Source organism: Heptranchias perlo, chromosome 13 (genome assembly GCF_035084215.1).
Source record: "Heptranchias perlo isolate sHepPer1 chromosome 13, sHepPer1.hap1, whole genome shotgun sequence".
Classification (NCBI taxonomy): domain Eukaryota; kingdom Metazoa; phylum Chordata; class Chondrichthyes; order Hexanchiformes; family Hexanchidae; genus Heptranchias; species Heptranchias perlo.
In genome coordinates this window covers 9,995,748-10,056,695 of record NC_090337.1, presented here as the reverse complement: position 1 = coordinate 10,056,695, position 60,948 = coordinate 9,995,748, and the positions used below count along the sequence as shown (strand labels likewise).

At 45.7% G+C, this 60,948-nt stretch overlaps 1 protein-coding gene across 2 annotated transcripts; it reads left to right on the top strand.

Annotated features, from left to right (window-relative positions):
• Positions 1–1,219: 1,219 nt before the first annotated feature.
• On the top strand, positions 1,220–36,532 carry p2ry1 (purinergic receptor P2Y1). Of its 2 annotated transcripts, XM_067994929.1 has the most exons (3): positions 1,220–1,569; positions 21,410–21,507; positions 30,269–36,532. In XM_067994929.1, the coding sequence occupies exon 3, from the start codon at positions 30,269–30,271 to the stop codon at positions 31,397–31,399; it is 1,131 nt and encodes a 376-aa protein (XP_067851030.1). In that variant the 5' UTR covers positions 1,220–1,569; positions 21,410–21,507; the 3' UTR covers positions 31,400–36,532. The 2 variants fall into 2 exon arrangements, with proteins under 2 accessions (XP_067851030.1, XP_067851029.1); XM_067994928.1 differs by lacking the exon at positions 21,410–21,507.
• The last annotated feature ends 24,416 nt before the right edge of the window (positions 36,533–60,948 follow it).

Genomic DNA, 60,948 nt, shown 5'->3' with positions numbered 1-60,948 from the left:
GGATGTTCCCAAGGATGGGTGAAACTAGAACTAGGGGGCATAATCTTAGAATAAGGGGCTGCTCTTTCAAAACTGAGATGAGGAGAAACTTCTTCACTCAGAGGGTGGTAGGTCTGTGGAATTTGCTGCCCCAGGAACCCCTACAGGGATTACGGGGAGTGGGCAGGAAATTGAACATGAATTTAGATTTGAGGTTAGGATCAGATCAGCCATGATCTTATTAAATGGCGGAGCAGGCTCGAGGGGCCGATTGGCCTACTCCTGCTCCTATTTCTTATGTTCTTAAGCCTGTACCGATTTTTCTCAAGGCATTTATATAGTACCTTTCACAACCTCAAGATGTCCCAAAGTGTAGTCACGGCTGTAATGTAGGAGACACAGCAGCCAATTTGTGCACAGCAAGATCCCACAAACAGCCATGAGATAAACTGCCAGATCATTTGTTTTTTAGGTGTTGATTGAGAGAGATATATTTACCAGGACACCAGGAACGAACTCCCCTGTTCTTCTTCGAAATAGTACCGTGGGATCTTTTACGTCCACCTTGGTTTAACGTTTCATTGAAAGACGGCACCTCTGACAGTGCAGCACTCCTTCAGTGAAGCGCCAGCCCAGATTATGTACCCAAGTCTCCGGAGTGGGACTATGAACACACAATCTCCTGACTCAGAGAGGAGAGTGCTACCATCTGAGCCAAGGCTGACACCTGGTGTCAAGCACTTGGCCATGAATTCTAGAGTAAACACCTGTAAAATGTATATAATAATGAATAATGCAAATTGATTTTTTTGGCACGCTCCCCATTAATACCTGTGCACAAATGCTTGAATGAAGCGGGCCAAATTCTCTGAAGGTCACCGGTGTTTCAACCCTGTATAAAACTCGTCGGGTTGAATCTATTCTCGGTGAGCAGATTGATGGGCTGCTATTCATTGGGAGAAAACTGTGCAATTCCTTCACTTTCGCAACGGTTTGTAAGTTAAAGGACATGTGTCGTTAGCTATTATTTTAATTTAAAAAACAGAAGAATTGCAAACTTTGCATTTTAAAAAAAAAATCACAGAAAATATTAGAATTAAATTTGGCAACACGTTGACTGAAAGGAAATTGATTTGCAAAAAAAAAAGTAACTGATTTTGGTTACAATTTGGACCGAGTAGGAAGTGAAACTGATCAGCTGAGGGCTGCGGGTCAGTTTCACAATCACCAGTCAGACGGACTGGAGATGAAATGTGATCTGATGCAGAAGCTGTAATTTTGTTTTTTAAAAAAAGTGGGAGAGTTTTAGTGCCACGCCTGCCCATGACGCTGTACCACAGAGAGAGAGAGAGGGAGAGGGAGAGGAGGTCGAACTGGCATCTGAGTAACGTACAGTGTGCTGTTAAAAAAAACGTGAGATCTGTCGGAGGAGCCGAAACTTTCAATGGAAGAAATCAGAAGTCATAAAAAGAGGAAAAAAAAAATCCAATTAACCCTGTGTTTCTCTCCCGACACATTCCCGGTGGATTTTACTGAATGTGACAATTGGTTCGGAACTCCTGTTGAGTGTTAAAAGATCGGCAATATGTGGTAGGAAGGTTTAACCTTGTTAACGTGCAGTTAAATGCGTTTGGCCCTGTGAGTAGCATAATGAGTGGAACTTTTTTTGTTTCTTTGCAACACGATCTGTTTATTTAATCCTGCGTGTGATCTTGCACATCTTTCACAAGCGACGTGGGCTATGGGTGTTCATGTGTTCCCAGGAAGCGATCAATGCACCATTTCGTTTTCATAGTAAAAGTCCTTGGTACTAAACTTTATTTTTTGCAATTTCAGCATGTTTTTTTGGTCAATGGAGAGGCGCCGTGACCTGCTGTAACACGCCTCGGTATTTTGTAAAATGATTGTATGCAATTGAAAGAAAATAGAAAGCGTGTGTGGGTTGATAGTAAGGCATGAATGTATATACCAGCAGTGGTGGGGTGTCAGAGCAGCTCCTCCTGGTTAGCTGGGATTGTTCTCCTTGGAGCAGAGAAGGTTAAGGGGAGACTTAATAGAGGTGTTCAAAATTAATGAAGACTTTTGATAGAGTAAATAAGGGAGAAGCTGTTTCCACTGGCAGGAGGGTCAGTGACCAAAGGACACATAATTGGCAAAAGAAGGGGGGGGGAGATTTTATTTTAACGCAGCGAGTTGTTATGATCTGGAATGCGCTGCCTGAAAGGGCGGTGGAAGCAGATTCAATAGTAACTTTCAAAAGGGAATTGGATAAATACTTGACAAGGAAAAAAAATGCAAGAAAAAGCTGGGGGGACTAAGTGAGACAAATTGAATAGCTCTCTCAAAGAGCTGGCAAAGGCATGATGGGCCGAATGGCCTCCTTCTGTGCTGTATGGTTCTCTGATAGTGTGGATAGAGCAGCGTTGCAAATGTTCATTAGCAATCCTTCATTGAAATGAAAGGACACTCGGTGTTCAATGTCACTGGGTGATGCTTTCTAACTGCTCGCCAATGTAGGCAGAGGGCAAGACCTTACTCTGTTAATAGGGTGGCTGAAGTTTGCCTTATGTGGGTCAGTGGACATTTATCCATTTCTGTTTGTGTGATCTTCGGCCAGCGAGCAACCTTGACCCTCGGTGTCTGGTCGGCAGCCGAGTATCCCGGCTCAGTGTCCTCCATTTCTCAGACCCGGTGGTACCATCTTTCGAATTTGCCCACTCTCACTTTGCACCAGCGAAATGCCAGCAAGCGAGGGGTGAGACTGCCGATCACGCCCATGGAATAAAATGCAGGATAATGGATACTGGTGAGCAAATGGCAAGGAAATAATTCAATCAAAGGGTTTGGGTTGACATTACAAGCCACAGAATTGGTCCATAGATGTCTGTTCATATTTAGAATATACCCTAAATGGTGGACTTGTAATTAGAATTCCTTCGCATGCAGTCTGGGTACGGATGTGGGTGAATTCCATTGTGTGAATTGGAAGTTGCAGCTGATGAGGGAGGTTTAAGGAATTTTACCAGTTTAATTCATGACTTCAAAATGAAATGGTTGATGAGATTGGATTTCAGGGAATGATGTATCACCAGAGACTCCTGTCCCACCCACCCTCTACAGAAAGATACACCACAATGGTATATACCTCACAAGGTACCTCACTAATGCTGGTGCACTGTGGCTGTTCCTTCAAAGGTACAGATGTTTTCCCTCTCACAAACATCGCATATTTACCGCTCTGATGGTCCTTTTATAAGATTGAAAGAAACCACTGCCTCAGGTCGAGTTCACTATTCTCTGGGGGTTTGACACTAAGCTGCTAATATCTGAAGCAAGCCTAATTCTGCCCCCCATCCTGTTCTCCAGCTCCCCCCTCCCACTTTTCCTACCGATGCCAGCAAGTTAGCACTTCATTACTTTTTTATCTTTCACATATCAGTTCATTGAGCATCAAATAATGGCCATTTATAAAGTACCATACCATGTCTTTTGGATGTTCCAAAGCAATGTATAACCAAGGAATTACTTTTGAAGTGCAGTCACTGTTGGTTTGCAGGCAACCGCAGCAGATAATTTATGCACAGCAAGATCCCACAAACAGCAAATGAATAAGGCAACCCAATAATTTGTTTTTGGTTATGGGAGGAATGTTGGCCAGGACACCAGAAGAATTCTCTGCTCTCGAACAGTGCCACGGGCTCTTTTATATCTGTGTAAACAAGCAGACTTGAATATTTAATTGGAAAGACTGCACTGTTGGCATTGCCTCCAGTCTCTCAGCTTGTTTCCCTTCTTTAAAGGCTGGCAGTTGTATTTGTGCGTTGGGGCACATTGTCCTTTGTCGAACCAGAAAATAAAAAAAACCAGAAAGACTTGCATTTATATAGTGCCTTTCACGACCTCAGGGCATCCCAAAGCGCTTTACAGCCAGTTAAGTACTTTTGAAGTGTAGTCACTGTTATAATGTAGGAAACGCAGCAGCCAATTTGGGCGCAGCAAGGTCCCACAAACAGCAATGTGATAATGATCAGATAATCAGCTTTTTAGTGATGTTGGTTGAGGGATAAATATTGGCCAGGACACCGGAGAGAATGCCTCTACTCATTTTCTTACTTCCATCTCAGAGGCCTCGGTTTAACATCTCATCTGAAAGACAGCACCTCTGACAATTCAACGCTCCCTCAGTACTGCACTGAAGCGTCAGCCTGGGTTATGTGCTTGCGTCCACAATGGGGCTTGCAGCCATAACCTTATGATTTAGCAGTAAGACTGCTATCAACTGACCCTGTGAGTCATATACTGGAGTAAATCGTGTTGGTACTGGTATATACTCTTGGTTTCAAACGGCAGATAGTGTGAGGCATTTCACTGCAGTGCTAGCAATTAACATCTTTCTAAAAGCATTACAATGTAATCCAGGTTAGGAGAAAAGATGAAAATCCTAGAAACCTGAAACAAAAACTGCTGCATATAGTGACACCACTATTCCTGGCCAGAATGGAGATGATTGGGTAATTCCCCCATCAATCACACCTGGAGACTGTAGTGCTGTAAGTGACTGTGATTGATTTTACACACATTATTTTTATTATGCAACTATCCTCCACTCACTACACTTTGCTGGAGAAATCACCCTGCTTTTATTGGGAGACGTTGCTGCAGTTTCGGTCACAAGTTCATAGAATCATAGAAAATTTACGGCACAGAAGGAGGCCATTTGGCCCATCGTGTCCGCGCCGGCTGAGAAATGAGCCACCCAGCCTAATCCCACTTTCCCGCATTTGGTCCGTAGCCCTGCAGGTCACAGCTGTTCAGGTGCACATCCAGATATTTTTTAAATGAGTTGAGGGTTTCAGCCTCTACCACCCTCTCAGGCAGTGAGTTCCAGACCCCCCACCACCCTCTGGGTGAAAAAATGTTTCCTCATTTCTGCTCTAATGCTTCTAGCAATCACTTTAAATCTTTGCCTCCTGGTTATTGACCCCTCCGCTAAAGGAAATAGGTCCTTCCTATCCACTCTATCTAGGCCCCTCATAATTTTGTACACCTCAATTAAATCACCCCTCAGCCTCCTCTGTTCCAAGGAAAACAACCCCAGCCTATCCAATCTGTCATCATAGCTAAAATTCTCCAGTTCTGGCAACATTCTCTTAAATCTCCTCTGTACTCTCTCTAGTGCAATTACATCCTTCCTGTAATGTGGTGACCAGAACTGTATGCAGTACTCAAGCTGCGGCCTAACTAGTGTTTTATACAGTTCCAGCATAACATCCCTGCTTTTATAGTCTATGTCTCGGCTAATAAAGGAAAGCATTCCATATGCCTTCTTAACCACCTTATCTACCTGTCCTACCTTCAGGGATCTGTGGACATGCACTCCAAGGTCCCTCACTTCCTCTACACCTCTCAGTATCCTCCCATTTATTGTGTATTCCCTTGCCTTGTTTGCGCTCCCCAAATGCATTACCTCACACTTCTCCGGATTGAACTCCCATCTGCCCATCTGACCAGTCCATTGATATCTTCCTGCAGTCTACAGCTTTCCTCCTCACTATCAACCACATGGCCTATCTTTGTGTCATCCGCAAATTTCTTAATCATGCCCCCTATGTTTAAGTTAATGTATACCACAAAAAGCAAAGGACCTAGTACCGAGCCCTGCGGAACCCCACTGGATACAGCCTTCCAGTCGCAAAAACACCCGTCGACCATTACCCTTTGCTTCCTGCCACTGAGCCAATTTTGGATCCAATATGCCACGTTCCCTTGGATCCCATGGGCTTTTACTTTTTTGGCCAATCTGCCATGTGGGACCTTGTCAAAAGCCTTGCTAAAATCCATGTAGACTACATCAATTGCGCTACCCTCATTGATCCTCCTTGCCACCTCCTCGAAAAATTCAATCAAGTTAGTCAGACACGACCTCCCCTTAACAAATCCGTGCTGACTGTCCTTGATTAGTCCGTGCCTTTCTAAGTGACAGTTTATCCTGTCCCTAAGAATTGATTCTAATAATTTGCCCACCACCGAGGTTAGGCTGACTGGCCTGTAATTACTCGATCTATCCCTTTCTCCCTTTTTAAACAATGGTACAACATCAGCAGTCCTCCAATCCTCCAGCACTACGCCTGTATCCAGTGAAGTTTGGAAAATGATTGTTAAAGCCTCCGCTATTTCCTCCCTTGCTTCTTTTAACAGCCTGGGATACATTTCATCTGGCCCTGGTGATTTATCCACTTTCAAATATGCTAATCCCCTTAATATTTCCTCTCTCACTATGTTTATCCCATCCAATATTTCACACTCCTCCTCCTTAACTTCAATCCCTGCATCGTTCCTCTCCTTTGTGAAGACAGAGGCAAAGTATTCATTAAGAACCATACCCACATCTTCCACCTCCACACATAGTTTACCTTTTTGGTCTCTAATAGGCACTACTCTTTCCTTAGTTATCCTCTTGCTTTTAATGTATTTATAAAACAGCTTTGGTTTTTCTTTGATTTTACCTGCTGGTATTTTTTCATGCCCTCTCTTTGCTTTCCTAATTTCCTTTTTAACTTCACCCCTGCACCTTGTATACTCCTCTAAGCTTTCCATAGTATTGAGTTCCCGGTGTCTATCATAGGCTTTCTTTTTCTGCCTTATCTTACCCTGAATGCTTCTTGACATCCAGGGGGCTCTAGATTTGGCAGCCCCTCCCTTTTTCTTTGTGGGAACATGTTTACCCTGAACCCCTTGAATCACCCCTTTGAATGTCTCCCACTGCTCTGACACTGATTTACCTTCAAGTAGCTGTTTCCAGTTTACTTCTGTTCTGTTTGCTGTAGTTCGTAGAGACTCTTTTTAAATAGACTCTGTAGACTGTTTGCTGTAGTATGCTGTTTAAATTGACTCTGTTTGATGAGTAAATAGACTTTGTTACAATCCTGCCGTAAGTCCCGCCATACTTCCAACCCATTGGCTGACACGGTTGTGTCAATAGACACTCTGAACAAAAACTGAAAATATTGGAAATAGACAGTAACTCACCAATATTTTAGAGAGAAAAGACAAGTTAATGTCTCATGGGTACTTTCATCAACTGGTCATTCTGATGAAGGGTACATACCCAACATTCAAGTACAAATTAGATAGATTTCTTTCAGAAAATAACATTTTGGGTTACAGTGTATGAGTGATATGAGCCATGGCATGTGGTAAGTGTAACAGGCTTGGGAGGAAAAAGGTGATTTTGGACCTATGGGTCACAAAGCTCTCCACCACTGGGGGTTTTACTCATGTTATTTCTGGGTCTGTTGTCGGCTAATTGATAGAGCTTGATGGCTGTGATCAGTCAACAATTCCATTACCATTTTATCAGGCGACTATCAGGATGGTAAAAGGTGAACCAGATGGACCTTGGTCTTTTTTCATCTCGCAATTCCTACGTTCCCGACATGTTAACTTGTCTTTTCACTGTACAGACGCTGGCAGTCCAGATTATTTCCTTTGTTTATAGTCAATACCAGTCTCTTAGTCATAAATAATACACAGCAATTGTGAAGGTGGCAGTACAGGTAGATAAGGTTGTGAAGAAGGCATACGGAATGCTCTCCGTTATTAGCCGAGGTATAGAATACGAAAGCAGGGATGTAATGATGGAACTGTATAAAACGCTGGTAAGGCCACAGCTGGAGTATTGTGCGCAGATCTGGTCACCACATTACAGGAAGGACGTAATTGCCATGGAGAGAGTTCAGAGAAGATTTACAAGAATGTCACCAGGGCTTGAAAATTGCAGCTACGAGGAGAGATTGGATAGGCTGGGGTTGTTTTCCTTGGAGCAGAGGAGACTGAGGGGAGACTTGATTGAGGTGTACAAAATTATGAGGGGCCCAGATAGAGTAGACAGGAAGTACCTGTTTCCCCTAGCGGAGAGTTCAAGAACTAGAGGACATAGATTTAAGCTGATTGGCGGAAGGATTAGAGGGGACATGAGGAAAACCTTTTTTACCCAGAGGGTGGTGGGTGTATGGAATTCGCTGCCCGAATTGGTGGTAGAGGCAGGGACCCTCAACTCTTTTAAAAAGTACATGGACCTGCACCTAAAGTGCTGTAAGCTGCAGGGCTACGGACCGGGTGCTGGAAGGTGGGATTAGAATGGGCACCTGGTTGTTCTTCGAGCCGGCGCGGATACGATGGGCCGAATGGCCCCCTTCTGTGCTGTATCTTTTCTATGGTTCTATGGTTCTATGAAGCTGGAAAGTTCAGAAGAGTGGTTGACTTTTAATCTGAAAAAAAAATTGCTTTTATATAGTGCTTCTAACATCCTTAGGACATTATTATAGCTTCATAGCCAATTAGTTAGTTTTGAAGTGCACTCACTGTTGTAGAGGCAAACATGGCAGCCAATTTGTACACAGCAAGTTCCCACAAACAGCAGTAATTTGAATGATGAGTTAATCTGTTTCAACTGCTGTTGGTTGGGGGAGGATTGTTGGGTCGGACACTGGGAAGAATCCCTTGTTCTTCGAGGAAGTGCCTTGAGATCTTTTACGTCTAACTGAACAGGCAGACAGGGCCTCGGTTTATAGAATCATAGAAGTTACAACATGGAAACAGGCCCTTCGGCCCAACATGTCCATGTCGCCCAGTTTATACCACTAAGCTAGTCCCAGTTGCCTGCACTTGGCCCATATCCCTCTATACCCATCTTACCCATGTAACTGTCCAAATGCTTTTTAAAAGACAAAATTGTACCCGCCTCTACTACTGCCTCTGGCAGCTCGTTCCAGACACTCACCACCCTTTGAGTGAAAAAATTGCCCCTCTGGACCCTTTTGTATCTCTCCCCTCTCACCTTAAATCTATGCCCCTTCGTTATAGACTCCCCTACCTTTGGGAAAAGATTTTGACTATCGACCTTATCTATGCCCCTCATTATTTTATAGACTTCGATAAGATCTCCCCTCAACCTCCTACTCTCCAGGGAAAAAAGTCCCAGTCTGTCTAACCTCTCCCTGTAAGTCAAACCATCAAGTCCCGGTAGCATCCTAGTAAATCTTTTCTGCACTCTTTCTAGTTTAATAATATCCTTTCTATAATAGGGTGACCAGAACTGTACACAGTATTCCAAGTGTGGCCTCACCAATGCCCTGTACAACTTCAACAAGACATCCCAACTCCTGCATTCAATGTTCTGACCAATGAAACCAAGCATGCTGAATGCCTTCTTCACCACCCTATCCACCTGTGACTCCACTTTCAAGGAGCTATGAATCTGTACTCCCAGATCTCTTTGTTCTATAACTCTCCCCAACGCCCTACCATTAACGGAGTAGGTCCTGGCCCGATTCGATCTACCAAAATGCATCACCTCACATTTATCTAAATTAAACTCCATCTGCCATTCATCGGCCCACTGGCCCAATTTATCAAGATCCCGTTGCAATCCTAGATAACCTTCTTCACTGTCCACAATGCCACCAATCTTGGTGTCATCTGCAAACTTACTAACCATGCCTCCTAAATTCTCATCCAAATCATTAATATAAATAACAAATAACAGCGAACCCAGCACCGATCCCTGAGGCACACCGCTGGACACAGGCATCCAGTTTGAAAAACAACCCTCTACAACCACCCTCTGTCTTCTGTCGTCAAGCCAATTTTGTATCCAATTGGCCACCTCACCTTGGATCCCATGAGATTTAACCTTATGTAACAACCTACCATGCGGTACCTTGTCAAATGCTTTGCTGAAGTCCATGTAGACCACGTCTACTGCACAGCCCTCATCTATCTTCTTGGTTACCCCTTCAAAAAACTCAATCAAATTCGTGAGACATGATTTCCCTCTCACAAAACCATGCTGACTGTTCCTAATTAGTCCCTGCCTTTCCAAATGCCTGTAGATCCTGTCCCTCAGAATATCCTCTAACAACTTACCCACTACAGATGTCAGGCTCACCGGTCTGTAGTTCCCAGGCTTTTCCCTGCCGCCCTTCTTAAACAAAGGCACAACATTTGCTACCCTCCAATCTTCAGGCACCTCACCTGTAGCGGTGGATGATTCAAATATCTCTGCTAGGGGACCTGCAATTTCCTCCCTAACCTCCCATAACGTCCTGGGATACATTTCATCAGGTCCCGGAGATTTATCTACCTTGATGCGCGTTAAGACTTCCAGCACCTCCCTCTCTGTAATATGTACGCTCCTCAAGACATCACTATTTATTTCCCCAAGTTCCCTAACATCCATGCCTTTCTCAACTGTAAATACTGATGTGAAATATTCATTCAGGATCTCACCCATCTCTTGTGGTTCCGCACATAGATGACCTTGTTGATCCTTAAGAGGCCCTACTCTCTCCCTAGTTACCCTTTTGCCCTTTATGTATTTGTAGAAGCTCTTTGGATTCACCTTTGCCTGATCTGCCAAAGCAATCTCATATCCCCTTTTTGCCCTCCTGATTTCTCTCTTAACTCTACTCCGGCAATCTCTATACTCTTCAAGGGATCCACTTGATCCCAGCTGCCTATGCATGTCATATGCCTCTTTCTTCTTTTTGACTAGTGCCTCAATCTCCCGAGTCATCCAAGGTTCCCTACTTCTACCAGCCTTGCCCTTCACTTTATAAGGAATGTGCTTACCCTGAACCCTGGTTAACACACTTTTGAAAGCCTCCCACTTACCAGACGTCCCTTTGCCTGCCAACAGACTCTCCCAATCAACTTCTGAAAGTTCCTGTCTAATACCATCAAAATTGGCCTTTCCCCAATTTAGAATTTTAACTTTTGGGCCAGACCTATCCTTCTCCATAGCTATCTTAAAACTAATGGAATTATGATCACTGGTCCCAAAGTGATCCCTCACTAACACTTCTGTCACCTGCCCTTCCTTATTTCCCAAGAGGAGGTCAAGTTTTGCCCCCTCTCTAGTCGGGCCATCCACATACTGAATGAGAAATTCCTCCTGAATACACTCAACAAATTTCTCTCCATCCAAGCCCCTAATGCTATGGCTGTCCCAGTCAATGTTGGGAAAGTTAAAGTCCCCTACTATTAGCGTCTCCTCTGAAAGACGGACACCTCTTACACAGCAGCACTCCCTCGGTACTGCACTGATGTGTCAGCCTAGATTATGTACTCCCGTCAGAAGTGGGAATCGAATTCCAAGTTGAGAGTGCTACCAATGAGCCTAGCTAATGCAAAAGTTTAATTGTCCCTTGAAAAGGTGCTTTCTCTATTAAACCTTTCAGAGTGTACACTAGCAGTTCACTCTGGAAAGGAATCTCACTATCAGAGCATCCTTGGATTCAAATGCTTGCAAGAGTTTTCATTGAGAAATAGGAACTTGCATTTATACAGTGCCTGTCATTTCCTCAGGAAATTCCAAAGTTATTCACAGCCAACTAAATCCTTTTTATTTTGAAGTGTAGTCACTGTTATAATGTAGACAACCACAAAAGCAAATTTGCACACAGCAAAAGGCCACAAACAGCAATGAAATAAACAAGCAGATAATCTGTTTTGTTGGTGTCGGTTGAGGGATAAAACCTTGGCCCGAACTCCCTGCTCTTCTTCAAATAGTGCCACAAGATCTTTTGCGTCCATCTGGAAGGGCAAACAGGGCCTCAGTTTAACATCTCATCTGAAAGATAGCATCATCTAATAGTGCAGTGCTCCCTCAGCACTGCACTGGAATGTCAGCCTGGATTATGTGCTTAAGTCTCTGGGGGTGGGACTTGAACCCATAACTTTCTAACATCAGAGACAAGAGTGCGACCCACTGAACCACAGCTGACACTTCAAGCTCCCTTTTTCTAACAGTTTCTATTAATTAAAAAAAAACCTGTTTTATTAGTGGGACTAAAGAGCTGGCATAGGCAACGATGGGCCGAATGGCTTCCTTCTGGGCTGTGTGATTCTATGATTTGAACAGTGAGCATCACCGACATCTAGTTAGCACTGGCTTAATTGAGTTATTGAACTTGACAGCGAATGGGAGCTAGATTAAAAGGAATTAATACAGGAAACGGATACCAAAAAAAGTCATTTTTGTGAGTGTATCCCAATAACTGCAAATGCTTTAGGTTCAGATCTGAAATTAAAATATACCAACGTCTGTTGTCTTCGTTTTTGACTCAAGGTCAGGTGTCCTGTACATTGGGGTCATCACGGTCTTCCAGTGCATGCTTGCTCCACAAAAAATCATTGCCACAGGATAACATGAGAGCACTTAGATACTCCCTCAACTTCACTCAGTGCCATACTGCCCTCGAGATGGCGATTGATGCTAGCTCAATTATTAATTTTAAATCTGAGATTGATCGATTTTTGTTAATCAAATGTAGTAAGGGATATGGGGCTAAGGCGGGTATATAGAGTTAGGTCACAGATCAGCCATGATCTCATTGAATGGTGGAACAGGCTCGAGGGGCTAAATGACCTCCTCCTGTTCCTGTGGTACAGCTAAGAGGGTAAAAACTGGGAAGTCGGAATCCTCCCTGTGACCTTTTATTTTAATTCAGCACCAAGCGCAGCACTGAAGTTATGGGAGTGAAGGTTTGGCATCCAGCACTTGTCATCCCTGCAGGAGGCACAGGCAAGTCAATGCCATTCAAATGAGTTGGGGGTGAGTTCCCCTCTGGGGTTGCCAACTCTGGGTGGGACATATTCCTGGAGGTTTCATCACATGACTTCCTGCCGCCAACCGTCCTGCCCCCCACACTCTTGCCATTGGTCACCCACCCTTGCACCGCCTTCCCACGCCAATTGGAAAACGAATAGACTCTTCGTTGCCTGATTGGATGATTCTTGACTGTCAGTCAAACTCCCTTTGTTCCCACATCCGATATGTTTATAACTAATAAACAAAAGTGTTCAAAAAAAACCCGCAATTTTTAATGCCGCTATGATTTTTTTTCTCCTCAAGCAGCAGTGTCCTGAAGAATAATTTTTAATTCCTGGAGACTCCAGGGCAATCCTGGAGGGTTGGCAACCCTACGCCCCTCCCAACTCATTCCCCCACCCCAGTGTAGGGGTGCCTAGAAAACATGCTGCTATAGCCTGCTCCCGGACCCCCGTCTGCAAGGGTCCTGAGGATAAGGCAAAGAATTGCAGGTAGGCCATCTTTCTTTTCTTCTGCAGTCACCCCCCTTCCACCCCACACACTACTCACCAACCCTCAATCCAATTGGGGCCTTCTGGATGCCAATCCCTATCAGCAGCCATGGCCACGATCGATGAAGTCTGCAGATGCCCCTGGCTCTCCTCCCCCTGCTGCCAGTGATGGAATTCTCTCCACTTGGCGGGATGCTCGACATCAAGCAGCTCGACATCGTCCAGGACAAAGCAGTCCACTTGATCGGCACCTCATCCACCAGCTTAAACATCCACTCCCTCACACCACCAGCACCGTGGCTGCAGTGTGTACTATCAATAGGATGCACTGCAGCAACTCGCCAAGGCTTCTTCGACAGCACCTCCAAAACCGCGACCTCCATCATCTAGAAGGACAAGGGCGGGTGAATGGGAAACACCATCACCTCCAAGTTCCCCTCCAAGCCTCACCCCATCCTGACTTGAACAAATATCGCCGTTCCTTCATCGTCACTGGGTCAAAATCCTGGAACTCCCTGCCTAGCAGCACCGTGGGAGAACCTTCACCACACGGTTCAAGAAGAAGGCCCACCACCACCTTCTCAACGGCAATAAATGCCGGCTTTGCCAGCGATGCCCATGACCTGAGAATTAATTTTTAAAGAAGGATGGGCCTGCACCAGGGATGCTCCTCGGCCATTTAAAGGTCCCGGGACAGGATATCTCTGTAATTTTGGGGCTGAACAGGAGCAACGCAATTCACAGAGAGGCAGGAAAATCTGCTTTGAGGCGTTTAAACTTTGGCCATTGGGCCACATGTAGCTTTCAAGCCCTGGCCATCTGCCTTCACTACTCAATCCTGTTTGTATTTATATTTCTTACTGGCTGGGTAGATCCGGTTGAATTTTATGAGCCTGGAGATTTGGAAAGGCCTACGCTCAACGATGTTATCCAATTGATGGATAAATTTTTCACATAGAATTACACAGAATGTACAGCACAGAAACAGGCCATTCGGCCCTACTGGTCCATGCCGGTGTTTATGCTCCAGACAAGCCTCCACCCACCCCTCTTCATCTCATCCTTTCAGCATAACCTTCTATTCCTTTCTCCCTCATGTGTTTATCTAGCTTCCCCTGAAAGGCATCTATGCTATTTGCGTCAACTACTCCTTGTGGTAGCGAGTTCCACATTCTAACCACTCTCTGGGTAAAGAAGTTTCTCGTTTGTCATACTGCTTGTCTGACATCCAGTACTGGATGAGCAAAAATTTAATCCAACCAAATATTGGGAAGAACGAAACCTTTGTCTTTGGTCCCTGCCCCAAACTCTGTTCCCTAGCCACCAAATCCATCCCTCTCCCTGGCCATTGTCTGAGGCTGAGCCAGACTGTTCACAACCTTGGGTCCTATTTGACGCTGAGATGAGTCTCTGACCACATATCCGCTCCATCACCAAGACCGCCTACTTCCACCTCCATAATATCTCTCGTCTCTGCCTCGCCTCAGCTCATCTGCTGCTGAAACTCTCATCCATGTCTTTGTTACCTCTAGGCTGGACTATTCCAATGCTCTCCTGGTTGGCCTCCCATCTTCCACCCTCCGAGATCTCTGAGCTCCTCCAATTCTTGCCTCTTGCGCATCCCTGATTTTAATCGTTCCACCATTGGCCGCCGTGACTTCAGTTGCCTAAGCTCTGGAATTCCCATCCCAAACCTTTCCGCCTCTCTACCTCTCTCTCCTCCTTTAAGACGTCCTTAAAACCTACCTCTTTGACCAAGCTTTTGGTCACCTGTCCTAATACCTCCCTATTTGGCTCGGTGTCAAATTTTGTTTGATAATCGCTCCTGTGAAGCGCCTTGGGACGTTTTATGACGTTAAAGGTGCTATATAAATGCAAGTTGTTGTGTTGTTGTTGAATTCCCTATTGGATGTATTGGTGACAACCTTATATTTATGGCCCCTAGTTTTGGTCTCCCCCACAAGTGGAAACATCTCTCTAGGTGTAATCTATCAAACCCTTTCATAATCTTAAAGGCCTCTATCAGGTCACCCCTCAGTCTTCTCTTTTCCAGAGAAAAGACCCCCAGCCTGTTCAATCTTTCCTGATAGTTATAACCTCTCAGATCTATTATTATCCTAGTAAATATTTTTTACACCTTCTCCAGTACCTCCATATCCTTTTTATAATATGGAGAGTAGCATTGTGCACAGTACTCCAAGTGTGGTCTAACCAAAGTTCTATACAGGTTTAACATAACTTCTCTGCTTTTCAATTCTATCCCTCTAGAAATGAACCCCAGTGCTTTGTTTGTTTTTTAAATCACCTTATTAACCTACTTTTAGTGATTTGTGTATCTGTACCCCTAGATCCCTTTGCTCCTCTACCCCTTTTAGACCCTTATTTTACAAGGAGCATGTGGCCTCCTTATTCTTCCTACCAAATTTTAAATTAGAACCCCAAAATCTGTTGTTATCAGCAACTTGGGATATTGGCCAATTAGTAAGAACATGAGGGTAATTTTCACCTGCACCGCTGGGGCAGTAACCTGGCGGAGCGGATCAATGGGATGAAGATCGGGTGGGTTCTACAATGGGAGGTGATCTGTTCCACCAGATTTCCACCTAGGGGGTGAAAGTGAAAATTATGGATTTAATTTTCATATATGGGCCTCAAGGCAACTTAAGGTCAGAGGAAGCAAAGCCAACTGCTGCATGTGGCTCAGTGGGTAGCAGACTCACTACTGAGTCAGAAAGTTGAGTGGTTCAATTCCTGCTCCAGAGACTTGAGTGCAAAATCCAGGCTGACACTTCGATGCAGTACTGAGGGAATGCCGCACTGTCAGAGTTGCTGCCTTTCAGATGGGACATTAAGCCCCCAGGCAGCTGAGGTGGAAATAAAAGATCCTGCAAGAGCATCAGTGGTGACCTAGCCAGCATTTACCCTTCAACCAACACCTAAAATAGATGATCTGGTCATTTATTGCATTGTTGTTTGTGGGAGCTTGCTGTGTTTCCCTACATTACAATAGTAACTACACTTCCAGAAGATCTTAATTGGTTATAAAGTTCTTTGAGACATCCTGAGGTCATGAAAGGTGCTATATAAATGCAAATACTTCCTTAATGACTCAGTTTATACTAGTGTAAGTGAACCAGGTTAAAGCTCTACCACTACGATTAATTATTGAGCTCAGTGAACCCACACATTCTATTCGCATGGGTCACAGCAACCATGCATCATTAGATCGCAATACCATTTCTAGTTTCATATTAACACGAGGGAAAGTCGATCAAGACTGGTACAGTTCAGCAATTGTTCTGCTAAAGTGTTGGAACAAAATCCACTTTAATCGGTTGGCCTCAACTCTGTAGAAGTTTTAGAGAGACCCAGAGTTGCCTTGCCTCCAAATCTCAGCGGAGGACATTGAGGTAAGGAGATTCAATACTGAGTGGGTATTTGTATAAAATAATGTATCTCTGTAACCTCTTCCAGCCCTACAAGCCTCCGAGATCTCTGCACTCCTCCAATTCTTGCACATCCACGATTTTAATCGCTCCATCATTGGTGGCCCAAACTCTGGAATTCCCTCCTAAAACCTCTCCACCTCCCTACAACAAAAACAGCATCTTGAATTTATATAGCACCTTTAACGTAGTAAAATTACCCAAGGCGCTTCACAGCAGCATTAACAAACAAAATTTTACACTGAGTCACATAAGGAGATATTAGAACAGGTGATAAAAAGCTTGGTCAAAGAGGAAGGTTTTAAGCAGCGTCTTAAAGAATGCATCAGGGATGCGCAAGAGACCAAAATTTAAGGAGTGTGGAGATCTCAGAGGGTTGTAGGGCTGGAGAAGGTTACAGAGATAGGGAGGGGGCGAGGCCATGAAAGGATTTGGAAACAAGGATGAGAATTTTAAAATCGAGGCATTCCCGGACTGGGAGCCAATGTAGGTCAGTGAGCACAAGGGTGATGGGTGAATGGGATTTGGTGCGAGTTAGGATACAGGCAGCAGAGTTTTGGGTGAGCTCAAGTTTATAAAGGGTGAAAAATGGGAGGCCGGCCAGGAGAGCATTGGAATAGTCAGGTCTGTAGGTAAGAAAGGCATGGATGAGGGTTTCAACAACAGATGAGCTCAGGCAGGAGCGGAGACGGACGATGTTACGGAGGTGAAGTAGGCGATCTTGGCGATGGAGCAGATATACGGTCGGAAGCTCATCTCCGGGTTAAATAGGATGCTAAGGTTGTGAACGGTCTGGTTAAGCCTCAGACAATGGCCAGGGAGAGGGATGGAGTTGGAGGCTAGGGAACGGAATTTGTTGTGGGGACCGAAGACAATGGCTTCGGTCTTCCCAATATTTAGTTGGAGGAAATTTTTGCTCATTCAGTACTGGATGTCGGAGAAGCAGTGTGACAAATCAGAGACCGTGGAGGGATCGAGAGGTGGCGGTGAGGTAAAGCTGATGTCGTCAGCGTACGTGTGGAACCTGACGTCGTGTTTTCAGACGATATCACTGAGGGGCAGCGTGTATATGAGAAATAGGAGGGGGCCAAAGATAGATCCTTGGGGGAGTCCAAAGGTAACATTGCAGGAGGGGGAAGAGAAGCCATTGTAGGTGATTCTCTGGCTACGACTGGAAAGATCAGAATGGAACCAGGCGAGCGCAGTCCAACCCAGCTGGATGCCAGAGGGGAGGTATTGGAGGAGGATGGTTTGGTCAACCACGTCAAAGGCTGCAGACAGGTCAAGAAGGATGAGGTGAGATAGTTTACCATGGTCACAGTCACATGGGATGTCATTTGTGACTTTGATAAGGGCTGATTTAGCACTGTGGCAGGGGCGGAAACCTGATTGGAGGGATTCAAACATGGAGTTGAGCGAAAGTTGGGAACGGATTTGGGAGGTGACAACATGTTCAATGACTTTGGAGAGGAAAGGGAGGTTAGGGATGGGGTGGTAGTTACAAGGACAGTGGGGTCAAGGGTGGGATTTTTGAGGAGAGGGATGATGACAGCATATTTGAAGGGGAGGGGGACACCTGAGGAGAGGGAACCGTTAACAATATCAGCTAACATAGGGGCCAGGAAGGGAAGTTGAGTGGTCAGCAGTTTGGTGGGAATAGGGTCGAGGGATCAGGAGGTGGGTCTCATGGTCAAGATGAGCCCGGAGAGGACATGAGGGGAGATAGGCGAGTTCAGGGCTAAGGCAGGGGGGAGCCGTAGGGGAAGTTTGGCTTGGTGGGCTAGGGGAAGGGAGAGAAGCGGCAGAGGCAGCTGAACGGATGGTCTCGATCTTAGTGACAAAGAAGTCCATGAGCTCCTCGCACTTGTTGTTGGAGATGAGGGTGGAGGAGGCAGGGGAGAGGAGTTTAAGAAGACAGTTTGTAGGATGTTTTGTCTCCTTTAAGATGTTCCTTAAAACCTACTTCTTTGACCAAGCTTTTGATCACCTGTCCGAATACTTATATGGCTCGGTGCCAAATTTTTCTTGATAACGCACCGTCTGAAGCGCTTTGGGACATTTTACTATGTTAAAGTTGCTAAATAAATGCAAGTTGTTGTTGTTGAAGATAGATGCCATCCCTATGCAGAGGCATACATACATACACGTGAATGTGTGCAGATGGTTAATGGTGGTGATGAAGAATCATAGAATCATAGAATCATAGAATGGTTACAGCACAAAAGGAGGCCATTTGGCCCATCGAGCCCGTGCCGGCTCTTTGTAAGAGCAATCCAGTTAGTTCCATTCCCCCGCTCTTTCCCCGTAGCCCATGCAAATTTTTTCCCTTCAAGTATTTATCCAATTCCCTTTTTGAAAGCCATGATTGAATCTGCGTCCAACACCCTTTCAGGCAGTGCATTCCAGATCATAACAACTCGCTGCGTGAAAAAAGTTTTTCCTCATTTTGTCTTTGGTTCTTTTGCCAATCACCTCAAATCATTGTCCTCTGGTTCTCGACCCTTCCGCCAATGGGAACAGTTTCTCTTTATTTACTTTATCTAAACCCATCATGATATTGAACCCTTCTATCAAATCCCTTCTCAACCTTCTCTGCTCTAAGGAGACCAACCCCAGCTTCTCCATTCTATCCACGTAACTGAAGTCCCTCATCCCTGGAACCATTCTAGTAAATCTTTTCTGCACCCTCTCGAAGGCCTTCACATCCTTTCTAAAGTGCGATGCCCAGAATTGGACACAATACTCCAGTTGTGGCCAAACCAGTGCTTTATAAAGGTTCAACGTAACTTACTTGCTTTTGTACTCTTTGCTTCTATTTGTAAAGCCCAGGATCCCGTGTGCTTTTTTAACTGTTTTATCAACCTGTCCCGCCACCTTCGAAGATTTGTGCTCATATACCCCCAGGTCTCTCTGTTCCTGCATCCCCTTTAGAATTGTACCATTTAGTTTATATTGCCCCTCTTCGTTGTTCCTGCCAAAATGTATCACTTTGCACTTCTCTGCGTTAAATTTCATCTGCCATGTGTCCGTCCATTCCAACAACCTGTCTATGTCCTCTTGAAGTCTATTAGAACACAAGAACATAAGAAATAGGAGCAGGAGTAGGCCATACGGCCCCTTGAGCCTGCTCCACCATTCAATCAGATCATGGCTGATCTTAGACCTCAACTCCACTTTCCTGCCTGAGGATATCACTATCCTCCTCACTGTTTACTACACTTCCAAGTTTTGTGTCATCTGCAAATTTTGAAATTGTGCCCTATACACCCAAGTCCAAGTCATTAATATAGAACCATAGAAAAGATACAGCACAGAAGGGGGCCATTCGGCCCATCGTGTCCACGCCAGCTTGAAGAACAACCAGGTGCCCATTCTAATCCCACCTTCCAGCACCCGGTCCATAGCCCTGCAGCTTACAGCATTTTAGGTGCAGGTCCAGGTACTTTGTAAAAGAGTTGAGGGTCCCTGCCTCTACCACCAATTCAGGCAGCGAATTCCATACACCCACCACCCTCTGGGTAAAAAAGTTTTTCCTCATGTCCCCTCTAATCCTTCCGCCGATAAGCTTAAATCTATGTCCTCTAGTTCTTGAACTCTCTGCTAGGGGAAACAGATACTTCCTATCTACTCTATCTAGGCCCCTCATAATTTTGTACACCTCAATGAAGTCACCCTTCAGCCTCCTCTGCTCCAAGGAAAACAACCCCAGCCTATCCAATCTCTCCTCATAGCTGCAATTTTCAAGCCTTGGCAACATTCTTGTAAATCTTCTCTGCACTCTCTCCATGGTAATTACGTCCTTCCTGTAATGTGGTGACCAGAACTGCGCACAATACTCCAACTGTAGCCTTACCAGCATTTTATACAGTTACATCATTACATCCCTGCTTTGCATTCTATACCTCGGCTAATAACGGAGAGCATTCCGTATGCCTTCTTTACAACCTTATCTACCTGTACTGCCACCTTCAGGGACCTGTGCACATGCACTCCAAGGTCTGTCACTTCCTCTACCCCTCTCAATATATTCCCGTTTACTGCGTATTCCCTTTTACTGTTTGCCCTCCCATATATATCAAGAAAAGCAGTGGTCCAAGTACCGACCCCTGGGGAACACCACTGTATACCTTCCTCCAGTCCGAAAAACAACCGTTCACCACTACTCTCTGTTTCCTGTCACGTAGCCAATTTCGTATCCATGCTGCCACTGACCCTTTTATTCCATGGGCTTAAATTTCGCTGACAAGCCTATTATGGGGCACTTTATCAAACACCTTTTGGAAGTCCATATACATCACATCAACTTCATTGCTCTCATCAACCCTCTCTGTTACCTCATCAAAAAACTCAATCAATTTAATTAAACACGATTTGCCTTTAACAAATCCGTGCTGGCTTTCCTTTATTAACCCACACTTGTTCAAGTGACTATTAATTTTGTCCGGGATTATCGTTTCTAAAAGCTCCCCCACCACCGAGAATGCAAGGCGCTAAATAATAGATTACTTTTGGGAAATTATTGACCGTCAGTTATGCAACATTGATGCTCTTCTGGGAAAGAAGCAGAACATAGACTACAGCACACACACACACACACACACACACACATACAAACGTATACCGGTTACCTAAACAGAGGGAAGTCAACAACTGGGATTTGAAAGGTTTAAATCAGAGAGATGGGGCTTTCAGACTTCTGCTGTCTGGTTAAGCTATTCTAAGATATAATATTTTATCTATCTACAAGATTGCCAGATATTTCTCTAGCCATCCAAGATACCCATGAAGGAAGGGAAAGAAAATTCCTATTCCACCAGCCATGTAGTTGTGTCCACCAGGATCTGCTCTCAGTTCACACTGTTGTGGATCTTTTCATGCAGGAATCAAGTTCTGTTACCAAGCGACCAAAGATGCTGACAAGAGATCAAAGCAACTGTGTGACAGTCCAGGGTGGTGCTGGAGAGAAAGTCGGACTGGGGTGAGAGCGAGCTGAGAAAACCTTGTAGCTTTCTAATGGTGTTGAATGAAACCATGATGATTTCAGTGCGAATAAAGTTATCACGTTGTCTGCTTGTAAAAAAGAAAGAAACAAGAAAGACTTGCCTCTCTATAGCGCCTTTCATGACCTCAGGACGTCCCAAAGTGCTTTAATGCCAATTAAGTACTTTTGAAGTGTAGTCACTGTTGTAACGTAGGAAATGTGGCAGCTAATTTGCACACGACAAGATCCTGCAAACAGCAATGTGATAATGACCAGATAATCTGTTTTTAGGTGTTGATTGAGGAATAAATATTGGATAGGACACCAGGGAGAACTCCCTTGCTCCTTTTCAAATAGTGCCATGGAAACTTTTACATCCACCTGAGAGGGCAGATGGGGGTTCCGTTTAACCTCTCATCCGAAAGATAGCACCACTGACAGTGCAGCACCCCCTCAGTGCTGTACTGGAGTGTTAGCCTAGATTTTGTGTTCAAGTCTCTGGAGTGAACTTGAACCCATGACCTTCTGGCTCAGCGGCGAGAGTGCTACCACCGAGCCTTGGCTGACACACCATTAGCATGACAAAATATCGTGGCCTTTTTCCCTTCCTCAAATACAAAATTGGATTGATGACAGAAGACAGAGGGTGGTTGTAGAGGGTTGTTTTTCAAACTGGAGGCCTGTGACCAGCGGTGTGCCTCAGGGATCGGTGCTGGGTCCGCTGTTATTTGTTATTTATATTAATGATTTGGATGAGAATTTAGGAGGCATGGTTAGTAAGTTTGCAGATGACACCAAGATTGGTGGCATTGTGGACAGTGAAGAAGGTTATCTAGGATTGCAACGGGATCTTGATAAATTGGGCCAGTGGGCCGATGAATGGCAGATGGAGTTTAATTTAGATAAATGTGAGGTGATGCATTTTGGTAGATCGAATCGGGCCAGGACCTACTCCGTTAATGGTAGGGCGTTGGGGAGAGTTATAGAACAAAGAGATCTAGGAGTACAGGTTCATAGCTCCTTGAAAGTGGAGTCACAGGTGGATAGGGTGGTGAAGAAGGCATTCAGCATGCTTGGTTTCATTGGTCAGAACATTGAATACAGGAGTTGGGATGTCTTGTTGAAGTTGTACAAGACATTAGTAAGGCCACACTTGGAATACTGTGTACAGTTCTGGTCACCCTATTATAGAAAGGATATTATTAAACTAGAAAGAGTGCAGAAAAGATTTACTAGGATGCTACCGGGACTTGATGGTTTGACTTATAGGGAGAGGTTGGATAGACTGAGACTTTTTTCCCTGGAGAGTAGGAAGTCTATAAAATAATGAGGGGCATAGATAAGGTCGATAGTCAAAATCTTTTCCCAAAGGTAGGGGAGTCTATAATGAGGGGGCATAGATTTAAGGTGAGAGGGGAGAGATACAAAAGGGTCCAGAGGGGCAATTTTTTCACTCAAAGGGTGGTGAGTGTCTGGAACGAGCTGCCAGAGGCAGTAGTAGAGGCGGGTGCAATTTTGTCTTTTAAAAAGCATTTAGACAGTTACATGGGTAAGATGGGTATAGAGGGATATGGGCCAAGTGCAGGCAATTGGGACTAGTTTAGTGGTATAAACTGGGCGACATGGACATGTTGGGCCGAAGGGCCTGTTTCCATGTTGTAAACTTCTATGATTCTAAATAGTAATGATACCCCTTAACAGAGGGAGGTTTAAGAGTTTAGAACTAACTTCCCTCAACGGCATTGGTAATTGCACTGCCCAGTGTGAAACTGAACTGCCCTGGCCAGTAAGTTCCTAGGTTTACTCCCCAGTCTGTACTGAGGTAGATGATCTCAGTCAAGACAGCAGTGAGGAGATTCCAGCTTCCCTGATGGGTGTGGGAGGGTGGGAAGAAATCAGTGCAGGTTCCTATGCCTGACTCTTAACCAGTTATCCCCGTTGGAAAGTGGGCCTGTGTAGAACTCGGGTGAGGGCAACAGAAATTCCAGCTGTGATGCCCTCATAATCCAATAACCTGCTGACAGTCCCAGTCTAGACTCGTACATAAAGAGCACCTACTTGGCTGACATACTCATGAAATCAAGAGTCTGCATCTTCAGAAGAGAAAATTGAGGAAGGGGAGGGCGAAGGGAGAGAGAGATAACAAATAAGTCTAGGGGGTGATCGGGTTGTTTGTTAGATTTTTTTTATTCGTTCATGGGATGTGGGCGTCGCTGGTGAGGCCGGCATTTATTGCCCATCCCCAATTGACCTTGAGAAGGTGGTGGTGAGCCGCCTTCTTGAACCGCTGCAGTCCGTCTTGTGACGGTTCACCCACAGTGCTGTTAGGAAGGGAGTGCCAGGATTTTGACCCAGCGACGATGAAGGAACAGCGATATATTTCCAAGTCAGGATGGTGTGTGACTTGGAGGGGAACGTGCAGGTGGTGTTGTTCCCATGTACCTGCTGCTCTTGTCCTTCTAGGTGGTAGAGGTCGCGGGTTTGGGAGGTGCTGTCGAAGAAGCATTGGCGAGTTGCTGCAGTGCATCCTGTGGATGGTACACACTGCAGCCACAGTGAGCCGGTGGTGAAGGGAGTGAATGTTTAGGGTGGTGGATGGGGTGCCAATCAAGTGGGCTGCTTTGTCCTGGATGGTGTCGAGCTTCTTGAGTGTTGTTGGAGCTGCACTCATCCAGGCAAGTGGAGAGTATTCCATCACACTCCTGACTTGTGCCTTGTAGATAGTGGAAAGGCTTTGGGGAGTCAGGAGGTGAGTCACTCGCCACAGAATACCCAGCCTCTGACCTGCTCTTGTAGCCACAGTATTTATATGGCTGGTCCAGTTAAGTTTCTGGTCAATGGTGACCCCCAGGATGTTGATGGTGGGGGATTCGGCGATGGTAATGCCGTTGAATGTTAAGTGAAGGTGGTTACACTCTCTCTTGTTGGAAATGGTCATTGCCTGGCACTTGTCTGGCACGAATGTTACTTGCCACTTATCAGCCCAAGCCTGGATGTTGTCCAGGTCTTGCTGCATGCAGGCTCGGACTGCTTCATTATCTGAGGGGTTGCGAATGGAACTGAACACTGTGCAATCATCAGCGAACATCCCCATTTCTGACCTTATGATGGAGGGAAGGTCATTGATGAAGCAGCTGAAGATGGTTGGGCCTAGGGCACTGCCTTGAGGAACACCTGCAGCAATGTCCTGGGGTTGAGATGATTGGCCTCCAATAACCACTGCCATCTTCCTTTGTGCTAGGTATGACTCCAACCACTGGAGAGTTTTCCCCCTGATTCCCATTGACTTCAATTTTACTAGAGCTCCTTGGTGCCACACTCGTTCAAATGCTGCCTTGATGTCAAGGGCAGTCACTCTCACCTCACCTCTGGAATTCAGCTCTTTTGTCCATGTTTGGACCAAGGCTGTAATGAGGTCTGGAGCCGAGTGGTCCTGGCGGAACCCAAACTGAACATTGTTGAGCAGGTTATTGGTGAGTAAGTGCCGCTTGATAGCACTGTCGACGACACCTTCCATCATTTTGCTGATGATTGAGAGTAGACTGATGGGGCAGTAATTGGCCGGATTGGATTTGTCCTGCTTTTTGTGGACAGGACATACCTGGGCAATTTTCCACGTTGTCGGGTAGATGCCAGTATTGTAGCTGTACTGGAACTTGTTTCAAAGATGAAAGAGCAGTTAGAGTGGGTTCTCTATGTGTGGGCAGATAGTTGTCTCACAGTTCTTCTGCACATGAGGCAGTCTTGAGAATGTACTCAATGATGACAACATTCACATATGTCTCATTGCTTGGGAGAGGTACTGGAAGGTTTGTTGGGGCATGTAGAACTATGTACTTATGAGTTTGGCTCTGTTAGTAGCATTTCCCATTTGAGTCAGAAAGTTATGGGATCATGCCCCGCTCAAGGACTTGAGCACATAATCTAGGCCGGAAGGTCCATCCTTCATATACGGTGTAGGTGTCCCATCTACCTGTCTCAGTGGTTCAGATGGATGTTAAAGAACTCGTAGCTCAATTCGAAGAAGAGCTGGGAGTTGTCCTTACCAACATTCTTCTCTTAACCAACACCACCCGTTCATTAATCTTACTGCTGTTTGTGGGCTGCTTTTGTACACGAGACAACAATCAGTGCATCTTATAGTCATTCACTGCATGTTAAGTGCCTTGAGAGTTAGTTGAGAAATGTGATGTGGTACTATATAAATGCAAATCTTCCTTTTTTTAGGTTTTGGCTTCGCAACAATGCTAAACCTGTACATTGGCTTTGTTACCTCCAGATTCGACTATTTCAATGCTCTCCTGGCCAGCCTCTCACTTACCACCCTCTGTAAACTTGAGCTCATCCAAAACTCTGCTGCCTGTATCCTAACTTGCCCCAATTCCTGCTCACCCATTGCCCCATGCTCGCTGACCTACATTGGCTCCCGGTCAGTCCACGCCTCGATTTTAAAATTCTCATCCTTGTGTTTAAATCCCTCCATGGTCTCGCCTCTCCCTATCTCTGTAACCTCCTCCAGCCCTACAATCCTCCGAGATCTCTGCGCTCCTCCAATTTTGGCCTGTTGCGCATCCCCGATTTTAATCGCTCCAGCATTGGTGACCGTGCCTTCAGCTGCCTAGGCCCTAAGCTCTGGAAATCCCTACCTGAACCTTTCTACCTCTCTCTCTTCCTTTAAATTGCTCCTTAAAGCCTGCCTCTTTGACAAAGCTTTTGGTCACCTGTCCTACTATGTCCTTATGTGGCTCGATCTGATTACGTTCCTGTGAAGCGCCTTGGGACGTTTTACTACAATAAAGGCGCTATATAAATGCAAGTTGTTGTTGGTGTTTAAATTGGGTGACAAGGTCGATCGCAACAAAGTGGAGTGAGACTGCCTCTTCCAGGGAGTCTCACTCCACTTCACGCCAATGCCAGATCAGTCCCTGACCCCGGTTTTAGGCTGTGTCTACACGACAAGTGCAGTATCAGTGTGAGGCGAAACTGCTACGCACCAACATTACAGTTGTAGCATGAACGAACCCTTAGACCACAGCTTGAGTTAGTGCTTTCAGTACAGGACAAAGGTTGGGAAGAAACTATCGAAGCTCTGAACCATCTTTCAGATGAGACTTAAACCAAGGTCCATTCTGCTTGCTGAATTGGGCGTAAAAGATTCTATGGCACTATTTGCAGAAGAGCAGGGAATTCTCCTGGTGTCCCAGCTAATATTCCTCCCTCAACCAACAACACCAAAACACATCATATGGGAACATAGGAACAGTTAGAGTGCATTCTCTATGTGAGAGTGGATAATCATCTCACGGTTCTACTGCACATGAGGCAGTCCTGAGACGATACTCAATGATGACAATATTTGCATATGTCTCATTGCTTGGGAGAGGTACTGGAAGGTTTGTTGGGGCATGTAGAACTATGTACTTACGAGTTTGGCTCAGTTAGTAGCATTTCCCATTCAGCCCCTCGAGCCTGTTCCACCATTCAATGAGATCATGGCTGATCTGTACCCTAACTCCATCCACCCACCTTGGCTCCATATCCCTTAATACCCTTGGTTAGCAAAAATCTATCGATCTCAGATTTAAAATTATTAATTGAGCTAACATCTACTGCTTTTTGTCAGAGTTCCACACTTCCACCACCCTCTGTGTGAAGAAGTGTTTCATACCTTCTCTCCTGAATGGCCTGACTCTGATTTTAAGGTTATGCCCTCTTGTCCTAGACTCCCCCATCAGCGGATAAAGGGGTCAATTTTAGGATGGCCGTGCGGGTGCGTTCGTGGCGGGGGTGTTCCTAAAATTGGGGAATCCCGGAGGGGTCCAGAGCCCGGCTCCAACCCGCCCACTTCCGGGGTTCCCCAATGATGCGAATCGGTGCGCGCGCAGCCCCCGCATGCAGGACTCCCACCGGCAATCAAAGCCGGCGGGCTGACAGTTTAGATAGTTAGGGAGGTACTTGAGGTCATGGACAGACCTCATTGGGAAGAGATTTCAACAGGGATGTGATTTTGGACTCTCCTCGGCGTGTTTCCCATGCTGTGGGAAACACTCCCTGTTGTTGCAGACGTATTTCAGTCAGCAACCATTGGGAGATGCAGAGGATTCCTTGACAGTTGGGGAGAATACTTCATTCATTGCAGGAGGGCACTCTGTCACCTTACATCATACCCTAAACTCTACTGTCCAAACACATTTACCTACTTTGTGGACCCCCTCACACTCACACCGTCAGGATGGGTGGGGGGGGAGGGGTTCCATAGCTGCATTCATCACTCCAATGGAGGATGAGCAACATCACCAGCCTTGCCAGGCACGCCGTCCACCTCCGCCACGTGGAGCTACACAACACAGTGCTGCGTAACAGGCACCTGCACAAAGTAGTCGTGCAACTATACATACACCCACAGTAGGGTGACCCAAGGGTGTTCATGGAGAACCTCATGAAAGAGCCTTATTGCACAAGCCAGTCAAGAATGGCCAAGACGTGGCAGTAGTGGTGACGATATAATATGTAATGTGAGTTGATCAGAAATCAAATATAAGCATTGTGGTGGCATTGTGGACAGTGAAGAAGGTTATCTAGGATTGCAACGGGATCTTGATAAATTGGGCCAGTGGGCCGATGAATGGCAGATGGAGTTTAATTTAGATAAATGTGAGGTGATGCATTTTGGTAGATCGAATCGGGCCAGGACCTACTCCGTTAATGGTAGGGCGTTGGGGAGAGTTATCGAACAAAGAGATCTAGGAGTACAGGTTCATAGCTCCTTGAAAGTGGAGTCACAGGTGGATAGGATGGTGAAGAAGGCATTCGGCATGCTTGGTTTCATTGGTCAGAACATTGAATGCAGGAGTTGGGATGTCTTGTTGAAGTTGTACAGGGCATTGGTGAGGCCACACTTGGAATACTGTGTACAGTTCTGGTCACCCTATTATAGAAAGGATATTATTAAACTAGAAAGAGTGCAGAAAAGATTTACTAGGATGCTACCGGGACTTGATGGTTTGACTTATAGGGAGAGGTTAGACAGACTGGGACTTTTTTCCCTGGAGAGTAGGAGGTTAAGGGGTGATCTTATAGAAGTCTATAAAATAATGAGGGGCATAGATAAGGTAGATAGTCAAAATCTTTTCCCAAAGGTAGGGGAGTCTATAACGAGGGGGCATAGATTTAAGGTGAGAGGGGAGAGATACAAAAGGGTCCAGAGGGGCAATTTTTTCACTCAAAGGGTGGTGAGTGTCTGGAACGAGCTGCCAGAGGCAGTAGTAGAGGCGGGTACAATTTTGTCTTTTAAAAAGCATTTGGACAGTTACATGGGTAAGATGGGTATAGAGGGATATGGACCAAGTGCAGGAAATTGGGACTAGTTTAGTGGTATAAACTGGGCGACATGGACATGTTGGGCCGAAGGGCCTGTTTCCATGTTGTAACTTCTATGATTCTATGATTCTATGATAAGCAAAAACCATGACAAACCCTCAAACACTCTTGTGCATCCCCTTCAGGCTCACGACACGTTTGCCTTACGCTTCCTACTACACATATGTGATGCATGCCCTGTGGCTGCAGCACAGGTAGTGGCAGGTTGGGTGAGGCTGACTGTGAAAGAGATGCATGAGAGGATGAGTATGAGACAGAGCCATGAGATTGTATGAGGATTGGGTTGAGTGGTAGTGGTGGGATGAGTACTGGGGAGGTGAGGAAGTGCAGGTAAGATGAGGATGAGCTTTGAGTGGGTGTGAGGAGTGATGTGATAGAGTAATGTTGGCAGTGCAGAAGGAGATGTGGGGTGGGGGCGGTGATTTGGCAGACGGAGTATAGGGGAATGAGTAAGTGTACTCACTTTGACTGACCTGGTTAGGTCATTGAAGCGCCTCCTGAACTGTATGCAGGTGGGCGATATGTTGGTGGTGCTGGTGACCTCCTCTGCCACCTCGAGCCAAGTCTTCTTGGTGCAGAGGCAGGCCACTTCCTCCCGTCCGCCGGGTGAAAGATCTCCCTCCTCCTCCTCACCCCATCCAGTAAGACCTAGAGTGAGGCATCATTAAACCTGGGAAGCAGCCTCCCCCCAGGCTGCTCCATGCTGTAATTTTGCCTATTTTCTGCAGCATCAGTCAGTGGAGGACTGCCCCTTTAAATAGGGCTCCTCCAGCTGCCAGCCTATGATGCGGGTGCGCAGTCCACCCGCTGCACAGCTTTCCAGTGTGAAACCCGGAAGCCAAGGTAAGTGGCTTCAATATAGTTACGATCGCGTGGGGAACCCACCGATCTCACTGGGCGCGTTACCCACGCGCCCAGTCGACCCCCCGCTGCCAACCCGCCTCCCTCCTAATATCAGGTCCAAAGTTTCTCTCTATCTACCCTATCAATTCCTTTCAAATTCCTTAATACTGCAATCAAATCACCCCTTAACCTTCTATATTCCAGGGTATATGCGCCTAGTTTATGTAATCGCTCCTCATAATTTAACCCTTGGAGATCATTTATTTATTTGTTATTTGTAGGACCTTGCTGTGTGCAAATTGGCTGTTGTGTTTACCTACATAACATCACTTCAATAAGTAATCCATTGGTTGCAAAGGATTTTCTATATAAATGCAAGTTTGTTCTTTATTGCTTCATAGAAAATCCATTTGTTTGCCTTTAGCAGAGTTTTAAGAGAAGGAAAATATTTTCCTGAAGGAAAAAAAATCATTGATGGCTAAACAATTGCGTGTAAAATAATACAAATTTAAACCTTGCTTGTTTGCTGTTTCAGATGTTCCGTTTCTTAGAGGGACACATGCCATCCTTTCGATTCCAAATGGAAGACCTTGAATTCGATACAATGATGGAGGTGTTATCTAGCTTTTCAAATCTGTCAAATGACCTGACTGCTAGCATCAACAAAACCTGCTCCTTAAACAAGGGTTTCCAGTTTTACTATCTGCCCATCATGTACATTATAGTCTTTGTCACCGGATTCATCGGTAACAGTGTTGCTCTCTGGATGTTCATCTTCCACATGAGGCCTTGGAGCAGCATCACCATTTACATGTTTAACCTCGTCCTGGCTGACCTCTTCTACGTCTTCTCCCTCCCGGTTTTAATATTTTATTATTTCAATAAAACTGACTGGATCTTCGGGGAGATCCTGTGCAAACTGCAAAGGTTTATTTTCCACGTTAACTTATACGGCAGCATCTTGTTCCTGACCTGCATCAGCGTCCACAGGTACACAGGAGTAGTCCACCCTTTGAAATCACTGGGCAGATTGAAGAAGAAATCGGCCACCATTGTGTGCGTGTGTGTGTGGGTTATAGTCATGGCCGGCATTGCCCCAATACTGTACTTCTCCAGAACAGGGCTGAAGAGAAATAAGACGATCACATGTTACGATACGACGTCTAAAGAGCTCTTGCACACTTACTTTATTTACAGCATGTTCACGACATTCTTCGGCTTCTGTATCCCCTTTATCACCATCCTCGTCTGCTACGGATTTATAGTGAAGGCGCTAATATCCAACAACATGAGGACTCCTCTCCGGGGCAAGTCCGTGCGTCTCGTCATCATTGTGCTGGCGGTCTTTGCTGTCTCGTACCTCCCCTTCCATGTGATGAAGAACCTCAATCTTCAGTCTAGACTTTATTACCAGGGACAGGACACGTGCGAGTGGAACAGGAGGGTCTACGCCACGTATCAAGTGACTCGGGGCCTCGCCAGCCTTAATAGCTGCGTGGACCCTATCCTGTACTTTCTGGCCGGAGACACTTTCAGGAGGAGGTTCACTAACGCAGCCTCAAGGTTCATGTCTAGACGAGGTGAGACCAACCTACAGTTTAGGAGTGAAGACAGTCCACTTCAGGCTGTGATGAACATTTCACAAAATGGCGACACTTCCCTGTGAACTTATATTTTTTGTTGGTGAATTTTATGACAAATATTTTTTATGTTTGGGAGGTACAGTAAGACTTGTGTTTGAGATTGGTTTCAATTTAAGGCTTTAGTCTGTTGTAGGAAATGACAAAGAGTGAATTACCCCGTAATTAAAAATTTTACATCCCTGTTCTAGTTTCTTTTCCATTTAAGGCAAAAGAATATAGGAACAGGAATAGACCATTCAGCCCCTGAGCCTGTTCTGCCATTCAATTAGATCATGGCTGATCTGTATCTTAACTCCATCGACCGCTTTGGTTCCATAACCCTTAATATCCTTGCCTAACAAAAATCAATCTCAGTTTTGAAATTTTCAATTGACCCCCAGCCTCAACAGCTTTTTGAGGGAGAGAGTTCCAGATTTTTTTCTTTTTGCGAAGAAATGCCTCCTGACATCACCCCTGAACATCCGAGCTCTAATTTTATGGTTTTGGCCCCTTGTTCTGGACTCCCCCCACCAGAAGAAATATTTTCTCTCTATCTACCCTATCGACTCCTTTAATCATCTTAAACACCTCAATTAGATCACCCCTTAATCTTCTAAACTCTTCTAAACTAGGCTTCTAAACAAGCCTAATCTATGCAACCTGTCCTCATAATTTAAACTTTTTAGCCCAGGTTTCATTCTGGCTAATATATCCTTCCTGAGGTGCAGTACCCAGAACTCAACACAGTGCTCTAAATGGGGTCTAATCAGAGCTTACTATCAGGCGGGGGTGTAAAGTCGGCTGTCGATTTGCTATTGCCCGTTCTGCACTGTCACCAGAGAACTATTTCACCCTCTGGGTGTCTGAAATCAAAGTCCTTCCCTTTTGCAGCACGAACATCCCTCACCTCGAAGAGTAGAAAACTCATCAAAAAGGGAGGAATGCGGGGTCAGAACTGCGTCGACGTGTCACTGTCTAAATGTTATTTGGGACATTATAAGCCGGTGGCTGAGGATGTTCACTGAGGCCTCTTGTCTTTTACAGCCCTTGGGATCGGCATGAATTTGAGCCCAACACCCAGGCTTCACTGAACTTGACCAGCTGAGTATACGTGCCTTAGAGGCGGTGCAACGAAGGTTCACTAGTTTAATTCCGGGGATGAGAGGGTTGTCCTATGAGGAGGGATTGAGTAGAATGGACCTCTACTGTCTGGAGTTTAAAAGAATGAGGGGTGATCTCATTGAAACATATAAGATTTCTGAGAGGGCTTGACAGGGTAGATGCTGAGAGGCTGTTTCCCCTGGCTGGAGAGTCTAGAACTAGGGGGCATAGTCTCAGGATAAGGGGTCGGACATTTAGGACTGAGATGAGGAGGAATTTCTTCACTCAGAGGGTTGTGAATCTTTGGAATTCTCTACCCCACCGGGCCATGGATGCTCAGTCGTTGAGTATATTCAAGGTTGAGATAGATAGATTTTTGGACTCTAGGGGAATCAAGGATATGGGGATCGGGTGGGAAAGTGGAGTTGAGGTCAAAGATCAGCCACGATCTTATTGAATAGTGGAACAGGCTCGAGGGGCTGTATGGCCTACTCCTGCTCTTATTTCTTATGTTCTTATGTGACCAAAAGCTTGGTCAAAGAGGTAGGTTTTAAGCAGCGTCTTAAAGGAGGAAAGAGAGGTAGAGAGTTGGAGAGCTTTAGGGAGGGAATTCCAGGACTTAGGGCCCGGACCAATAATTAGATAAGTTGCTTGGTGGAGACATGTCATTAGTTCCTCGTCACCCGCCTGTTAAACAGTAACTTGAACAAAAGTTTTGTGATCTAAATTAACTTTTATCTTCTGGATTGAGGGGAAACCTTCTGAATATTCATGAGTTTGTACGTAAGTGTAAAGCACTATGGTTGTCATTCATCAGTGCTGGTTAGTTTCAGTCCCATCTAATACAGTGCCCACTGTTAAAAGCTACGAATGACAGGAGTTTAAAAAAAGTTTTTTATCTTTTCAGAAGTTTTTTCTAATTCCGCTTTATAACCTTGAACATCAGAAATGTGCTGGAAACCTCTTTTTTTTTCTTGTTGCATATACTCTAGAAGGTGCAAAGGATGATCAGGGCTGAAAGGGTTCGAAGACAATGGCCCTGGCGTTCCTCTCCATGGCGGTCTTGGGAGCGCTGAGATCTCAGGTGTTGCAGAGAAGGAAAAAGGGGGAGGAGACTCAGTGAAGGTGAAACTGGTCTCGGGAGGTAGTGCAAAAACAGGAGCTTTCCATGAGTTCTCCCCGGTGTCCTGGCCAATATTTATCCCTCAGCCAATATCACTGAAAGAAACAGATTTTCTGATCATTATCACATTGCTATTTGTGGGATCTTGCTGTGCTCAAATTGGCTCCCATGTTTCCTACATTACAACAGCGACTACACTTCAAAAAGTAATTAATTGGCTGTAAAGCACTTTGGGGCATCCTGAGGTCATGAAAGGTGCTATATAAATGCAAATCTTTCTTTCTTTCCCTCTTTCTTTTTCTTTTCTTTAACTTGGCGCAGTGCGGTGAGATTGGCCTGCTGTGATTGAATTACAAATAACCATTGTGCACATGAGAATCAGGTTTGATGGAGAGAGAAAAAAAAATTGGCTTTTCTTCTCAATAAAGACACTTGCAATTCCACAAAGCCAGAAACAGTCCCAGCAAGTGTCCTCGTAGATAGAATGGTTTACTTTTGTAAGGCCTATTTTTGGACTCGTAAAAGCTTTTCAGCTCTTGCCAGGAGGTGGCAGGGGGTGGAGGAAAGCAGACAAAAAAATCCTTGTTTGCAAGTAAAGTGTCACAATCCCTGAGGCAATCCACAGCCTTGAGTCTTGTCTCACTGTTGTCACCACAGTAAAAACATTGCAGAGAAACCTTACCTGCCGTGGTGGTAAGAATTCCTGTGGTCACTATGTGTAGCAATATCGTAACGGGAATCGTAGAAACACTCTTTTACAGTGCGACCATTACATGGCGGCCAGAGGCAGCCTTCCTGCTGTGTTTACGATGGGTTCGATTTTTGTCTTTACCCCCATGTCGCTAACCTTCATGTTGCTAACATACAGCGGCCAGAGGGAACATTTTCTTAGCCCCAATATTTTTGGCAAATAACCAGGTTTTTAATGGAGGATGTGCTTGCATTGTGGATCTTTTATACTTATTGAGAGTTTTGAAAATAGGGGTCATTTTCACCTGAAAGAAAAGACAATTGTGAATGTTTCCATTTTTTTGCAGTGCCGAAATAGTTTGAACCAAGTCTAGTCTGAATGTTACAAAGCATCAATAGCACAGAGCAAAGTCTGACATCTACAGTATTAGAATTTGTGTGAGACATATCGGGCATCTTAAAATTCATTTTGGGTCCCTTTGGCTTTGTACGATAGTTTAAAACAGACGATAGTGAGTCTGCAGCTTGTTTTACACCTCTCCCGAACAATGCAAATAAAAATGGGGAGAGATGTAAAACGGGCTGGTGACTCGCTATCACCTGTTTTACACAATCGCACAAAGTCAAAATGAAAACCTTTTTTTGGTCTCCGCATGAGTTCAAACACCGTGAAATATGTGTATTGCACCTATCCGGTTGACATTGTAACATTTAAACAATGAAAACTAAACAATTACAGAAATGCTCTGTCGTATTGTGAAGCTGAACAGATAATTATCACTGTCAGCTATTCTTGTGAAAAAAATGTATGTTTACTGTGTACGTTTCATCCTTTGTACTATGTGTGTTTCATCCTGAATTCCATCATACCAATCAATACTAGAATATTTTATTCGTCACAGTGAAATATAACACACCTTTGATAACAGCAAAGGAGCATTTATTCCATTATAATGAATATATTTTCTAATGTTTATCATTATAATAGTTTTTGTGTTATTCCCCTGCCATAATCAATAGGAGACTGATCCATCAAGAAGAATGTTATTTCCCCTAGTGAGGGCAACAGCTTTATAGTATCAGGGCTTCATCTCGATGTGATTCCATCCCTGTTTTTGGAGTCTGTATACTGGTGTTGCATGAAGCTAGTTGATATCGAACTAAGTTTTCAATATGCTAATTTTCTTAACCATATTTCCCAAACTACTATTAAATGCTAAGGTCCATCTAGTGACCCTTTAAAACATCTAGGTGTTTAATATTCTCTGTGCGTTATCTTTAGCGCACTGGTTAATGCATTTGTGTTAAATTGTGGTGTTTTAACACTTGTCTACACACTCTCCAATGCTTGCATATTCCTATTGTAATCGAGGTCTGGTTAATGTGGGAATCACCCAAATCCAATTTGATTTGACCTATGAGTCGAATACAGATCAACCCATAGCAACCAGTGGGATCCTAAACAGCCTACCATCAAATGTATGAATCCAATATTTCATCCATCAATCCCTGATTATGTTAATCACGTTCACGGGTGTGAAGTCTGATTGATTCCCTACTTTAGGGGCACTAATGTCTCTCTTGACCCTCAATTCTCCTTCTCAACAGAAATCAGTCAAGTTCATTTTAAAGGTGACAATTGATCCCCAATCCTTGATACCCTGTACGGACTGGAAATGCTGATAATTTGCAGGGCTGCTGGGTTTCCTCTGCCGTTAGGAACTTAATTGTAAACAATTTTACAACACCAAGTTATAGTCCAGCAATTTTATTTTAAATTCACAAGCTTTCGGAGGCTTCCTCTTTCGTCAGGTGAACGATGTGAAAAACTTAGGAACTTAGGAACAGGAGGAGGCCATTCAACCCCTCGAGCCTGTTCCGCCATTCCATTAGAGCATAGCCGATCTGTATCTCAACTCCATCTACCCGCCTTGGCTCTGTATCCCTTAATACCCTTACCCAACAAAAACCTATCAATCTCAGTTTTGAAATTTTCAATTGACCCCCAGTCTCAACAGCTTTTTGGGGGAGAGAGTTCCAGATTTCCACTCCCCTTTGTGTGAAGAAGTGCTTCCTGACATCACCCCTGAACGGCCTAGCTCTAATTTTAAGTTTATGCCCCCTTGTTCTGGTAATACTGCCATGTTCTGGTGATTGTTAATAGAAATTTGTTGCATATTTATGAAGCCTGTAATGTTTTGACTGTTGTGCTCCACTTTTGCCTGTAAAATATAATCTAGCTGTGTTCAGAGTTTGTTTTTTACATGGTGAGATATAATTTGTGATGAAGAGAAATTTTACCTGTACCTCAGACCCTTTGAGCCAGTCTATATTGGCTCGATGTAAAGAAATGCATGAAGCTGTCAACCTTGCCAAGATGAAGAAAGGAGTACACAAAGAAAATTAGGGACGTGAAAAGGCCAATCAGCCCATCAAAGCCCATCCCTCCAGTACAATAACTTTTCTCTCAAGGCATCTGCAGTGGAAACTCCGTTAAGTGCAGCTCAATTATCTGCCTTCCCTATCAGCCGTAATTGTTACAGGACGAAGCCTTGCTTGAGATCTCACCATGTTGCACAGCCAGCTAACATCAACCTCCTTCTGGTAGACTCAGTTCAGTTTATGCTATTTGTACAGCACTTGCCTTCATTCTGGTGCCTAGGGTATTGTTACATCGTATGTGTAAAGCCACAATGTGGACACTCTCGATTATCAGCCAGTTGCCATCGCCCGCTGTGGGGTGGGGGAAGGGGAGGGTGGAGGTTGTCTGTTGCATTATGCGAATAAAATAGATGCATTTAAGGGGAAGCTGGATAAGTACATGAGGTAGAAAGGAATAGAAAGTTATGCTGATAGGGTTAGATGAAGTAGGGTAGAAAGAGGCTCGTGTGGAGCATAAACACCAGTATGGACCTTTTGAGCGGAAAATGAAATAATGTACAGTAAACGCGTGCGCGACTGCCAATTACATCAAAGGCAGGACATTTAAGGGGTCATTATTTGTAGCTCCACTCCTGACATTGAACTTTGCTCAAAACCTTCCTCACTTCAATAGGACTGCGACTGAAAACTCAGCGGTGTCGGGGAATTGAGACTGTCTCCGCTCTTGCCCATTAGGCTACTGGCACCGTCAAGGCTCACGGGTGAATAGTGGCCACCTGGGTGAGGTGCCAGAGAGTCACTGGAACGTGTGGAGCTGTACTCAACGAGCAGCCATCGGGAGGGCTGTGCGGTGGATGGGGGGAGACGGGGAGTGTGAATGGGATGAAGAGAAACTCCAAACTCCCAGCTGCTATCAGAATTTCACACAGGAGTGAACTGGAGTGAGACTCTCTTCAGGCAGGTTTCCCAACCACTTTTCTTTGTAGTTCCAGCCTCCACACTCGATTTATATGCTTCAAATTTAGTATTAGCGATAATGAATTTTGATAGTTCTGTCTTATTGAAATTATTGTTGGTGCTGTTGTCGTATGCGTGTATCAAATTCCTCTCTCCATTATTCTAACGAAGGCATCAACCCCTTTAAAATAAACAGGTTAACGCCTCAGCTAAGATAGAGAGGAGAGGAATTTTATAGGGCAGGATCGTCATCTATAAATTTCTACCCTTTAGAGTTAATTTAACTGCCCTATAAACAGCCAATTGACATACTCCCTCTGAACCCTGCACAGTCCCTGTGTGTTACTGGAATGAGTTCTGCAAGATAATAAACAGCACTGACATTCACAACACAATTAACTAATTGGGCCCGATTAAGGGTCACTTCCATTCCTCTTTCCCTCTCACCCTTCAGCAGGCTTGTTGCCTTATGTGTTTCTAGGTCTCAGCTCACAGTCTGCCATCCTGGGCTGTTGTTGGAGCTGGGGATTCATGTGGTGGAAGAGAAAGAAAGTGTTGCTAAACGGTTCAAATTAAAATAAGCAGATGGGTTTGTTTCTGTGGTGGGTCCATGAGAACCAAACATTGTTCAGGATTGTGGCCCACAGCAAACCAGTAATGAGTATCCCTGGTGTTTTCCTTGACCAGAAGATTGGAAATGGTTCTCTGAATGAGGGCTGTCTCGTTGTGCAAGACGCCAAAGCAAAGGAGAGCGAGAAAGGTAACACAAGCTAAGCAGATCTGTGAGTTACGCCCCTATTAGTGCATCTCTTTCATAGAGCTTCAGTGCTCATTAATGTACCATATTTACTTGAATGTGGGCGGCACTTTTTAAACGCAGAAAATCGGTTTGAGTTAAGGATACTTCTAGATTCTCTAGAAAAGAGAAGATTGAGGGGTGACCTGATAGTGGTTTTTAAAATTATGGTAGACATAGAGGAAATGTTTCCACTTGTGGGGGAGACCAAAACTAGGGGCCATAAATATAAGATAGTCACCAATAAATCCAATGGGGAATTCAGGAGAAACTTCTTTACCCAGAGAGTGTTTAGAATGTGGAACTCACTACCACATGGAGCAGTTGAGGTGACTAGCATAGATGCATCTAAGGGGAAGCTAGATAAACACATGAGGGAGAAAGGAATAGAAGGATATGGTAATAGGGTTAGATCAAGACGGATGGGAGGAGGCTCGTGTGGAGCATAAACACCGGCATAGATCAGTTGGGCCGAGTGGCCTGATTCTGTGCTGTAAATTCTATGTAAAGGATACAGCCTATATGTGAGTTACTAAATTTTTTTCTTGGAGCAGGGGCGGGCTCCAATTTGAGGTGTGGTCTATATGTGAATAAATATGCTAAGCTTTTCAAAGAGAAATATAATGAGAGGATGATTTTTTTGATTATGTCTCTGGGAAGCGTCTTGGGAAAGACAATGTTTAATGTTGTTGATGATTCTTTCTTGGTCACATTGCTCTAATCTAATGAAAATTCTTTGTGCCTTTTAAGCAGCTAATGCTCTGTCGATTAATTCTTTTTAGAGAAACTTTTGGTTAGGACCGGGTTGCAGGGATACATATCAATCTATATCTAGATGTGTGTGTCTGTAGTCTTGCCTATAAGATGTGCTTCCTGTACATGTCACACTTACTTCCTGTAACATTTTCCTGTCACACTTTCCCCATCATGCTTTGTTGATAACATCCCGATTAGTACAAAGTGATGTCAATAGGGTGGATTTTCACCTTATTGCCCGGGTGTAAAACCAATGCTAAGGAGAGGTCATCCATTATGGAAAACGCCTTGTATCATTTCCATTGAAATCAATGGAAATAAAAATAGAAACATAGGAACAGGAGTAGGCCGTTCAGCCCCTCGAGCCTGTTCCGCTATTCAGTTAGATCATGGCTGATTGTATCTTAACTCCATCTACCTGCCTTGGTTCCGTAATCCTTAATACCCTCGCCTAACAAAAATCTATTGATCTCAGTTTTGAAATTTTCAATTGACCCCCCCAGCCTCAACAGCTTTTTGGGGGAGAGAGTTCCAGATTTCCACCACCCTTTGTCTGAAGATCGGGTGGTTTCTATAAAAGGCAGGCGATTGGCGGTGCCAGTTTTACACCCAATTGGCAAGTTGAAAATATCACCCCAGTGTGAGCAAAGTCACGGGATATAAAACCCATGGAACATGTCAACATCTTGCTTTTATGTAGCGCCATTAATGTATTAAAAATGCCCCAAGGCGCTTCACAGGAGCGATTATCAAGCAAAATTTGACACCAAGCTCCATAAGGAGATATTAGGACAGGTGACCAAAAGCTTGGTCGAAGAGGCAGGTTTTAAGGAGCGTCTTAAAGGAGGAGAGAGAGGTTAGAGAGGCGGAGAGGTTTAGGGAGGCAATTCCAGAGCTTAGGGCCTAGACAGCTGAAGGCACGGCCAATGTTGGATTGAAGAAAATTGGGGATGCGCAAGCGGCCAGAATTGGAGGAGCGCAGAGATCTTGGAGGGTGGTAGGGCTGGAGGAGGTTATAGAGTTAGTGGGGGGGGGAGGGGGACAAGGCCATGATTTCTTTGCTGATGGAACCATTGGAAGTGTCATTTGTAGAGGGACGCTGAGCAGGCTTGAGTAATGGAGATTTAAGTGTAGATGAATATTATAGAATTTTAACTATCTTGGAAAGAGGCATGTTTCGAGCTGAAATATTGCCGAACCTTCCTTCTGGGAATGTGAATCAGTGTGTTTTGTTTTGACGAACTAAAATTGCTATTTTTCTATTGAAATCCCACTGAGAGTAAAGACTTGAATAAACAATTAGGAAAAGAAGAAACTTCTCAATTGTACTGAATTTGTAACATATTTATAAGCCTAAATTACCATGTGTGATATTATTAATATGAACACTTTGTGGATGTGTATCAAATCCCTTTGCTGTTTTAATGGAGGAGTTAACTCATTTAACATAAGTGAGATGATGCTTCTGTTAAAATAATGGAAAAAATTTGATATGAATGCACAAGTTATGGTAATAGAGAACACAGCATAGGATACAGTTTCTATTATAATCCTACAGGACAGATTGTAAACTCCAACAAAGGCCAGTACGATGTTACCATGAATTCATATACTGCAGGGGCAGCTTAAATGCGACCACTTTACACATGTACAGTCTAAATACCTACGGTCACTTCCTCACGCATTAAAAGAAGAAAGAAAGACTAGCATTTATATAATGCCTTTCACAACCTCACTGCGATAACGTAGGAAACACAGCAGACAATTTGCGCACAGCAAGGTCCCACAAACAGTAATGTGATAATAACCAGATAATCTGTTTTTAATGATGTTGGTTGAGAGATAAATATTGGCTGGGATACCGGGGCGAATTCCTCTACTCTTCAAAATAGTGAATAATGGACTAGTGAACTTACAACCTTCTGACTCAGAGCCGAGAGTGCTACCACTGTGCCGCTGCACAGCACTAATTAATGGTGCTATGTTTATGCAGTTATTTATTTTTCCTTTCACATTTCTCTCCTGAGTCTTGTACAGATTCAGCTGCGCTCCTCACTTAAGTAGGTTCCCTTTTCATGTATGAACCTACTCAGTGAGTCTCACCAGCCTATTCAACCACAGGCTGCATCACAGCCAAGATCGAAGCTGCCCTCTTCCAACATCGGGAGTGGCGGGGGGAGGTGAAATTCAATTACGGCGAGAGCACAAATTTTCCTTCGGCGAGGTATATAATGGGCAGGGTGTATAACAGACAGGGTGTATAACGGGCGGAATATATAACGGGCGGGGTGTATAATGGGTGGGATATATGATGGGCGGGGTGTATAATGGTCGTAGTATATAACGGGCAGGGTGTAAAATGGGTGGGGTGTATAATAGGCGGGATGTATAACGGGCTGGGTGTATAACAGGCGGGATGTATAACAGGCCTTGTGTATAATGGGTGGGGTGTATAATGGGTGGGGTGTATAATGGGCAGGGTGTATAATGGGTGGGATGTATAATGGGCTGGGTGTATAACAGGTGGGGTGTATAACGGGCTTTGTGTATAACGGGCGGGGTGTATAACGGACAGGGTGTATAACGGACAGGGTGTATAACGGGCGGGGTATATAACGGGCGGTGTATTAAATGGGTGGGGTGTATAATGGGTGGGGTATTTAATGGGCGGGGTGTATAATGTCCAGGGTGTATAATGGGCAAGGTGTATAAAGGGTGGGTTATATAACGTGCGGGGTATTTAACGGGCGGGGTATTTAATGGGCGGGGTATATAAAGGGCAGGGTGTATAACGGGCGGGGTATTTAACGGGCGGGGTATATAATGGGCAGGGAGTATAACGGGAGGGGTGTAAAACGGACAGGGTGTATAACAGGCAAGGTGTATAACGGGTGGGTTATATAACGGGCGGGGTATTTAACGGGCGGGGTATATAATGGGCAGGGTGTATAATGTGCGGGGTGTAAAACGGGCGGGGTTTATAAGGGCGGGGTGTATAACGGGCGGGGTGTATAAGGGCGGGGTGTATAACGGGCAGGGTGTATAATGGGCGGGTGTATAAGGGCGGGGTGTATAACGGGCAGGGTGTATAACGGGCGGGGTGTATAACGAGCAGGGTGTATAATGGGCGGGTGTATAAGGGCGGGGTGTATAATGGGCGGGTGTATAAGGGCGGGGTGTATAAGGGCGGGGTGTATAACGGGCAGGGTGTATAACGGGCGGGGTGTATAACGGGCAGGGTGTATAATGGGCGGGTGTATAACAGGCGGGGTTCATAAGGGCGGGGTGTATAATGGGCGGGATGTATAACGGCCGGGGTTTATAAGGGCGGGGTGTATAACGGGCGTGGTGTATAACGGGCATGGTGTATAATGGGCGGGGTGTATAACGGGTGGGGTGTATAACGGGCATGGTGTATAATGGGCGGGGTGTATAACGGGTGGGGTGTATAACGGGCATGGTGTATAATGGGTGGGGTGTATAACGGGCGTGGTGTATAACGGGCATGGTGTATAATGGGCGGGGTGTATAACGGGTGGGGTGTATAACGGGCGTGGTGTATAATGGGTGGGGTGTATAACGGGTGGGGTGTATAACGGGCGTGGTGTATAATGGGTGGGGTGTATAATGGGTGGGGTGTATAACGGGTGGGGTGTATAACGGGCGTGGTGTATAAAAGGCAGGTTGTATAACGGGCGTGGTGTATAATGGGCAGGTGTATAACGGGTGGGGTGTATAACGGGCGGGGTGTATAAAAGGCAGGTTGTATTAAGGGCGGGGTGTATAATGACGAGCGGGGTGTATTACTGGTGGGGTATATAATAGATGGGGTGTATTAAGGGTGGGGGGTATAACAGGCGAGGTGTATTATGGGGGGGTGTATAATGGGGTGTATTTCAAGCGGAGTGTATAACGGGCGGGGTATATTACAGGCCGGGTTCATAATGGACAGGGTGTAACGGACGAGCTGGGTGTATTACAGGGGGGTATATGATAGATGGGGTGTATTAAGGGCGGGGTGTGTTACGGGTGGGATGTATTACAGACAGGTTGTATTACGGGCGGGGTGTATAATGGGTGGGGTGTATAACGGGCGCGGTGTATAATGGACGGGGGGGTATAACAGGCGGGGAGTATAACCGACGGGGGGTTTAACAGGCGGGGAGTATAACGGGTCAGGGGTATAATGGGCAGGGGGTATAATGGGCCGGGGGTATAACGGGCGGGGGTATAACGGGCGGGGAGTAAATCGGGCGGGGTGTATAATGGTCGGGGGGTAAATCGGGCGGGGTGTATAATGGTCGGGGAGTAAATCGGGCGGGGTGTATAATGGTCGGGGAGTAAATCGGGCGGGGTGTATAATGGTCGGGGGGTAAATCGGGCGGGGTGTATAATGGTCGGGGAGTAAATCGGGCGGGGTGTATAATGGTCGGGGGGTAAATCGGGCGGGGTGTATAATGGACGGGGGGTATAACGGGCAGGTGTATAATGGACGGGGGGTATAACAGGCAGGTGTATAACGGACGGGGGGTATAACGGGTGGGGAGTAAAATGGACGGGGAGGTATAATGGGCGGGTGTATAACGGGCGGGGAGTATAATGGGTGAGGGGGTATAACGGGCGCGGAGTATAATGGGCGGGGGGGGTATAACGGGCGGGGAGTATAATGGGTTGGGTGTATAACGGGTTGGGTGTATAACGGGTTGGGTGTATAACGGGCGGGGAGTATATCGGGCGGGGAGTATATCGGGCGGGGAGTATAATGGGTTGGGTGTATAATGGGTTGGGTGTATAACGGGCGGGGGGGTATAACGGGCGGGGAGTAAAACGGGCGGTGAGTAAAATGGGTGGGTGTGTAACAGGCAGGGGGTATAGCAAGGGGTGGTGTATAATAGAAGGGATGTACAATGAACGGGAAGTATAACTGGTGGGGTGCATAATGGGTTGGGTGTATAACGGGCGGGGAGTAAAACGGGCGGATGTATAACGGGCGGGGTGTATAATGGACGGGTGTATAACGGGTGGGTGTATACGGGTGGGTGTATAATGGGCGGGTGTATAATGGGCGGGGTGTATAACGGGCGGGTGTTTAACGGGTGAGTGTATAATGGGCGGGGTGTATAATGGGTGAGTGTATAATGGGTGGGTGTATAATGCGTGAGTGTATAACGGGCGGGGTGTATAACGGATGGGTGTATAATGGGCAGGTGTATAATGGTCGGGTGTATAACGGGTGAGTGTATAATGGGCGGGGTGTATAATGGGTGAGTGTATAATGGGTGGGTGTATAATGGGCGGGTGTATAATGGGCAGATGTATAACGGGTGAGTGTATAATGGGCAGGTCTATAATGGGCAGGTGTATAACGGGCAGGTTGTATAACGGGCGGGTGTATAATGGGTGGGTGTATAATGGGCAGGTGTATAATGGGTGGGTGTATAATGGGCAGGTGTATAACGGGCGGGTGTATAATGGGCGGGTGTATAATGGGCGGGTGTATAATGGGCGGGTGTATAACGGGTGAGTGTATAATGGGCAGGTGTATAATGGGCAGGTGCATAATGGGCGGGTGTATAACGGGTGAGTGTATAAAGGGCGGGTGTATAACGGGTGAGTGTATAATGGGCAGGTGTATAACGGGTGAGTGTATAATGGGCAGGTGTATAATGGGCGGGTGTATAACGGGTGAGTGTATAATGGGCAGGTGTATAACGGGTGAGTGTATAATGGGCAGGTGTATATTGGGCAGGTGTATAATGGGCGGGTGTATAACGGGTGAGTGTATAATGGGTGGGGTGTATAATGGGTGGGTGTATAATGGGTGAGTGTATAATGGGTGGGTGTATAATGGGTGGGTGTATAACGGGCGGGTGTATAACGGGCGGGGTGTATAACGGGCGGGTGTATAATGGGCGGGTGTATAATGGGCGGGTGTATAACGGGTGAGTGTATAATGGGCAGGTGTATAATGGGCGGGTGTATAACGGGTGAGTGTATAATGGGCAGGTGTATAATGGGCGGGTGTATAACGGGTGAGTGTATAAAGGGCGGGTGTATAACGGGTGAGTGTATAATGGGCAGGTGTATAATGGGCAGGTGTATAATGGGTGGGTGTATAACGGGTGAGTGTATAAAGGGCGGGTGTATAACGGGTGAGTGTATAATGGGCAGGTGTATAATGGGCGGGTGTATAACGGGTGAGTGTATAAAGGGCGGGTGTATAACGGGTGAGTGTATAATGGGCAGGTGTATAATGGGCAGGTGTATATTGGGCAGGTGTATAATGGGCGGGTGTATAACGGGTGAGTGTATAATGGGTGGGGTGTATAATGGGTGGGTGTATAATGGGTGAGTGTATAATGGGTGGGTGTATAATGGGTGGGTGTATAACGGGCGGGTGTATAACGGGCGGGGTGTATAACGGGCGGGTGTATAATGGGCGGGTGTATAATGGGCGGGTGTATAACGGGTGAGTGTATAATGGGCAGGTGTATAATGGGCGGGTGTATAACGGGTAAGTGTATAATGGGCAGGTGTATAATGGGCGGGTGTATAACGGGTGAGTGTATAAAGGGCGGGTGTATAATGGGCGGGTGTATAATGGGCGGGGTGTATAATGAGCGGGGTGTATAATGGGCGGGGTGTATAATGGGCGGGTGTATAACGGGTGAGTGTATAATGGGCGGGTGTATAATGGGCGGGTGTATAACGGGTGAGTGTATAAAGGGCGGGTGTATAATGGGCGGGTGTATAATGGGCGGGTGTATAATGGGCGGGGTGTATAATGGGCGGGGTGTATAATGGGCGGGGTGTATAATGGGCGGGGTGTATAATGGGCGGGGTGTATAATGGGCGGGGTGTATAATGGGTGGGTGTATAACGGGTGAGTGTATAAGGGGCGGGTGTATAATGGGCGGGGTGTATAATGAGCGGGTGTATAATGGGCGGGGTGTATAATGGGCGGGGTGTATAATGGGCGGGTGTATAATGGGCGGGTGTATAATGGGCGGGTGAATGATGGGCGTGTGTATAATGGGCGTGTGTATACCGAGCGGGTGTATAACGGGTGAGTGTATAATGGGCAGGTGTATAATGGGCGGGAGTATAACGGGCCAGTGTATATTGGGCGGGTGTATATTGACCGGGGTGAATATTGACTGGGGTGTATAACGGGTGGGTGTATCACTAGCCGGGGGTATAACGGGCGGGGAGTATAACAAGTGACCAATCCACTACTGCCTGCATTGTGCCCCACAGTGTCGTTGAATTTGACCTGATACGTGTCCAATATGAATCGCCCGGGGAAAGGAGTCTTACCTGAACTATTCCCATCAATGGCTCAGGGATGCTGTCACCCAACTGTGGTAGCTGAGATAAGTTAACTTAGCACAGTCCAGGGATAGAACGGAAAGAACTTGCATTTATATAGCGCCGTTCACAACCTCAGGACATCCCAAAGTACTTCATAACTTTTGAAGTGTAGTCACTATTACAATGTATGAAACGCGGCAGCTAATTTGTGCACAGCAAGATCCCACAAACAGCAATGTGGTAATGACTAGATACTCTGTTTTTGGTCATGTTGATTGTGGAAAAAATATTGGCCCAGGACACCAGGGAGATCTGCCCTGCTCTTCTTCAAAATAGTGCCCGAGGGTTTTTTACAACTACCTAACAGAACCTTGGTTTATCATCTCATCCAAAAGATGGCACCTCCAACAGTGCAGCACTCCCTCAGAACCACACCAGAGTGTCAGATTAGACTTTGTGTTTAAGTTCCTGGAGTGGGACTTGAACCTACAACCTTCTTAGAACTCACAGGTGAGCATACTACCCAATGAGCCACAGCTGACCCCATATGGAAGGAGTCTATTCTGTATGATTCAGTTTAACGCTAAGTGGTGCATTTACCAATTGAACCAATGGGGGAGCTATGTCTTTTGATGGCATATTGACTGCTTGTTTTAACACCAGGTAATTTTTAGCAGCAAACGAAACACCTTGTTGGATTTTATCTAACTGGGTGAGATTGTATTGATGTTTAAACATGCTGGAGTCTTAGAACCATAAAAATGTTGGCACAAAGGGAAACTATTCATCTCAGCATGACTGCAGTAGTTCCATATCAGGACTATCTAGTCTAATCCCCGCTGCTCTTTCCCCGTACTTGTTAATATTTCCTTCTTCAAGTATTTATCCACTTCCCTCTCAAATGCCGTGATTGACTCAGATTCACTAGCCCCTTGTGATAATGCATTCCATATTCTAATAACCTTTGCATCAAAGCAATTCTTCGAACCTCCCCCTTTGTGCTTCCATATCTTCTTGTCGTAGATTGTCGGCCATAAACTCTTTGCAAAAACAAGAGCTCGTTTAACTGTTCCCCCTTTCTCTCAATGCGCCAGCTGTGCGTTTGTATGGTGTATCGTGTTGTTGTTGCTATTCCAATACGTGTACAGCATGCCAAGATGAGCAGCATGTTAAACTTACCATGTTATCAAAGATAACAGCTCATCGACATTAACCCTGTAACACTGGGGCCAGTAACAAAGGTGCAACAATAAAATCATAAAGCAATTACCTTATTTTATGCAAGGTTTTATTAAGTTTGTGGACAGATTGCAATTTTTTCATGCATAGTTTTTTTTTTACTGATGTTTCCGCTCATGGGGGAGATCAAAAACGAGGGGCCATAAATATAAGATAGTCAGTAATAAATCCAAGAGTGAATTCAGGAGAAACTGCCTGACCCAGAGAGTGGTTAGAATGTGGAACTCGCTACCACAAGGAGTAGTTGAGGCGAACAGCATAGATACATTTAAGGAAAGAGGAATAAACACATGTGGGAGAAAGGAACAGAAGGTTATGCTGATAGGGTTACATCCAAAGGGGTGGGAGGAGGCATGTGTGAAGCACAAACACGGCATGGACCAGATGGGCTGAATGTCCTGTTTCTGTGCTGTAAATTCTATGTAATTCTAATTAACTCTACGTAACATTCTTACTGCAAAATGAGTAAAAAAGGCTTGCATTTATAGGGCACCTTATCGCATCTGTCAAAGTTTTTAAAAAAATGAATTCTTGGGAAGTGGGCATTGCTGGCAAGGCCAGCATTTATTGCCCATCCCTAGTTACCCTTGAGGGTGGGCTTTCTTGAATCGCTGCAGTCCGTGCGGCGAAGGTTCTCCCACAGTGCTGTTCAGTAGGGGGTTCCAGGGTTTTGACCCAGTGGCGATGAAGGAACAGCGATATATGCCCAAGTCGGCATGGTGTGTGACTTGGAGGGGAACTTGTGCTTCGCATACGGATTACTTTGAACACGGTAGCCATTTTATACACAGCAAGATCCCACGAACCGCAATAAGATGAAAGACCGGCCGATGTATTTTTGGTGGTGTTGGTGAGGAAGGAACGTTGGGCAGGACACCAGGAGGACTCCCTGCTCTTCTTTGGAAAGTGCCATGGTATTCTTAACGTCTACCTGAACCACCAGATGAGACCTCACTTCAACGGCTCATCCAATGGACAACGCTTTCAACAATGTAGCATTAAGAGCCACACATTAAGAGTGCCAGCCTAGGTTATCATAGTACGTTACAGAAGGAGGCCATTCAGCCCATTACGTATTCAAGTTCTTTAATGGGGCTTCAACCCATAACCCTTTGACTGGGAGGCAAGAGTGCTACCAACTGAGCCAAACTGACTACTCTAGTAGGGAGAGTGTAGGGCATTAATCTGTGCACTTTGTCAGTTGGTACAGTTACTGTATAGGAAGATTTCCATTTCCTAGTCTTGCTTTGCTCTTCAGTATTGTAATTGCTATTGTAACTTTTGCCATATCTGGGCTCCCCTGATGATCTAGTGGGTAAATGCAGATCGTGGTGTAGCATTAAGCAGCACAGAGCAGACCTGGGGCAGAGTACCTCAGATCCTGATCCAGTGACCAGAAACACCGTCTAGCCTCACACACGAAGAATAGCCTTTGGAGCAAAATACTGGGGAACTCTTGCTCCTTCCGGCTCCAGAGTAAATATACTTCAAAAAACTTAATCTTGTTGGTTGCGGCCTGTAGTGGTCCCTTTAAGGACCACCTGTTAGGCCGCATGTAGGCCTGGTTTTCCTGAGTGCAGCCGGTGCTGGTTGCCTCAACAACAACAACAACAACAACAACAACCTGCATTTATATAGAGCCTTTAATGTAGTAAAACATCCCAAGGCGCTGCACAAGGAGTGTTTTCAAACAATATTTGCGGAGCAGGCTCGAGGGACCGATTGGCCTACTCCTGCTCCTATTTCTATTTCTTATGTTCTAATATTTGACACCATACGAACATACGAATTAAGAGCAGGAATAGGCCATTCGGCCCCTCGAGCCTGCTCTGCCGTTTGATAAGATCATGGCTGATCTGATTGTGACCTCAACCCTACTTTCCCATCTACCTACTATAACCTTTGACTCCCTTGTTAATCAGGAATCTATCTAACTCAGCCTTAAAAATATTCAATGACCCTGCCTCCACCGCTCTCTGGGGAAGGGAGTTCCACAGACTCAAGACCTCTGAGAGAAAACATTTCTCCTCATCTCTGTCATAAATGGGCGACCGCTTATTTTTAAACTGTGGCCCATAGTTCTAGTCTCTCCCACAAGGGGAAACATCCCTTCAGCATCTACCCCTTCTAGGCCCTTCAGGATCTTATATGTTTCAATAAGATCACCTCTCATTCATCGAAACTCCAGCGTATACAGGCCCAACCGACACCGAGCCACGAAAGGAGATATTAGGACAGGTGACCAAAAGCTTGGTCAAAGAGGTAGGTTTTAAGGAGCATCTTAAAGGAGGAGAGGGAGGTAGAGAGGTGGAGAGGTTTAGAGAGGGAATTCCAGAGCTTAGGGCCTAGGCAGCTGAAGGCACAGCTGCCAGTGGTGGAGCGATGAAAATCGGGGATGCGCAAGAGGCCAGAATTGAAGGAGCGCAGAGATCTCGGAGGGTTGTAGGGCCGGAGGAGGTTGCAGAGATAGGGAGGGGTGAGGCCATGGAGGAATTCGAAAACAAGGATGAGAACTTTAAAATCGAGATGTTCCCGGATCGGGAGCCAACGTGAGTCAGCGAGCACAGGGGTGACGGGAGAACAGGACTTGGTGCGAGTTAGGATACGGGCAGCAGAGTTTGGGATGAGCCTCGGGGGATACCAATCTTGCAGTGGGGGCCTCAAACAGGAGGTAGGCCCATTATTTGCATATGCAAAGGACCCACCTGTTTCAGGCGTGGGCCCTGCATGCCGATTTTATGGCCTTTACCAATATGGCGGGCGGCACAATTCCATTTCATAATGAGCGTGTGCTTTCCTGCCCTCCATGTTGTAAGATTAAGAGGCCGTTTAGTGCCCGAAAAACGGGAGCTTCACAGTCGAATCTCTAAGCCACTACGTTTTGCTTTCTGGAAGAAAAGCATTGGCTTCTCTTCATCTGCCCAGGATCTTGGTTTCACTATCCCGGCAATGTTTGTTTACTGCATAAAAACAGAAAATGCTGGAAATGCTCAGCAGGCCAGGCAGCGTGTGTGGAGAGAGGAAGGTAGGGTGAATGTTTCAGGTCAATGACCTCTCATCAGAAACGTAAACTCTGGCTTCCTCCCTCTCCAGAAGCTGCCTGACCTGCCGAGTGTCACCCGGTATTTTCAGTTTTTATTTCCGATTTCCAGCACCCGCAGTATTTTGCTGTTTGTTTTGTTCTTCAATTCACGGCCACTTCTCTTCCAGGAATGCCCCACCTTGAAGAAGTTCTGCTCTTCTCTCCGATGGGATTTCTGTTTGTCCCTTTTACTCCGTTCACCTTCGTTGCTTTCCCTTCTTGTCTTTGATGGTGTGTTCCCTGAAACTTATCTTCACAGCCACATCTCTTTTCTCAGCCACTGTCTCTCTCCGGCTCCGACTCATTCCGCATGGATTCCCTCCTAAATTCCACCTTCCCTGTTTTGGAACCACCCACGGTCCCATATACCTCCACGATATTGAGAGTTCCTCGAAACACTGGTCTCGGCGCTTCCTGACATCCATGCTTAATGCCGTGCGAGCGCCACATGCACGCTCCCAAACTCCCTCTTCAGCAGCACCAACTCACTCTATTACAGAACTGACCTGGTCCTCAGTTCCGTTTATTCCTTCGCCTCAATCGGTGCATTAGCAAAAAAACTTTTTTTTTCTTCACTTCAGGTGTCAAGGACCGCAAAGCTTCACGACTCTTAGATACCAAAGCTCTTCCTGATCCTTCATGCCCTTCACTTTCCTCTGACCACATCCCTCTTTCCAATTCTACCCTTTGTCGTGTTTTCACCATGCCCTCTGACCTTCCCCTCTCTGACCCCGAACGATTGCTCTCAGCAAAGGGCCTCAGCTTCATCCCCTTACCTCAGTCATTCCGAGTTCGACCTGATGCTGATCTCTTCTTCCCATTACGTTCACCTCAGCACCCACCGTTTTGGCCAGAAGGCTTCTCCACCCCTCCCCCTCCCCCCCCACTCCCACCCACAGTTTTCCCTTTCTCCTAGCTTCAGAATTCCCGATCCACCACGGAGCCCTCCCTCTGGCCTCTCACCCCTCATTAGGTCTTTTCATTGAGAACTGCCGGACGTAACACTCACTCAAACCTGGGGACCTGAGGAAGGGTCATCGACCTGAAACATAGCCCCTATCTTCCTCTCTCTGTTGGTGCTGCCCAATCTGCTGAGTGTTTCCAGGGTTTGCTGTTTATATTTCAGATTTCCAGCAGCTGCAGCATTTTTGCTTTTGCGTTTTAATGCTTGCTTTCTCCCCGCCACATTAGGGGATTTGCTTGTAACACGAATGCAAAGATCAGTCTTGACCTGTTGCATCTGCGCAAATTAGGTTCAGATCGATGAGGCAGTGGGAGACCTTTTCAAACTTTGGACCTTTTGTGCCTTTCCTCTCGGTCGGTGTTGTTTGCTCTCTAAACGCTTTCTTTGAAGAGCACAATGCTTTCATTTCATCCATTGTTGTTCAGAGTTCTAAGCATTCCAGCACTGTTGGCACTGCCTCCAGTCTCTCTGCTTGTTTCCGTTCTTTAAAGGCTGGCAGTTGTATTTGTGCATTGAGTCACATTGTCCTTTGTCGAACCAGAAAAGAAAAAAAACAGAAAGACTTGCATTTATATAGCGCCTTTCACGACCTCAGGACGTCCCAAAGTGCTTTACAGCCAATGAAGCACTTCTGAAGTGTAGTCACTGCTGTAGATGTAGGAAATGTTGTAGGATTATCATTTTTAATCCAAGATTTTATTCGCCAGGGGAAAACCCCAGTTTTGGGAAAATGGCTGCGAAAAGGACCCATTTTAAAACACAGTTCCCAGACCAGAAAGGACCAGCTTTTGAACTAAAACCCACCCCACCCAACAGAGACATTGCCTCACATCATCACCGGCTCCAAGTTGGCTAAGGAGACAATGAAATCCACCTGTTGATATAATTAAGTCAGTCGGTCGGGTCTACAGAACCCAGTTCACACCTCATGTAGTACGCAAGGTCCATAGAAAGAAAATGTCGTCGATGTATCTGGTGTATACATCGACGACATTTTCTTTCTATGGACCCACGGTGAGGAATCACTAAAGAGACTACACGATAACATCAACAAGTTCCATCCCACCATCAAGCTCACCATGGACTACTCCTCAGAATCGGTTTCTTTCTTGGACACACGAATCTCCATCAAAGACGGGCACCTCAGCACCTCACTCTACCGCAAGCCCACGGACAACCTCACGATGCTCCACTTTTCCAGCTTCCACCCTAACCACGTCAAAGAGGCCATCCCCTATGGACAGGCCCTGCGAATACACAGGGTCTGCTCAGACGAGGAGGAACGCGATGGACACCTACAGACGCTGAAAGACGCCCTGGTAAGAACGGGATATGATGCTCGACTCATCGATCGACAGTTCCGACGGGCCACAGCGAAAAATCGCGTAGACCTCCTCAGAAGACTAACACGGGACGCAACCAACAGAGTACCCTTCGTCGTCCAGTACTTCCCCGGAATGGAGAAACTACGCCATGTTCTCCGCAGCCTTCAACATGTCATCAATGATGACGAACACCTCGCTATGGCCATCCCCACACCTCCACTACTCGCCTTTAAACAGCCACCCAACCTCAAATAGACCATCGTTCGCAGCAAATTAGCCAGCTTTCAGGAGAACAGCGTTCACGACACCATACAACCCTGCCACGGTAACCTCTGCAAGACATGCCAGATCATCGACACAGACACCACCATCACACGAGAGGACACCACCCACCAGGTGCACGGTTCATACTCCTGTGACTCGGCCAACGTTGTCTACCTCATACGTTGCAGGAAAGGATGCCCCAGAGCATGGTACATTGGCGAGACCATGCAGACGCTGCGACAATGGATGAACGGACACCGCGCAACAATCGCCAAACAGGAGGGTTCTCTCCCTGTCGGGGAACACTTCAGCAGTCATGGACATTCAGCCACCGACCTTCGGGTAAGTATACTCCAAGGCGGCCTTCGGGACACACGACAACGCAAAATCGTCGAGCAGAAATTGATAGCCAAGTTCCGCACCCATGAGGACGGCCTCAACCGGGATCTTGGGTTCATGTCACGCTACACGTTACCCCACCAGCGAACAAATGTTATCTGTTTTTAATATAACGGGTCATTGACTATCTTCCTTCTCTCTCTCTTTTTTTTGTTGGGGGTTTGTATATTTGGTGGACTTTTAGGTGACACCTCTCTGTCTGCTCACTGTGATTGCCTTGGCAACGGGCAGTAAGCACCAGGCATTGTTCTGTGATTTTCAAATGCGAAGGATTCGAAAATTTCATTTCCACACCACCTGAGGAAGGAGGAAGCCTCCGAAAGCTTGTGGAATTTAAAATAAATTTGTTGGACTATAACTTGGTGTTGTAAAATTGTTTACAATTGTCAACCCCAGTCCATCACCGGCATCTCCACATCATAGATCAGTATAGCTCTTGCAGCCTCAGGAAACAGAGGGTCGCACAGTGGATGTCAAACGGACACCAGGCACACAGCTCTACAACATCAGAAGATCAGAGCAGGCCGCTCTCTCTACAACCAGGACCGAAGGAAGTCGCGTGCCCCAAGGAACGGGTACGGCCCCAAGGACTTCGATCGTAGAAGACACGACCCGGCAGCCAAAGTCAGCAGGGTGAGCATTTCAACCGCAGCCTGCAGAATACTCATCTCACATCCTTGTGGAGAGTTACCTCTGCATGTCCCGACCAAACTTCAGCGGTGTAGTGTTGGGAGTTAACAGCCGTGAGTAAGGGAACACGGAGAGGCTTAGTTTAAGAAGTCCAAGGGGAAGTAATCTATTTGTTCGTAGTCATATAGGAACTTTAGCATCGGTTTGGCCATATTGAGATTTGCTGTACATATTAAACACACTTTTACTATTCAAAATCTGAAACCTGTCTCGATTGCATTATTGATCATCCTTCAGTGTGATTCATAAGCCCAGGCCTTCGACCGTAAATAAGTGAGTTCGGTTGTGACCAGCAAGGCTGAACGACTCTCACACGATCGGAAACACCCTACAATGTGGCAGCCAATTAGTGCACAGCAAGGTCCCACAAATAGCAATTAAATAATGCAGATCATCTGTTTTTTGGTAATGTTGGTTGAGGGATAAATATTGACCAGGACACCAGGGAGAACTCGCCTGCTCTTCTTCGAAATAGTGCCATGGGATCTTTTACGTCCAACTGAGAGGGCAGACGGCACCTCGGTTTAAGGTCTGATCCAAAAGACGGTACCTCCAACAGTGCAGCACTCCCTCAATACTGCACTGGGAGTGTCGGCCCAGATTAAGTGCTCAAGTCTCTGGAGTGGGACTTGAACCTGCCACACAGATAGTTTGGCTGCAGTCATGGGTGGTCTGGTAAGGCTGCCTTCGGGGCTAGAGTACGAGGGAGAACAGCAAGGAAGTCACCAGAGAGCAGGAACAGCTGCCAGAAGATGGAGGAGGAGGAGGAGAGGCAGCGACCACCAGTGCCCCTCCCTGCCTGATAGCTCAGAGACCAGCTCAACGAGGATTGCATCACCTAATCCAGCCCTCCCATCCCCAATACACCAACAGTCCCACAATCCTTACCAGTTTCCTTACCCGTACCATCCAAACGCCTTCCTTCCATTCAAACTTACTGGTCTCACCCTCATCTCACTGCAAAGCTAAACACCAACACCAAAACAAAACACAGTTTTATCAATCAACATAAGTACATCTCTATCTAATAGTTAACAGAAATAATTAAGAAACACCCTTGTGCCAGCCATTCGGTCCCTGTCTTGCGTGCTCCTTTCCCTATCCTAGTGCTCTTATAAGTAGCCATTTTATGCCCAGCAAGATCCAACAAACAGCAATGAGATGAATGACCAGTTAACCTGTTTTTGACGACTTTACTTGAGGAAGGTAGATTTTTCCCCAAGATAATCAAATAATTGGTTTGTTGAAAGGCAAAGGGGTAGTCCAATTTCAACAGAAGATTGGGGTTTCATCTAATTCAGGAAAAGGAGAAAGAACTTGCATTGATATAGCGCTGATCATGGGCATCCTGTAAAACCAATAGATTACTTTTGAAATATAGTCACCGTCTAGTATGAAGGTAAACATGGTGGCCAGTTATCTCACAGTAAAATCCTACAAATAGCAAATGAATTAATGACCTGATAATCTGTTCTAGTGGTGTTATCTGAGAGAAGAATGGTTGGCCAGGAGACTGAGAGAAGTCGCTACTCTTCTCCAAATAGAGCCGTGGTTTTTTTTACATCCAGCTGATAGCTGAGGGCCCCAGTCCTTTGGCTTGTTCTGTCTCTAATGAACCTAAGAAAGCGTCTATGAGGATCATATACCTTGTAACTTCCATCAGAAACTGTGACTCAGAAACTACTGAAAAGGACTGTTATGGTTTGAGCTCGTTGCAGTTACTTCTTGTGTCTAATGCTAAAGTCCGCCTTCATTGCCAAGTCCTTAGTCCCTAGTAAACAAAACATGACCTTATGTGTGAGATAACCTGTGATAGTAGGCTGCAGGGCAATGGATGAACCCTATTTACTGTCCATACATTCCTGAACTCTTTGCCTGATAGACAAATAATGTTCTGGTGGGCCACATATCTCAGAACGGCAGATTGACTAGTTTACAGCACTAAGATTTACAGTCTCCCTTTCAAATCAATAAACTCATCTCAGTTCTCAGTCGTAACACTTGTAGTTTGGACTGGGCACCCATTGGGAGAAGTTTCAGGTGAGACTGAATTCCCACGAGACTTTCCTTAATCTCCACCTGTGGTGAGAACTAATCTGGTGAACCAGCGATTGCATGTCATAGTTTCACTCAATCTGCATTTATATAACGCCTTTGACATAGTAAAACATCCAAAGGTGCTTCACAGGAGTGATTATAAAAAAAATTTGACACCAAGCCACATAAGGAGATATTAGTACAGGTGACCAAAAGCTTAGTCAAAGAGGTAGGTTTGAAGGAGTGTCTTAAAGAAGGAGGGAGAGGTAGAGAGGCGGAGAAGTTTGGGGAGGGAATTCTCGAGCTTAGGGCCTAGGCAGCTGAAGGCATGGCTGCCAATGGTGGAGCGATCAAAATCGGGGATGCACAAGGGGCCAGAAATGGAGTGCGCAGAGATCTCGGAGAGTTGTAGGGCTGGAGGAGGTTACAGAGATGTAGAGGCCATGGAGGGATTTGAACACAAGGATGAGAATTTTAAATGTGAGGCGTTGCTGAACCGGGAGCCAATTTAAGTCAGTGAGCACAGGGGTTGATGGGTGAACGGGACTTGGTGCGAGTTAGGATACGGGCAGCAGAGTTTTGGATGAGCTCAAGTTTACAGAGGTTGGAAGGTTGGAGGCCGGCCAGGAGAGCAATGGAATAGTCGAGACTGGAGGTAACAAAGGATGGATGAGGGTTTCAGCAGCAGATGAGCTTTTAGGCAATTTAGGCCACAGCATTGTCAATCACAGGTGTCTGCTTCTCACCCACCACCCACCCCACCACCCACCCCCAGGTGCCTGTCGCCAGAGCTGTGAGCTTGATGAATGAAACCCCCTGTTGAGCCTCTTCGACTGTCTGGTATAATTACAAATAAGATAAACTTTAACTAGGGGAAGATCACAGCCCATGATCCATATTAATTGTTTCTATCAGCTGGGTGGGCGATGGGTCTTCTCTTAGATGTTGAACAACAGGACAAGAGAACTTCCATTCTGCGTCCTCGGTCCCAAACATGCATATTTCCTCAAATGGCCAGAATATAGAATCATAGAAAGGTTACAACATGGAAGGAGGCCATTCGGCCCATCAAGTCCGCGCCAGCTCTATGTAAGAGTAATCCAGCTAGTCCCACTCCCCAGCCCTATCCCCGTAGCCCTGCAATTTTTTTCCTTTCAAGTACTTATCCAGTTCCCTTTTGAAGCCATGATTGAATCGGCCTCCACCACCCCCTTGAGCAGTACATTCCAGATCACAACCACTCGCTGTGTAAAAAAGTTTTTCCTCATCTCACCTTTGGGTTCTTTTGCCAATCACCTTAAACCTATGCCCTTTGGTGCGTGATCCTTCCGCCAATGGGAAGTTTCTCTCTATCTACTCTGTCTAGACCCTTCATGATTTTGAATACCTCTATCAAATTTCCCCGCAACCATCTCTGTTCCAAGGAGAACAACCCCAGCTTCTCCAATCTATCCACGTAACTAAAGTCCCTCATCCCTGGAATCGTTCTCGTAAATCTCTTCTGCACCCCCTCTAAGGCCTTCACATTTTTCCCAAAGTGCGGTGCCCAGAACCGGTGTTTTATAAAGGTTCATCATGACTTCCATATTTCTGTACTGTATGCCTCTATTTATAAAGCCCAGGATCCCGTATGCTTTTGTAACCGCTTTCTCAACCTGCCCTGCCACCTTCAAGGATTTGTGCACATATACCCCCAGATCTCCCTGTTCCTGTACCCCTTTTAGAGTTGTGCCCTCTAGTTTATATTGCCTCCCCTCTTTCCTGCTACCGAAATGTATCACTTCGCATTTTTCTGCGTTAAATTTCATCTGTCACGTGTCCGCCCATGCCACCAGCCCGTCTATATCCTCTTGAAGTCTATCACTATCCTCCTCACTGTTTACTACCCTTCCAAGTTTTGTGTCATCTGCAAATTTTGAAATTGTGCACTGTACAACCAAGTCCAAGACATTAATATTTACCAAGAAAAACAGTGGTCCCAGCACCGACCCCTGGGGAACACCACCGTACACCTCCATCCAGTCCGAGAAACAACCGTTCACCACTACTCTCTGTTTCCTGTCACTTAGCCAGTTCAGAATATTGTTACAAAATAATACAGATTCTTATGTTAAACAATCCGTCACAAGAACTGCAGGGATTAAGACTTATTCCCTTTTCGTTTGTATATTGTGCAGGCCCAGTTACTGTATTTTTAATATCTCCCTGTGTGTTTTTTTGCTTTGTGTATTGTTTCACTTAGAATAATAGAAGGCTATTCAGCCCATCGTGCCTCTGCCGGCTCTTTGAAAGAGTTATCCAATTAGTCCCACTCCTCTGCTCTTTTCCCATAGCCCAAAATTTTCCGATTTTTTTTCTTGTCAAGTATTTATCCAATTCCCTTTTGAAAGTTGCTACTGAATCTGCTTCCACCACCCTTTCAGGCGGTGCATTCCAGATCATAACAACTCGCCAAGTCAAAAAAAAATTCTCCTCATCTCCCCACTGACTTTTTGCCAATTATTTTAAATAGGCTCCCTTATTTAAGGAAGGACATACTTGCATTGGAGGCAGTTCAGAGAAGGTTCACTAGGTTGATTCTGGGTATGGAAGGGTTGTCTTATGAGGAAAGATTGAACAGGTTGGGTCTATTTTCATTGGAGTTTAGAAGAATGAGAGGAGATCTTATTGAAACATACAAGATTCTGAGGGGACTCGATAGGGTAGATGCGGAGAGGATGTTACCCCTTATGGGGGAAACAAGGGGACATAGTCTCAGGATAAGATTTAATACGGAAATGAGGAAGAATTTCTTCTCCCAGAGGGTCGTGAATCTTTGGAATTTTTTACCCCAAAAAGCTGTGGAGGCTGAGTCATTGAATACATTCAAGGCTGAGTTAGACAAATTTTTGATCAGCAAGGGAGTCAAAGGATATGGTGAAAGGGCGGGAAAGTGGCGTTGAGGTAAAAATCAGATCAGCCATGATCTCACTAAATGGCGGAGCAGGCTCGAGGGGCCGAATGGCCTACTTCTGCTCCTATCTCTTATGATCTTATGGTCTTAAATCAGTGTCCTCTGTGATTGACCCTCCTGCCAATGGAAACAGTTGTAAAATGATTTGCCCAGATAGTTTTAGCCTGTACACATTGCTCCAGCGATGCATATTTTCCTCTTTCAGAAGTGATGGGGTAACATGCTAGGCACCTTGGCAATTCTCCACTGAGCAATATGCCTTGGTTAGGGTCAATTGTTAAATGTGGCACATTATCCCACGCACAAGAGTGAAAAGGACTGCAGGGAGTAGGACCTATTAACTGTTCATTTGTACACTGTGTAAACCCGGTTACTGTATTTTTAATATCTCCCTGTGTGTTTTTTGCTTTTTGTATTGTTTCACTTAGAATCATACCGCACAGAAGGAGGTGAGGTGAGAGTGACTGCCCTTGACATCAAGGCAGCATTTGACCGAGTGTGGCACCAAGGAGCCCTAGTAAAATTGAAGTCAATGGGAATCAGGGGGAAAACTCTCCAGTGGCTGGAGTCATACCTAGCGTAAAGGAAGATGGTAGTGGTTGTTGGAGGCCAATCATCTCAGCCCTAGGACATTGCTGCAGGAGTTCCTCAAGGCAGTGTCCTAGGCCCAACCAATTTCAGCTGCTTCATCAATGACCTTCCCTCCACCATAAGGTCAGAAATGGGGATGTTCGCTGATGATTGCACAGTGTTCAGTTCCATTCGCAACCCCTCAAATAATGAAGCAGTCCGAGCCCGCATGCAGCAAGACCTGGATAACATCCAGGCTTGGGCTGATAAGTGGCAAGTAACATTCGCGCCAGATAAGTGCCAGGCAATGACCATCTTCAACAAGAGAGAATCTAACCACCTCCCCTTCACATTCAACGATATTACCATCGCCGAATCCCCCACCATCAACATCCTGGGGGTCACCATTGACCAGAAACTTAACTGGACCAGCCATATAAATACTGTGGCTACGAGAGCAGATCAGAGGCTGGGCATTCTGCGGCGAGTGACTCACCTCCTGACTCCCCAAAGCCTTTCCACCATCTACAAGGCACAAATCAGGAGTGTGATGGAATGCTCTCCACTTGCTTGGATGAATGCAGCTCCAACAACACTCAAGAAGCTCGACACCATCCAAGATAAAGCAGCCCGCTTGATTGGCACCCCATCCACCACCCTAAACATTCACTCCCTTCAACACCGGCGCACAGTGGCTGCAGTGTGTACCATCCACAGGATGCACTACAGCAACTCGCCAAGGCTTCTTCGACAGCACCTCCCAAACCCGCGACCTCTACCACCTAGAAGGACAAGAGCAGCAGGTACATGGGAACAACACCACCTGCACGTTCCCCTCCAAGTCACACACCATCCCGACTTGGAAATATATCGCCGTTCCTTCATCGTCGCTGGGTCAAAATCCTGGAACTCCCTTCCTAACAGCACTGTGGGAGAACCTTCACTACACGGACT

Bases quoted from the DNA above. Each gene is read 5' to 3' on its own strand.
- p2ry1 (XM_067994928.1), top strand. From the start codon at position 30,269: ATGTTCCGTTTCTTAGAGGGACACATGCCATCCTTTCGATTCCAAATG.